Source organism: Stegodyphus dumicola, chromosome 11, assembly GCF_044657685.1.
Source record: "Stegodyphus dumicola isolate Sdum_Otavi_A_Nest chromosome 11, ASM4465768v1".
NCBI lineage: Eukaryota > Metazoa > Arthropoda > Arachnida > Araneae > Eresidae > Stegodyphus > Stegodyphus dumicola.
The window spans coordinates 53,175,155-53,247,243 of NC_140778.1; the positions used below are offsets into that span (position 1 = coordinate 53,175,155).

The 72,089-nt window shown below is 34.1% G+C and overlaps 1 protein-coding gene and 1 long non-coding RNA gene across 3 annotated transcripts in view; both read right to left on the reverse strand.

Moving 5' to 3' along the window:
- LOC146993984 (uncharacterized) overlaps positions 1-7,496 on the reverse strand; it is a 12,894-nt gene extending 5,398 nt beyond the window's left edge. The window contains exon 1 of the long non-coding RNA XR_015043835.1: positions 6,715-7,496. This is a non-coding gene — a long non-coding RNA (uncharacterized LOC146993984). The remainder of the gene's footprint in view (positions 1-6,714) is intronic.
- An 8,644-nt stretch (positions 7,497-16,140) lies between these two features.
- On the reverse strand, positions 16,141-41,901 carry LOC118204115 (uncharacterized). 2 transcript variants are annotated; one of them, XM_085826688.1, is made up of 3 exons: positions 22,720-41,901; positions 21,630-21,766; positions 16,141-18,138 (listed from the first exon to the last, which is right to left on the reverse strand). In XM_085826688.1, exon 1 carries the CDS (start codon positions 40,727-40,729, stop codon positions 39,590-39,592), a length of 1,140 nt encoding a protein of 379 aa, XP_085682814.1. In that variant the 5' UTR covers positions 40,730-41,901; the 3' UTR covers positions 16,141-18,138; positions 21,630-21,766; positions 22,720-39,589. The 2 variants fall into 2 exon arrangements, with proteins under 2 accessions (XP_085682814.1, XP_085682813.1); XM_085826687.1 differs by lacking the exon at positions 21,630-21,766.
- Positions 41,902-72,089: the final 30,188 nt, after the last annotated feature.

The following is a 72,089-nucleotide window of genomic DNA, read 5'->3' on the forward strand; positions in this document are numbered from 1 at the left end:
AATATTTGTTGTGGGCCGCATGCGGCCCGCCGGCCGCGAGTTTGACATCCTTGATCTAAAGGATATCAAAATTTAAAAAAAAGCTTAATACTTATTTGTTTACATTATTAAACATTTCTTTCAACGCGCGCATGGGTAAAGCATATATATTACGCATTGTGGAAATTAGAAAATTGCAACCAGAAAACTATTCGATGTGTATTCGTGATATTTATAATGACGAGGAATTTGATTTAAATCATATCAAAGAAAGAGTACATCGATATGAAATACAGTCAAAAGTCTTTAATCCGGACGTCCATAATCCGGAATGATCTATAATCCGGATCTGAAAGCTACAAACTTTCTGCGCATGAGTAAATGCATAATGCGTTTAAGCATGCGCACAATACATTTACGCATGCGCGTTTAATGCATAACGGACGATATAAGCTAAGCTCAAATTACCTAATTACCTATTTCAGTTAATGTTGCAGATTGCATTGTTCCTTAATCTTCGAATTGGTTCCGGCTTATTATTTTTTGCAGACTGTTAGAGCAATTTTATAAAAGTAAGCTTGAACTTCCGATTATGTCAAACAAAATTTCCGATTCTGGAGCTGCCAAAGGATCTACAAAGCGAAAGCATGTTTCAATTTCCATTAAACAAAAAGTGGAATTGCTGCAAAAAAAATGGATAAAGGCATGAAGAAAGTGACAGAGAGGTGATTTGTTCCTCTAACCATTCGGAAATCTGCTTATCAATTTCATGCTGCTCTGCGGGGGGACGGGGGAACGTCGCGGCGCGCGATGAACTGGAAGTTGATCTCTCAGTACTATCCTCATCTTCAGGGCAGATGTTTTTATTTTATTCGGCTAGTGTTTCATCTCGATGAACTCCGATATGATTTAAATCAATTTTCTCGTCATTATAAGTATCACGAATACAAATCAAATAGCTTTCTGCTTGCAATTTTCTAATTTCGACTATGCGTAATGTATACTTTACGCATGCGCGCGTTGAAAGAAATGTTTAATAAAGTTACAAATAAATATTAAGCTTTTTTTTTTGTAAATTTCGATACCCTTTATATCACAATTGCTCTTTATTTCATAAATTACGATTTCATATTTTTAATTGTATAATTTCTGCATGCCATCTTATCAGATTTAAACTGATGATCTATAATCCGAAAAAGCCGATAATCCGGAATCGCCGAAGTCCCGACGAGTCCGGATTAAAGACTTTTGACTGTGCTACGTTTGGTAAGGAATTATAAGCCTAATAAAATAAAAACATCTGCCCTGAAGATGAGGATAGTGCTGACAGATCAACTTCCAGTTCATTGCGCACAACGACGTCCCCCCCCTGCAGAGCAGCATGAAATTGGTAAACAGATTTCGGAATGGTTAGAGAAACAAGGGATATGCCTTTATCCATTTTTTTGCAAAATTTCCACTTTTGTTTGATGGACATCGAAATATGGTTTCGCTTTGTAGATCCTTTGGCAGCTCCAAAATCGGAAACTCTTTTTGACATAACGGAAAGTTCAAGCTTATTTATAAAATTGCTCTAACAGTCTGCAAAAAATAATAAGCCGGATCCAATTAGAAGATTAAGGAACAACGCAATTTGAAACAGTAACTGAAATAGATAATTAGATAATTTTAGCCTAGCTTATACCGCCCGTTACACATTACACGCGCATGGGTAAACGTATTATACGCATGCGCAGAAAGTTTGTAGCTTTGAGGTCCAGATTATAGATCATTCGGGATTATGGACGTTCGGATTAAAGACTTCGTACTGTAATAGATGAGGACACCACAACTGCTTTCATCATTCTGTAAAGCATGCGGTGGACACTGAATATCCCATAAACCGTTAATTTGTAACTCACTGTTAATTTTATTAGACCATTTATTAGTTATTTTTATGTATTTTGGACTGCATGAATTTATTAAAGAGTCATATAAATAAAAGGTATTTATTTTTCTTTAAATCTGCTATGATCAGAATCCAATGAGAATCAATGCAAGCAGGAATCAATAAATATTTGAAAAAATTCAAAGAAACGGGAGAAACATTTCCAGGTGATAATGCATCAGATAAGATAACTTGGGTAATCGAAGAATCAGCAAAAGTATATTCATCATCACTTTCTAAAATTTTGTATGAAAATGCATTTATGATTACATCAAATAACCAGCCCCTAAGAAAATCTGCCCAAACCGATTTTATTATAAATTCTTCACTTATATTGATATATGAATCTAAAGACTTTAAAGCAATACGATTGATACTATAGCAACGAATTTGTAGAGCACACCAGCGGCCGAGCGGTAAAATCGCTGAACACTGGTAGTTCAGTCCGAGGTTCGAATCCCGCGAACGGGCTGGCTGTATGGGTGTTTTCGTGGTTTTTCCCATGTATAACGTGTATACGAGCCAGATTTCCTTAGAAAGTCCTCCACGAAGGCATCCCTCCCCCTTAGGCAGATAGCCTTCATGTGCTTTGCCATTATTAAGTACACCAACACCAACCAATTTGTAAAATTCTTTCAGAAATATCTTCGCTAGAATTTAATGGAAAAGAAAATGATTTATTTTGATCAACTCTGGTTAAATCACACAGATATTTATCACTGTCATTTAAATCAAATGCTATGGCTTTAAATTTAATTTTCTTTTCGACACATTCATTTATTTCTGGGTCATCTACACTATCATTAAAATCTTGATTCTTGTTCTGCTGACGTTTCTGTAATTTTCTCTTTTTAGAAGTTTTAAACAATTGTGGGTTAAATTTTTGATTTGGTGCAATTGGACATGATGCACTTGAAACTGCTCTTGAATTTTCATTCGAGTTTAAAATTCCTCTACATTCTGAAACTAATGAATTTAATGTTGTATGAACACACTTTAACATGATATTTTGGACTTTTGGTTGTCTTATTAATTGCAGTAATTCTTCTACAAGCTTTTTACATACATTTACTCTCTGTTCAACACTTTGTGGATTGTAATGATTAACATTTATTCATTTCATATTTTCATTGCATTTCTGATTCGATTCAAGATTAATCCCCGAGGGATTAAACATACAATCGTTTTATCGATTAAGGAATAAATGCACAGCAATTTACCTAAGCAATTGCAGTGATACATGTGACTACACAATGAGACACATGATACTTTAGGGCATCTATAAAAGCAAAAATCCTGACACGGACAAATTTCAAAAAGACGCTGCACGGTATATATTTTATTTTTTGTCTGGGAACAAACAGTCCAAGAATTATCAGAGCATTTATCTACATCACTGCCCCTAATTTTCAGTCCTCTCTGATGCCTACTTAAACAAGAAATGGAATTTCTAGGAGATACATAAGTGTATAATTTAAATATTTATCTTTCTCAATTGTCAGAAGTGTAGAAATTAAAATATCTAATCGTCTATTATGTCTCCGCTTAAAATAAACAGTTTTCAACTGATTGTGAAAAGATTCACAGTACATGTTAATATCAGTAAATGCATGTGGAAAATTTCAATAACATAAAGCCCATTCTTCTAATCTATTTTTATAATTTTCAGAAAAATATTCAATAAAATCTCTACTTTTTCCAGGATAGTCATTCAAAAACTTACTCATTTGATCATGAAAAGTGATCTGGTTTCTTTCATGTAATATTTTTGTTAATTCTCCTAGCATTTTTTGTCGTACTTCCTTATCTACCACTTTAGAATTAAGTTGTCCGAACCAACTTTGGCGTACGTGCCACGAACATTAAAGATGCTTAACATTTTGACCAAAAACCTTTGAAAATGCAGGATATGTAACTTTGTCATCCTCTGTCATTACGCAGTTTACATATAAATTTGGTACACGACACTTTAAACTATTAAATAAACAATAAAGAGTGTCAGCATCTAGAAAATTAGTAATAAAATGGTCAACTAGATAGCCATAACCAAATTCATCAGGTACTATAAGATTAAGAAGGTAAAAATCATACTGGTTAGTCTTAAGCGTAGAATCGATACATAAAATCTCTGTACAACCTTTTATCATCATTTCTTTCTGTTCACGTATCTGAAGACCAAGAGCAAACGATATTTTATTCAGTTGGACCGTACAAAGTTGAATTATTCTGAGGCTTATATAATAACACAGGATTGTATGCTTCACATTTTAAAGTTTCAGCGATTGAATTAACAGAAACATTACTTGGACTGCATCATTACTTGGACGCAATGAATTTTTTAAATATCTAGAATAAGCACAAATAGCTTTACGGGAGACAAAGCTTTCCTTTATAGGGAAATTATTTCTATTCTCGCGATTTCCTGATCCATTTTGTAAGATATCTCTTATTTTTTGTGGAGGCACAGACAAACGTAAATTTGCTTTTATCAAACATCGCATGTTTTGTTTCAATGGCTGTTATTTACAATTTTCAAACTTTTGCTCATGATTATGTTTAGGAAAGTAAAAAAAAAAAAAAAAAAGAGATTTTATTCATTTCTTCACAAGCCCATATTCTGACTGGACAGCATACATTTTTTGAAATTGTACCTTTTCCACTTTTCCGACTAGTTTTTTTTTTTTTTTTTTTTTTTCAAAATCAGAATAACCTTGCGTGGTAAACTGACATTAATAATAATAAGTTTTAGAATTTTTCGTTACTTTAGAAAACTTTCTGAATGAAGTAAATGTCGAGGTTCCTTCTAGTTCTAGCCAATCTTGAAAATAACTCATTGTTTCAAATGAATATTCTTTTAAATTATTTAAATTATGTTCATCTGCTAAATGCTTATTAAAATTTAAAACATACGTAAAAGACTTATGGCAATCAGGTATGAAGCATACATACAACTTATTAGCTTTTGCGCAAAATTTCTTATGTTTAAAAAAAGATAATTTGCAAGGATAACAGTTATCACAATTTAGAAATTTCCGAGGGTAAACAGATGAAAAATTTTGTTTTAAATCAGGTAATTGCTTATTTGAACTTTTTTTTTTTTTTTTTTTGGTTATAAATTGAATTTTTCGATTTATACGTATTCAACCATATTTCACATTTACGAAGATAAGCCATTTCTATTTTATCATTAATACATTCTTCGGTTTCTAATGTTTTAGCACTCGATACATTATCAATGTTTATAGCACTATTACTCTGAGGAGAAGTTAATGAAAGTTTAAAATTTTCAGTTTTAAGTTGTTTTTTGCAATTTTTTTTATGATTATTAAAAGAATTTATAGTTTTATAGTTTTTTTTTTTTTTTTTTTTTTTTTTTTTTTTTTTTTTTTTACAAATATCACATTTTCTAGGGTAAAGCGATGGTGCATTACAGTCAATTTCGGATCCCCCTCCAGTCAGAATAGGACAAATAGACTTATTTTCTCTCTCTTGACAATTAATTTCACTGCTTTCTACGTGATCTTTTAGTAAACAAAATTTATTAAAGTGAAAAACTTAGGCCTGAACTACAAGAAGTGCTTTCTCTGGTAATAGAAATGTTCTTTTGCTGCAAAGCATAACTAGAGGCAGAGTAAAAATCATCTTTTGTTGTACACAATTTAGGTTTTGAAATATCAAAATTTATTGAATCATTTTTTAAATTCCCTCTGCCACTAACATAAGCACTGAAAGAAACAGCACTTGTCTGCTATAAATTAAAACTAGCAGCAGTGACTGCATTCTTTAGTGATGATCCCATGTAGGCCATCACACTTTTTAGGCGCAAAACAGCTAAAGCAGCATTCTTCAGACGCAAACCGCCACTAACAGTCAAATCCTTCCTTGGACACAAACCATCACTAAAAACATGAATTGGATTCTTCTGAAAACTAGCAATTGGGACAGTAGTGTTCGTAGAAGAATTAACAGTGGAACTAGCACTGCTCCTCAGAAAACGGCCAGAACCATGGACTGCAACATGCCTGGAGGAGTTAACATCAGCAAGGGTACCATTTCTATGACAGGGGCTGAGAGTGACGTTATTCCTTGAATGCAAACCAGAAGCAGCATTCTTCGGATGACAGCCACTACTACGGATATCAACAAGTCTAGAATGACAGCCAACACCGGGAATGACAACATTCTCAGGACACGGGCCAGGGGTAGCAACGTTCCTTGGATGCAAATCAGAACAAGAGCGAGGGACGGCAGCATTCCTCGGACGTGAACAAAAACCATAGACAGAAACATACTTAAAATGAGAGCTAACACTACGTATGGCAACATTTCTAGGATGACATCTAGGTTTAGTCTCATTCCTTACATGCAAACCAGAACCAGTTCTACGGACAGAAGCGTTCCTTGGGCGAGATCCACCACCATGGCCAGCAACGCAGAGACCGAGAACTAGCATCTTGGTTGGCAACGTTTTTAGGATGTGAGGCAGGGGTGGTATCATTTTGCAGATGCAAACTAGAACCATCTGTGGGGTTAACAGCATTCCTTGAATGAGAGTCACCACCATGGATAAGACATTTAAAACGAGATCCAGCACCAGGAATAGCAACACTCTTCAGCCAAGAGCCAGAAGCAGCTTTAGCAGCATTTCTTAAATCAGAATTAGCCTTCTTAGTAGCATCTACAGCAAAACTATGCTTCAAAACAGTTGAATAGAGAGGATAAGACGGGCTTGCAAAAACAAAAGAATGACTCACAGGTGGAAAATTCAATGCAGTTAATGAAACACAAGGCAATACAAAAGGATTTACCTTTGTAAAAACTGGCTTTGAAGTCAAAACAATCTTGATATTATCCAGGAAAACTGCTGTAAGTTTCTTGTTCCCCAGACGGTTTAGATGTAATCCATCCCTAGCCAATAATCTAGCTGCAAAATGATAAGACGACCTGCAAATAAAAAAAAGCTTCTCGATTTTGGCAGTACTTTTCAAGTTGAGACTTAATTTCTACAATTTTTCTATTAATTACCTGTAAACGGTTCAAAGCTGCTACTCGCTGATTTAAAGCTGTAAAAAAATCTTCTCCACGTCGTAGGATATCTGAAACGATAACATTGATATTCGGGTTCAAACGTTTAATACCCTTAAAAAGGCAATCGTACTTTTTAAGAATAACTTCAACACTGTCATTCGAATTGTTGGCACCAACATTTACCAAAATCAAATGGTATCGATTGTCCAAATAGGATATCTTACGTCTTAACCTTTCTATTGTTGCGCCAGGAAAAGAATGTAAGGCTCAAGTAAAGCGAGAAAAATGGCGCCAAAAATACACACCTCACAGCTGCTAATTAAACAGGCGTCTCAAGACCAGAAGAGGAAAATGCGCAACCTAATGCTGATTGGTTATTACATGTCACGTGGTTTTCTTTCCTTTGGACGTCAGCATTAACACTAGAGCTGAGCTGTGTAAGTTTACCACTTTTGGCGAAAATTTAATATTTAGAATCGCCAAAATAAAAACGCCATATCATAGTTGCTAGTTGCATTGTTTGTGATGAATTACCAAAATATTTGCTTAGTAAGATGGGGAATATTAAAAGGAGCAACAGTTTGCTTAAAAATTTACATTAAGCTTTAGAAGTGGTGTCAGTTTTTTCAAAGTGAGCCAGAGTCAGGCCCAATTGTTAATACAACATTTTTTTTATTTAACATTGTTTATATTATATTGTGCAGTCAAAAGTCGTTAATTCGGACACCCATAATCCGGACCTCAAAGCTACCAACTTTCTGCGCAAGCGTCGCGTTGACGCATGCGCGTAAGATTTTTCTATATTAAAACTGCGAATATGCGTGTGCGCATGCGCAAAATACATTTACGCATGCGCGTTTAATGCATAAAGGACAGTATAAGCTAAGCTAAAATTATCTAATTCAGTTAATGTTTTGGATTGCGTTGTTCCTTAATCTTCGAATTGGATCCGGCTTATTATTTTTTGCAGACTGTTAGAGCAATTTTACAAAAGAAAGCTTGAACTTTCAATTATGTCAAATAGAATTTCCGATATATATTTACTAATATGTAAAGGATCTACAAAGCGAAAGTATGTTTCGAAGTCCATTAAACAAAAGTGGAATTGCTGCAAAAAATGACCTAACCATTCCGAAATCTGTTTTGCTTCCGATAGTGAAGAAAGTGACACAGAGGTTATTGAAAACGAAAAAATTTCGATTGACAAATTAGTCGGTATTCTCGACACAGCAATTATAGGACTTGAACAGAGGAACTTTATAACTGAACAAGATATTATGTTTGTTTATAGAATTAAAGAGAAAGTATTATCACATAAAACGAAACAACTTACATTGAAAAAAAGTTTAATGAAGTAAACAAATAAATATTAAGCTTTTTTTTTTTTTTTTTTTTTTGTAAATTTTGATACCCTTTAGATCATAATTGTTGTTTATTTCATAAATTACGGTTTCATATTTTTAATTTTATAATTTCTGCATGCCATCTTACCAGATTTAAACTGATGATCTATAATCCGGAATCGCCGAAGTCCCGACGAGCCCGGATTAACGACTTTTGACTGTAGTTGATATGTTTGCGATGTGCTGTTTACCACTTTAGGAGATGAATATATTTCAAAGACTAAAATCATATTTTGATGTTCAAAGTAAAGATATGATCACGTTAAAATGGAATATATAACGCATAACGCATTTTCTAACGTATGCAATTATTTGCACGCATTTCTCCGGTCATAACTAAAGAATTATAAAATAAAATTAAGAATTCAAATGTGAACAGGCATACCAAACAGTATATTTGAAGTACTATATTACACAGGAATTATATAGAAATTGATTTGAAATAACTGTTTTTTTGTTTGTATTATAATAAATAAGTAAGTTGCAATGACAGCAATGTTATGATAATGCCATTGTGAATTAAAGTATATTTCTGCTATGCAATACTTTTGCAACTGATGATAAATTAAAATTGCTATATTTTATAACTGCAAACTGGTTCAATAGTTATAAGTGTATCTACTTTCCATTAGCATATCATTTATGTTATTGATAATTTGTCAGTATGTTTTCTCATGTTAAGGAATTACATATTAACATATTGTTTATTTTGAAGATACAACTTTTGTACTTTTTTTTTTTTCCAAATCCATTTCACTTTTAACTTAATAAATAATGTGAGGCATTTCAATATATATTCTTTCACAAGATATTTTGGCCCTGTTCTGTTATCGGAACTAGATTCAGAAATGTATATATCAGGGTTGGCCAAACTTCATGTCAGTAAGCACGTTTGAATTCAAGAATGTTTGAGAGCTGCATCTAAATTTTCTAAAAGCCACAAGTTCATATTTTCATCATTATAGAAGTAGTGGAGGAGGTTTTAAATAGAAAGAAATCCCTGATAACTTTGTAAAAAGAGTCTAAACTAATTAATTACTTCCTTTTGGACACTGAATAGGTTTAGTTTACCATATTTCATATGCATGAGCTGCACAAATTGCCTGCAAGAGCCGTATAAGGCTCGCGAACCGCACTTTGGCCACAACTGATATATATATATATTGTATGTGCATATATATATATGTATGCATACACACACAAATACACATGCACATGCATATACATACAATCAATCCTCATAACAGAAGAGTATCGATATTTCTAGCAGCCGCTTTCTTAATTTTGCATGAAGTTATCCTGGTAATGAAATCTCATTTTCATATTTGTTCAACTACCTTTCTTCTATAATTCAAGGTAATTTCATATGTTGTATAAAAATTAAAAGCAGTGTTCGTAAGATTATTCTTCATGTCCACTTGTGATTTTTTAATATTGTGAATTCATTGTATTCCTGATTACTTGTATTTTCATTCCACAATATAATATGAGCATATAAAAAGTGTGGTTTCATTTTGGCATGAATGCAACTTCAGTACTTTGTTTAAATTTCATAAAACTTTCCTGAGTCAATAGGTGTTTTTCTAAAATTAATACCATAAATACTTAAATGTACACTTATGCATTATTTCATTTAGCCTTTTTATATTATAGACTTTTAAAAATTTAGTAGCTTATTCATATTCAGTTCTTGTTCTTCATTTTTAATCTAACTAACATGCAGTTTGAAGTTTGCTCACATGGTATCAAGCTTGTAACAAATTGGTTAAATGTGGTATTTTATGGTGTATTTTCAGGAAAAGCAGCTACAGGTTTTATGATCTTAAATACTTTTCACAGTTGTATATCTTTAAATTACAATGTTTTTAAAATGTAGGGTTATGAAAACTATTTCAGTGCTTGCATTGTTATGGTATTATTCTATATTAAGAATTAATCAACTTTTTATATAAACCAACAGATTTTTAACATCTGAGATAAGTATGAATAGTGTGCTCTTTAAATATTTTATCGCTTAATATTCAAATTTGGCATCTTCGCTTATTTGTTATCTGATGCAAGTTTTTTACTTGTTTCACCCTCGTTATTCTCCATAATACAAATGAAATAGTTAAAATTATCTTTAAAAAAATTAACAAAAATATACCAATTTTATTCAGCTTTATTTTCTTAAAATAAACACATGCATTTATGCTGGAAATAAAGCAAAGATAGCAAATTTTCACTATTTCATATAGCCCACCAGCGGCTGAGCGGTAAAGACACTGAACACTGAGGTTCGAATCCCGTGAACGGGCTGGCTGCATAGGCGTTTTCATGGTTTTTCCCATGTGTAACGTGTATACAAGCCAGTTTCCCTTAGAAAGTCCTCTACAAAGGCATCCCTCCCTTTAGGCAGATGGCCCCCGTGTGCTTTGCTATAATTAAATAATCCAATCCAATCCACTCTTTCATATAATAATGATGCAGTTCATTCTATTATATTCAAATTTTATTGAAACATATAGCAGTAACTGCCTTTTTTCCCATTACAGATAAACATGCAGTAAACAACTTTCTATAGAATGATACTAATGATACTTTATTCGATACTTATTTAAATGCATTTTACCAGAATAAAGGCAAAAACTTATCTAAACAATACTGTTGCCTATTGTCCACTACTAAATTAACTAAGTCATTCTAATTTTTTATAAAAGTATTCTTGTTTTTAAAGTATCATCAATAAAATGGTTTCATATACAGTACAAAGTCTCTAATCCGGAATGATCTATAAATCCGGACCTCAAAGCTACAAACTTTATGCGCACGCGTAAACATATAATGCATTTACGCATGTGCATTTAATGTATAACGGACGGTATAAGCTAGGCTAAAATTATCTAAGGCATTTCAGTTAATGTTGCAGATTGCACTGTTCCTTAATCTTCTAATTAGACCGGCTTATTATTTTTTGCAGACTGTTAGAGAAAATTTATAAAAAGTAAGCTTGAACTTTCAATTATGTCAAAAAGAGTTTCAAATTCTGGAGCTGAAAAAGGATCTACAAAGCGAAAGCATGTTTCGATGTCCATCAAAACAAAAATTGGATTTGCTGCAAAAAAAATGGATAAAGGCATATCCGTCTCAAAATTATGCGAGGAGAAAGACGTCGGAAAGTCAACTGTATGTAACATAAGCAAAAAGAAAAAGGAACTTTTTGAATATTTTGTGGGTTCCTACACCCCACTTGCAATGACTAACAGAAAAAGGGTTCATTATGCTAAAAGTGACGATCATGACAAAGTGATGAATGTTTAATAAAGTAAAAAAATAAATATTAAACTTTCTTTTTTGTAAATTTTGATACCTTTTAGATCATAATTGCTGTTTATTTCCTAAATTACAATTTCATATTTTTAACTGTATAATTTCTGCATGCCATCTTACCAGATTTAAATTGATCTATAATCCAGCTAAACCACTAATCTGGAATTGCCGAAGTATCGACGAGCACGGATTACAGACTTTGTACCGTAGTATTTTATTTTAGTTCATTATCTATACCAGGGGTGGCCAACAAGTCGATCGCGAGGATAATTTTGGTCGATTGTCGATCACTCATAATGACTAGAGTGGAATTCTGTGTACAATAGACTTTGAAGCGATTGTAGAAGACAAAACCTTTTAGCAAAGTTTAATGCATTTTGTGAATTTACCGAGGTTATAAATTCCTAGAATTCTGACAGCCTGACACTGTAATCTCCGCACATCCAGTAAAATACATTTTGACTTATATTTTACACTTGTCACCGGACGCAAAAGTTAGAGCTCGACTCATCCAAGAAGTTAGCTTGAATATTTGGTACTAGTGTCATACGGTAGCTTCTTTTCTTTTGCATTAACAGTATTATTAATCAATATTATTTACCCTCAGAGACCACTTTGAGTTTCAATTTTTCTTCTGTTTAAAATGTAAGTACATTTTCTTCGTTTTAAATAAAATTGTTTTTCTTATATATTTATTTACTTGATAAGTGAGCATTTTCGGCAACAGATCTCTGAACTTCGATTATTACACTGAGAGAACAATAAGGGACAGTATTACAGATATATTTAGGAATAACAATAATTCTATTTAAATTAAGATTTCGGTATTTAAACTGCAATAAATATAATGTACCTTTAACATAATTCTTGTAAATTTAAATATATCTTTATTAGATTTTAATACTGTGTCCCATCATAGTATGCAGTATTATCATTTCTCTCAATATAACGGAGATAATAGCTGCATTTCACAAGTTTTTAATTTTCTAAAAAAATATTTATTCTTTAAATTTTCATATTTCTTTGCATTCTAGTATACCCATGATGAACACGAGTAATAAACCGAAGAAATCGAAAACTTATCACTTAAATGAAGAGTGGGAATACGATTACCTTTTTACAATGTTGAATGATGAATGCTGTTGTTTAATATGCCTTGCCTTGGTAGCCATTGCTATAAAGGGTAATCTGGAGAGACATTTTTTAGCTTTACATGACAAATTTCAAACAGATTATCCGCCAAATTCTGAACTGAGAAAACATAAAGTTACGAATATTAAAACTCAGTTAACAAATCAACAAAGTGTTTTTAAAAAGCCAAGGTTGAAGTCACACTCAGTAACTACTGCATCAAGTGATGCACATTCATTACTTGATGCTACTGCATCAAGTAAATGATGTGATGAATTGAAAGGATGAGTGTGAATGTGAAAGAGCAGTTATATAATGATATTAATAGATGTTTTTGTTTTTCCTTTCAATGTGATGAATCGACAGATATAAGTGATACAGCACATTTACTTGTTTTCGTTCATATAGTTTTTAAGGATTTTACATGTAAATAGTTGTTGGGTATGATTTCTTTAAAGGAAATGACTAGAGGTGTAGACATATTCAAAGCCTTTAAAAAGTTGTTCAATGCTTTGAAAGTACCACTTTTTAAATTAGTCTCAATAACAATGGATGGTGCAGCTGCAATGATAGTTAACATAAATGGATTTATAGCGTTATGTCAAAAGGAAAATAAATTCTCTGCCTTTTTAAGCTAACAAGAGACTAAACACAAAAATGGTAACGGGCATAGCATTTAAAATTTTTAATTCAATTCGAGGAAGTTCCCTCAAACGGCGTCTCTTCCAATTGCAGCTCGATTAATGCCAACCTGAATTATAACTACATTCTGATATCAGATGGCTAAGCAGAGGTAAATCTTTGCAGTGATTTCGTGCCTGAAATTATACATTTTCTTCACGAACAAGAGAGAAACTGTGAAAATTTAAATGATGAAACTTGGCTTAGTGACTTAGCATTTCTTACTGATTTTACTTCAATATTAAGTCATTTAAATTAGAATTACAAAGTAAAAATAAAAAATAAAACAGTAATTGATATGATCAGCTGCATAGTCGCATATAAAACAAAATTTATTTTGCTAATAGAAGATCTGCAACAAAATAATCTGATTCATTTTCCAAATATGGCGAATAACCTACAAAAACATAGGAATATTAATTATAAGATCGACAAATATGTCGCGAAAATCCAAAAATTAATTGAAGACTTAAAAATAAATATAATAATAAAATTCCAGGTTTTTGAAAAAAAAGAAATTATGGAATTCATATCTTTTCCTTTTAAAAAAGATTTAAGTGCAAAATGCATTAGCCAAAAAATTCCAGACATTTTTCATATGGATCAAAAGACATTAGAAAATTAAATTATAATTTTACAAACTGACTTACAATCTTACAAGCCCGAAAATTTGAAGAAGATTTTTGGAAATATGTTAACTAAGAAAAATACTATCCCAGTATCACGAAATGTAGCGAATATATCTATTCTTGTTTTGGATCTACATTCCTATGCGAATCGGCATTTTTATACTTGAAACTAACGAAGACTAAACAGCGTTCTGTCCTGACCGATTCCCATACTAAAGACTCATTATTATTATCTTTGTCAGGATATACACCTAATTATGATTCCTTGGTTAGGGACATGCAAACTCAGTCTTCCCATTGATGCTAAGCTACAAAGTAAATTCTAAATCTGTCTTTATTTGTAGCTGCTTTGAATTAATAAAAATTGTTAACAATTATCCATGTTTTTTTTATTCCTTTGACATGAGTTTTTGGGAACTTTAAATAATTATTGTTGCTGTTTTTATGTAGGTAGATAAACCTTATATTTCAGTACGAGGTATGGTCAGTGAACTATTGACAGATTAGCAAAAAGTAAGCCGTATTATTCTTTCATAATAAATTCTCCTGGACAAAAGACAAAAGAAAAAAAAAAAAAAAAAAAGTGAAAGTGAGACATTGAAATCAAATTATGAGCCATACTGTTCACTTTTATAACAACTTTTCCATATTAAGGAACAAGTAGTACAACAAATTATACATGGCAGTAGATAAAAAAAATAAGTTGCATTTTTTGTTAAATTTTTATAAGATATTAGAATAAAAATATACAAATTGCACCCACACAGAAAATAATCTTAGTTGTTAAAACTATAGTGTTCTGAGATTATAAGTTTTATAGTAATTAATGTACGCTAATTTTTTCAAATAAATGTATATTTGTGTGCTGAAACAGCTTAAATTAATAATACCATATATATGGTGTTTTTTTAAACAAATGTGTGTGCTGAAATAGCTTTAATGATATTAATTAAGCTATTTAATTTGAATATAAAAAGATTAAGGGCTGTATACAGAAGTCACGTACTATATATTATGCTTATTTATAACTGAACTAAAGAACAAAATAAGGAAAAGATCATTACAAACCTTGCTTTTTATGGAACTCTAGTTTCATACATTTTATCATGTTATTATAATTATGGCGAGTCTTTAATCTTAAATCTTAAAGTGACTTGAAACTCACTTAAAAGTGAGATCTTAAATCTCCTGTGGTGGGAAACAGTTCTAGACATCCTACTTCACTGAATTTAATATTTTTCACTTTACATTATGAATGCATATTCTGTGTTTGCTTAAAACTGATGAGGAATATGGCGTAACTTTAGCGACGGCATCTTTGTGCATATGTTTATGTGCTTTTAAATATCTCATCACATAGAAAGATGCACTGCAAGACTTGCATTATGTTTAAATATCCATCTCAGTAATAAAAGCAAAAAGAAAGAAAGTTAAGTGCAAGCTCTTTGATTTAAACAAACCGCTAACAATTGACGAGATACACAGTTGCAGTTGGAGGAGAACTAGAAATACAGCCAAAAACGTTTCAGGACTGTCATGTGGTATAGTCAATGACAGTAAAGATAAGCATATTACGTTGTCTATCTTGAGATGCCTGTTGCAGCATGGCTCTAGAAATTCTGGATGAATTGGTCACAGGGCTTCGAAAATAGGTTTTCGTGTCATAACAAATGTTGCATTTATCTTGCATAACGCATCCTGCAGAGTATAAATACGAGTCTGAGAACAAGAGAGTTTGCTTGTGAATCAGCTGCCAGACTTTGCCGTTAGCTGAATTACAAGTTAGTGTTTATCCTGAGAGAGTGATTTAGGAAACTTTAGAATTTATTTCGTGAGCTAAAAGTGAATTGCTAAACATCCCTATTCTCCTTGATTTATTTTCAGCCATTTTTGTTCTGTGTGTAATAGTATTGTGCCTATTTTCCTAATAAATTGTTCATACGATCCTGCTTATCTGGATTCATTATTTAAAGAAATATCAACAATTCTATCACCTAACTGGACAATGATTACGTATATGATAAATGCGTAATTCACATTTACAGTAGAATAGTTATTATAAAACATGACTTTATAAATAGATTTAATATATGCATAGATTAAGTATTGGATAAATGCACAGCTTAGATATACAGTAGAACAGTTATAACAATTTTATTAAATTTATAATAAGATATATAATTAAATTAAAATAAGACATCCAGATTAGTTACATAAAAATCAAATAATTTGTTATAAATACACAAATTTTAAAAATACTTAAATAGCATAATTTTCTTAAACATTATTTAGTGACTTTTCTTTTAAACTTTTGGCATTCAATTCACTGCAATACAAATGATCATAGCTGGGATCTGAATTAACAATTAATTGATTTAATAAAATAGGTTTGGTATTATTTTTTTCTGCTGTTGAAGGATTTCTAAACTGTACTTTTTTACACACTTTTTGTTTTTTAACTGAATAAAATCTATTTTGGGGAAGAATTTTTTTATTTGTTGGTTCTTTTGAAATTGAAGCATGTGTTTTATCTAACAAAGGAACTTCTAATAAATGTTCAATTGCATTTAAATGCTTTTTTATTTGTGTAGCAAAATTAATGTCCATATTTTCAATACAGTTTAATTTTTCAGAAACTGAAAATAAAGACTGAATAAGTTCACTAATGCATGTTTTACTCACTGTTAAAGATTCATAATTATTCCTAGTAGGTATTCTGTTTAGTGGGCCTATATAAGGTTCTGTCTTTTTTTCAGACATGATTACAAAATGTATATGTTTACACATATTATTTAGAATAGAATAATCATGGCATGTACATTTATAAGCTTTTAAACAGCATAAACAAAGTCTGCAAGTTATGAGGCATAAATCATTACAAACATGATCTCTGATAATTTTATACGAATTTTCTCCCAGTTCTGATAAAACTTCCCATACATCATCTTTTTTTATACAGTTAGCATTTAAAAGTTCAGCAGCTTTATGACGTTGAAATGTTTTTATTGTCTTCTTCGTTTTTTTTCCTTACTGATATTTTATGTAAGTGTCAAACTTTTGATCACTGACAAGATTAATTAACTCGATGATACATTTGACAACCCGTTTGGTTTCCTTTCCATCTAAATAAATATATTTTAATTTCCGATGAAATGTTTCCACATAGATATTGGTGTTGATTTTAGCCCCTTTTCTGAAACAGTGTGCCCACATTTTGGCTCTTTCAAAATAGTATGTCATAAAATATTTATGGAATTCGTGTCTTCATCTTCACATAGTTACTCAGAAAATGTTTCTAACATTTTCTTGAACATTTCTTCATCTAATTCATACATTAAAGTTTTTAAAATTTTGTACACTGCTTGTCTTTTATGTTTTGGCACAGAATTCAAATGACCTTTCCATGCTCTGTCCACATGCCAAGCACATAATAATTTTTGGCAAGAACCAAATGTATGCTCCCATGCATTATAGAACATGGGAGCATCATCGCTCATAAAAACCTTTGGCTTGATATCACTGATCTTTTTGATGCAGTTAAAAAAGTTTACCAATATTTTTTCTGATACTGTTGATGATATTAAGAAAGACTCTGGTATGCCCTCTTCATACTTATCAACGACAAGCAATGTTACAAGTTCAAATCCATAAGCAGAAATTCCATGTGTAGAAGCAATACAAATTCTATTATTACCAAATTCTATCAACATTTTTTTTTTTTTTCCCTTTTCTTTCTTTCTTTTTTTTTTTTTTTTTTTGAAATTCTGTCATTATTGCTAACATGAAATCATTTTCATTTACATTTGTATATTTTTCTCCTTGACGTTTATACATCAGAACTGGGTTGAATTCCATTTGCGACATCGTATTAACCCAGGACCAAACACTTGTCTCATCATCTGTTAAAATTAATCCTTTAGAATTAATGTTCAGACAAAAATCCCTCTTAATGTTATGCAAATCTTTTCTCATTATTAACTGTTTTGTTTCAATATCATCTCTCGAGAATCTTGCAAAATTCTTTTCTCTTCCACCCCCTGCAATAATTTACCTGAAATAATTTTAAAAGATAATTAGGAGATAAAAATTATATATACTATATGCAAAATAAAGTTTTTCATTTATATGAACTTGAAAAGAAAATTTTATATTATTTTATACCTACTAAATATGAATTTCATGCAAACAATGGTATGATATTAGAATATCAGCTTGCAATGAAATTTTTTGTTTAATGAACACGAATACAATCATTGCCCTAATCAATTCTTTCAACGATATACAAAATAGTAATTATTTTGAAATTTAAAATATAAGCATTTCCTATTAAATAAAAATATTCTAAGAATATAAAAGAAAAGTCTGTTCAAATTTTCAAAAATATTATTATTTGAATGTAAAAAAGATACGTCTTTGTTACAAGATACGTTTTCCTTCCTTCCATCGCCCAACAGCCCAGAGTGGGCCCTGGCCTTCTCAAGAAGCATGTTTCAGGCTAATCTTCTCCCTGCTAAAATTTTACAGTTTCTTTCTGATTTTAAGGCCAGTAGCTCATTTTCTAGGTAGTCTAACCAGCTTAGATTTGGTCTGCTTTTTTTCCGTGTGCCTATTGGTCTGGCATTGAAGACTTTTTTGTTGCACGGTCTTCAAACATTCTGATAACTTGGCCTGCCCATTTTATTCTTTGGTATTTAATGAAATTAATGATGTCAGGTTCATTAAATGAGCAATATAGCTCCAAATTTGATCTTTATACCACACACCATCTTTTTGTATTCCTCCAAAAATACTTCTTAAAACCTTCTTTTAAAAAATGCCAACATGTCCTCATTTGTGTGCATCATAGTCCAAGTTCCTTCCACATGCATATATCAAAATTGGTTTTATAAAGCTCTTATACAGTAAAACCTTTGCATTTTTTTTAAAATTACATTTGATTGCATATGCTTTTATATTCCATTGAAGCATCTACTGGCTGCAGTGATTCTCTTCTGAATTTTTATAGAAATATTATTCGTGTTGTTAAATGCAGAGCCTAAATGTGAAAAACTACCAACAGTTTCATTATTACATTAATTCAACATTCAAAATTAACACAATAATATTTCCTGTACTTTCCTGATAGTAATTTCAAAGGCAAAACATTAAATAGGCTCCTACTTTTATCTGAATTTATGAAACTAGCAGTTACAAATATTGGTACTTTTTCATTATGCATCTGCCACACATTTGGCAGCACTACTGTAATAATAATTGTGCATGTGTGTTTAATTATTCTTGTTTACACATTCATGCAAAGTCCCCAGATGGTGCTGTCACTGGGTCTTGACAAGTGTTTGGCTTCTCTTTCACAGGGGCCAAAAAGCATGGCAGGTGCGTAACAGAAAGTACCCAAATATTTTCCCCATGTTCACAGGTTACGTGGCCAGAGCGGACAGTGGCTAGAGTGGACACGTGAGGGTAGCTGGGTGGGCAGAGTGGACATTCTTACACCTATTGTGCTGTTTCCCTAATCAGTCACATGTCATCTATTGTGTAGTTTTGAGCTTTGCACCTGCTGTACAGATAAGCCGATAATTTTAAGAGAAAATGTTTTTCTTATTTTCTCAGTAGATGTTTGATCCTTATGAAGTGTGTATGTCATTTTATAGCGTCAAAAAAATCTGTGACGGAACCGATAGCCATTTCAACAAAATTATTCTCTACAAAAGAAGAAAAAGAATGTTTAGTTGTAGATGATTACCCACACCGTTTTCACCGAAAATATAAATTAGGAAAGAGTTGGGTATGAGTAAAAGAAAAGACATGCCGCTGTAAAGGAAACGTAAAGTCAAATTTTCAATTTGAAGTACTGAAGAACACTGAACATTCCTGTGTGCCCAACATTGCAGAGATTGACATTAAAAGGAAGTTAGAAACTTGCAGAAAAATAGTCCGAGAAGAAACATCAGTTCCCATTCCCCGATATTTCAAGAACTTTCAGAATTATATCAGAAAGGTTATGATTTCATTACTAAAATACCAACATAATCCAGTACCAAGACTGTTTTATGTAAGGAGAGGAGAAAGGCTTTGGGAGCTACCCAAAATCCCCAAAATGCCAACGACATTCGGTTTGCAAACAATACACTTATGCTTTTTAACAGAGTAACCTTTCTTCGTTTAGACTTTCAAAATGACCAAGATAACAGAATTTTAGTATTTGGAGGAGAAGAATCTCGATACATTTTGGAAAATGGAAAGACTGTTTTCTTAGATGAAACATTTAAAAGTTGTCCGAAACAGTTTGCTTAAATATATACTATACACGTTGACTTAAGAAGTACAGCAACTGAGACCAACATTTATCCAGCGCTTTTTGCATTTCTGCCTTATAAGACACAAGCAACGTACGTTGCAATGTTTCAGGAAGTGAAATGTTGGTGCCCTAAGTAGAGGCCGGACATTATAAAATTTGATTTTGAAGCCGCAGCCATCAATAGCTGTATGTTAGAATTTCCCAGTTTGACTATATCCAGTTGTAACTTTCATTTTAATCAATGTTTGTGGCGTAAGATACAAGAAATGGGTGTAATAAAGGAATATAAAGAGAACGAAGATATAAGACATGTCTGTAGAATGATTTCTGCCTTAGCTTACTTGCCAATAGAACATGTAGATGATACTTGGAGCATTGTATGGGAAAAAGCTTTTAGCATTTACAAACTTACCACATTCATTGATTCTTTTGTCGAGCAGTGGATGGAAAATCCAAATATGCCCATTAAAATATGGAATGTACATGGACAGCATCATAGGACAAATAATTCTATTGAAAGGTGGAATTCCAAATTAAACACAATCACTTTCATAAACCAGCCTATTATTGTGCACTTATTAGTTAAAATACTAAAAGAAGAAACACAAAAAGTGTCTTTTAATTTGAAAGCCAGAGAATTAAGCGACCCTGAAATAACAAGGAAAAAAGCATATGTAAAATTAGATAAAAGAATTAAAAACATCTTAAAAGAATTCGAAACATCAAACAATTTAGAAAAATGTCTAAAATCTTTAAGTTTTGTAACTAGGTTGGACTAAATGGTAAATTATATTTATGCCTTTATAATAAAGGATAGTCAGTATTTATTTACTAGTATCTGTTTTGTATATTTTACTTCTAATATTTATTTTTACTTACTTTAATGCAGCTAATTAATTTTATGGTAACTGCACCTGTTCTAATATTTGACTCTAAAATACAGTTTTCCACAAAATCCCTGAAATTTGTTCATACCCTTCATTATACTGTTACTTACTATTAATTTTTAAATATTTACCTAAAAGTTTTTATTTTTATTACATTTCACTATGTTTAAAATGCATTCGCACTATAATATCATAACAATTTAAATACATATAAATAACTAAATATGATTGGCAAAAATGTATTTATCCTTGTAATTCGATAATCGAATGCAAAAACAGAAAACGTCGGTAAAAGAGATTTGCCACTTAAAATACTGTTTTAAATTATATTTGTGATTTTTAAAAGTATTTATTTACTTATTTATCTGCACCCTTTATCTGTTCTAAGATGGGGAAAAGATGTGCAGCTCTAACCACGATGAGTTTCGAAGTGTTCGCTCTGATCACGAAATCGTATGTCTCCGCTCTGACAACGTCCGCTGTAGCCACACCACCTGTTCACAAATGTGACAATAGATTACTGGCAAAAACTGTAAACTGACTATTAGCTCATTAGTATAATATAGTTACTGAAAAATGTAAATATCATGATAGATGTATCTTATATACTAAAAACTAATGGAATAAAAAATGTATCTTTAAATTTACAAATATGCCTATACAGTAGATTAGTAAGAAATATGATACTTAATTTAACAATAAGAAAAACAATTGTTACAAATCTCAGGTTACTTAAATATAGATAATTAATCACTTTTATATAAATATTTAATATGCTGTTCATAAATACAAGACAAAACAATTTACCATAATTTTAAATCAGGCAAAATATTAATCTTAGTTTCATCTAGATTTTGAATCAAACTTCAGCAGTTTCAAGATCCCTCTTCTTCAAGAGAATTATCCAAATTTATTTTAAAAGCAGTTGACAGAGAAACACAAACATTGCACCATTCAGATAAAACAGTAATGAAATATAACAAATTAAGATATTAGAATTATAAATGTGTTAGTTCCTTCATAACACATTTAGAATTATAATATCTTGGTTTTACATGCTTCATTATTATTTTCCACAGCAGACAGTGTTATGTTCATTTTTACTTTGGTCTACCCACTCCTTCCATTTTGCAAAAGTTTTGTACTCCTGAAGAGATACCTGTGTCTGATTGTCCTCAAAGCTGATAATTTTATTTAAAATCTATGCAAATTAAGTCTCTTGTTAAGCCTAATTTTAAATTTCACACTCGCGTGTTTCTCTCCCAATCTGAATTTTCCATGAATGATTTTCATTATCAACTTCATTAATATTAAAATTCATTCATGTTTGGAATTTTGAACCACCTGTATATTAATGACAGCTGAAAAGGCTCCAACTGCATAAGTAATTATAGTTTTATTTAAGAAAAATCAATACAATCAAAATACGGTCTAACACATAACTTACCTGCTATACTTTGCTTTTTTTTGTTTGGGAATAGGGAGATGACAAAGGGAATTTTCATGCTTGTAATGTTCTTTAAAATATACAGCTTCAAAACGATTGCCAAAATCTTTTAGTATGCAGTAGCTGTGCAAGAGAAACCTGTTTTAGAAGTCCCTTGTGCTTTTAGCTGTCTTTCAGCTTTGCCTTTTGCTTTGTATGTCCCACTTCTATTACAGCAAAACAGTGTCCTGGTCTAATTTTTATGTTTCTGCCCAGATGAATCTATCACAAAATGAGTCTTTGTTTTTCTTTCTTCATCTGATAGCCATGAATAAAAGTCTAATAAATAAATAAATGTATAAATTTGCATAATAAGGGCATCTGATTAGTAAATAAAAATATGCAGATTGCAGCCACACAGAAAAATGATCTTAATTGTTAAAACTATAGTATTCTGAAATTATATGTTTCAAAGTAATTAATTTATGTTAATTTTTTCGAATAAATGCATATTTGTGTGCTGAAACAGCTTAAATTAATAATACCATATATATGGTGTTTCTTCAAATAAATGTATTGCTGAAATAGCTTTAATGAAGAACACCGTATAAGCTATTTAATTTTAATGTAAAGAGATTAAAGGCTATATACAGAAGTCACGCAATATATTTTGCTTATTTATAATTGAACTAGGAAAACAAAATAATAAAAAGTTCATTGCATACCTTGCTTTTTTTGAAACTCCAGGTTTATACATTTGGTCATATTGCTGTAATTATGGCAAGTCTCTAAGTGAGATCTTAAATCTCCTGTGGTAGGAAATAGTTCCCGGCATTCTTCTTCTTCACATTTAATATTACTTTGCCTTATATTATGGATACGTATCCTATGTTTAGCTAAAGAATTTTTTGTACAAAATTGCTTCGTACAATACGTACACGAAAATGGTGCAACTTTATTATTTAAATTCGCGTATTCTTTGTGCATGCGCTTATCATGCGCTTTCAAATATATTTTCGCATAAAAAGATGAACTGCAAGATTTACATTTAAACATATCCATTTTGATAATAAAAAAAGCAAGATCCTTGATTTAAACAAACAGCTAACAATTGGTGAGAATCACAATTGCAGTTGTCGAAAAACCAGAAATAACGCCTAAAACGTTTCGGGAGTGTCACGTGGTATACAGCCAATGACAGTGAAGATAAGCATTTTCCTCTTCTGGTCTTGAGACGCCTGTCTAATTAACACGTGAACTAAATTGACGCCAATTATTGAGCTTGCGGGAAAATTTACGGGAAACAAAATAACGCCAAATGCTCGCCAAGCTTTGTTGCCAACGAGGTTATTGTTCGAGCTTCTCGATTTTGGCATATCCAGTCATGACGTAAAACACACTTCCGGGTTCTGATTTGCGGAATTCTGTAAAACTCGTATTCTAAGAAGTACAAAAAATGTAAACAAGATTTTGTCCCCCCACCCCAAATCAGTCATTTAAACTATTCCAACTGTTCAGGAAAACGATAAACATTGCGAACATAAAAATCTGCCTTTTTTTATATATACTTTAATAAAAGGAAATGCATTCCTTCTTTTTATAAGAAAAGGAACCCATTTTCCTTTCTAAACTTTTGAAAGTCGCCAAGGCTTAAAAAATGATAAACTACGCCAAGGTAGTAACCTGCCTTTAAAAAAAAAAAAAATTCACTACAACACTTAGGCAGTTTGTGTAAATAGAATGCGTTCTTTCGATTGAGTTCAAATGAAGGATCCGACAACTCAATGCGCATGCGTGGTTAATGTTGATGCGAATAACTCAAGCGACTAATCGCAGCGCTGGTGTGCTGTGCAGCAGAAGGTTACATAAAAGTGACATAATATAATTATGTAAGTAGGGTGTAATGGAAATAATCCATAAAAAACACAAAAAAGCAAAAAATAAGTTAACAGAGCATAGTTGTATACAATGAGAATACAAGCAAAAGAGCAAGCGGGGAGTTACATGATCCAGGGGTATTGCCAGAGGACGGTTAATATTTGTGAGATGATTGGGATCATAGTTGGCAATTTTAATAGCAGGATTGTTGATAGATGGCGTCTTTTGATAGATCAATATTCACTATTTTTATCTTTTTCTTCTCCAATTCCACTTCTTCATACAATCTCACCAGTGGGCCAGTTTTCAGGGTCTTCCCACCATCTAGGTCAAAGCATTTGCTTCACAAAACATCCACGAGATAACAAGTCGGCAACATTCACTTTCCCTGGGACAAGTCTCCATGAATGACCTCGCGTCAACTCTCGAATCTCTTTAACCCTCTTTTCGACGAAAACGGACCAATTTCCTTGCTCTGTTATCCACCAAAGGGCAGTGGTGGAATCAGAGGGTAACTTTTAAGTCCGGCAAACTGAGAGCCTTGATAATAGAATTTGCAAGTCTAGAACCTATACAACAGGGTATTAATTCTAAGCGAGGAATCATTAAAGGTTTCAAAGGCGATACTTTAGACTTTCCCTGAATGAGATTTATTTTTACCTCAGAATTAAATACTGATTGAACAAAGACGTACGCTGCATACGCCCCCTTGCAAGCATCCACAAATACATGTAATTGTGACGTGTCATTAATAAACAAGTATCGAGGCAAAGTAACATTTCAAAACATTAAGTTCTCTAAACCAGTTCAAAAATGTATTTACATCATTTGGAGACAATTCCTCATCCCTTGCAATTTTCACATTCCACAATTTTTGCAACAGCAATTTCTGAAGTAATGTAGTTGGCGTTAATAAACCAATAGGATCAAAAATTGTCTACACAATTGCCAAAATTGTCCTCTGTGTGATTTTCGTATCTAAGGACAATGTATCTATATCTGTGCAATACCTCAGTGTATCATTATCCAAATTCCAAAACGGAAGTATCCCCTGAATGACTGTCAACATTTGTACCAGCCACATTGCTTTCAAAACAGTGCAGGTTAATACATCCATTTGTCATGATTAATTTGGTATGTTCAGTAAAAGTAAACTGTTCATCAATACTAAAAACACTAGATATTCAATTATCCACATGAAATGAGGATTTCAATTTTTGAGCAACTTTTACTATACTGACGTGGACAGTTTTCTAATAGATGCGTTCAACAAGTAGGGGCTCGAAGAAACTCCAAACACAACTCTGCAGCAATGCCTATAAAATTAATTGTCCTTCATTGTGAGGGGAAAAAATCTGAGAAAATCTCTATGTTTAGATGCAACAGATAACATTAAGAAAGCCTTTTCAGTATCGGCATTAATACCTATCAGACACATCCTAAAACGATCTATAATATTGGGTATTAATTCAATAAGATTCATTCCTTTACACAAATATTCATTGAAAGAGAGTTTCTCTCTCTCAGAGGCAGAGGCGTCAGAAACAGGACGAGTTTTTGTGGTTTCACTTACTAATTTGATTATAGGCCTATGTGGCAAATGATGACATTCATTATTCAGTTCGTTTTCTGGTACACATTCAATAATATTCAACCTTTCCCATTCCTTGAACACATTTTGATAATCATTGAAAAATTTACTACATTTGAGTTCATAGATCATCTTAATATATCTAAATATTAATATATTTATTGACATTTTTTTAATTAAACTGTTCAAATTATCTCTGATTTGAATTTCACTTTTAAATTGTCACACCAAAAACAGTCTTCTGAAATTTAGTCACACTTTTACTCAATCAAATCTGACAGCGTAGTTCATAGATGCATCATAAAAACTGTGTCAAATATCAGTCACTAAGGATGTATGGATTAGGTTTTTCATGCCATCCGTTTTATTTATTTCATGTTTATGACTGCATAAGAAGACTTACGTGAAACAAATATCGTGTCACAAGCAGTGACACTGAGATGTACAGCACTAATTAGCACTGTAATTATTAAAGAAAGTAGCCTAGCTTTTAAAAAGCTTCTTTGCATGTAATGCAAACTTAATTACTTTATCATTAAAAATAACCTGCACAGCCAGCTCATTTATCAGGATTTGAGCTGAGATTGAACTACCAGTATTCTGCTGTCTTAACCACTCGTAGGACAAATCTAAAGAAAATTCCTGTAATATCTTGTAATCAAACGTTAACTATGTGTTGTATGGCAGGATTACTTTCTCAAATACCAAGGTAGGGAATACTTAAGCTATTCTTTTTTTTAAGTGTTTGGTCATGGTATTATTCATTACATGTACTTTCCGTAATTCATATGGAATTCTAATATTTCTATTATGAGTGCCCTTTTTTTTTTTTTTTTTAATTTTTTTTTTTTAAATTTTTAAGCTTTTTGCTTGTTGATATTCTCAAAACTGTATCTGATAATTAGCATAATAGGTATAAATGCAATAGACGCATATAATAGACCAGGGGTGGCCGAACTTTATGTCAGTGAGAGCCACAACAGCATATTTACATCATTCTAAAATAGGTGAAATAGGTTTCAGACAGCAAGAAAGGTCCGATTCCAAACAATACTTCAGTGACAGTCTTAGTTCAATAAGAGTCATGCCCCTGTAATAAATTAATGAATGCATAACTTTTAATACATCCATTTTACATAAACAGTTTTTCAGTGTTCTTTTTTTCAATTTACTTGCAAACAGCTTAAAGCATTTTATGTTGAAACAACAGCCTGTCTTTTTCATAATATATTTCACAATACCAATATTCTTCAAGAGTACTGAGATTCTCTTCAGTAGGATTGTTAATAAAACTAGAAAATTGTACATTTTATTACTTTTGAAGAGTCATTTGCACTTGGATTCATTACACAAGTAGGGGTTTGCTAATTTTGATGACTTTGGAGATCCATAAAACTATTGCCATTTTAGAGAATCAATAATATTTTTTATTTCAATTTAATCATCTAATTGTGTGTCCCACCTGAAATCTTCTCAAAGGTTATTGTTGGAAAAGGAATTAATAATATACTATCTGGTTAAAGTTTTGAGCCCTAAATATTGTTTTTCTCATAATTTCAGATAACAATAACTAATAATAAAAATTAAAATGTTACTAAATTAATTATTTAAAATGCATATTTTGGCAGTGCATGAAGTCAAAATATTTTAGGGCTTCGAACCTCATAGTCCTGTGCCATCGAAAACTTCCTTTATTATACGAAAATATTTCTATCTATTTATTGTTAAAAGTCCATAAAAAATAATAATAAATAAGTGAAGAATAATTTAAATTGGCAAATGTGAACAACGACAGTGATAATTCAACAAAATGAAAGTAAGAGGAATCGTTGAAACCTACAAACAAGCAATTAGGTTGAATCCGATGGGTTAACAAGCTTGAACTATTATCGCCAAAGTTGGCGATGTTTACATATACCGAGTTCTTTGCAGAAGTGCTCCCATTGATTGAAATCTTATTTAAGTTGTGAAACAAATTTTCATGGATAATCACAGAACTATAATTAAATTTTGAGTTAAGAGAAGAACAACCAAGTTTAATGCAATGCACTCACAAGCTGAAGCATGCATATGCAGGTTTCGTACACATTTCTGCACACGGAAGTTAAGTACTTTTAAGGACTTTTAAGGACCATTAATGACCTATGAGCAAATGGGAACTCAATAAATTCAATAAAAACATTATCTATGCCTGAATTTCACTTTTGTAATACCATCCTAAAAATAAAATAGATACCTAAGTAGTATGCATTACAGTCAAATACCGAAAATCCGCTGACCTGAAAACTGCCAACTCCTGAAATCCACGTTGCTTCTCAGAATATAAACATTCAGTTTATAGGTTCCGGAAACCACAACATTGAGTATGGAATATTGAAGAAAAAATACTTACCGAATAAATGACGTCATAATTACGGAATAATAATGAGTCAAAATGGAAATACCAAATTATTGATATAAAAAAGTTTAAAAAAATAAGATAAAATAAATAAGATAAGTTTTTTCCCCTCTAATCTGCATCCAGGTAAAAAAGCAGACTATTGACTCAACTCTTTGTTCAAGTTCACAATTCACATTGTTATATTTTCTAAGCTTTGTTATTTCATTTCACGAGATTCTTTAGTGCTGCCTTTTTTTTATCCGGATATTTTGTGGATAAATTAGGAATATTTTTAATTTCAGTCCTTTTTAATACAATGACAGATAAGAAACACACTCGTGATTTTACTGCTTGCAACGTTGAAAAACATAAACACATTGCATTGACGGTAACGCAAAAAGTGCAAGTTCTGCAAAAGATGGAAGCAGGTGCTACTCTTCAATTTATAGCAGAATGGTATGGAATTGCTATACGATTGTGTACGATATATACCCAAGCTTTGCGGATTTTTGGAATTCTACTGCATTACTAAACATGAATTAATTAGCATAATCATTAATAAGTTTGAGAATAAAATAAACTTTATGCAATTTATCAAGTAACATTAAATATTTTACACTTACAATACTTGGACTTATTTGAAAGAAGATAAGTGACATTTATGTTTTACTAACAGATAGCTTTATGTTATTTTTTTTAACGTCTCATTTTGTCACATATTTGGTCAGTCTAGAGGTTTAGTAAATAGCAGGTAGATTTTATGTCAAATGGCACAGGTTAAAATGAGAAGTAAGATCATAATCATCATGATTCATAACAAAAGAATGTTGCCACTGCTGCTGCTTGTCTAGAGAGAGACCTGCTGATTAGAACAAACCTGAAAGGCCTGATGGTTGGCAAGTGTTGAAAGTTAGTCGGGCTCTGTTTGAAGCAGTTAATGTCGTAGCTTCGTGTAGAGTTCCAGGGGTTGTAACCCAGTTAATACGCTTTAAGGTTGCAATAAGCCATTAAAGCACCAGAAGTGATACGTTGTTTTGTATTATTTGAAGTCTCGTTAGATGCAAAGAATAAGTTTTACTTGAATTTTACATTTTGGTGTTTTATCTTGTGACCACAGTGTGTATTAATGAAAGGCAATGTAGAGATAATTTTTAAGGGTAAGCAATTAGTTATAAATAATTAAATTAAGTAGTTAGATAACCTTAGACTTTATGTATTTACATGGCCATTATTAAATTTTATTTTTTAACAATATTTGTTAAAAAAAATTCTATTAAAACGAAAATGTAATAAAATTTCACAGTTTAAAATCCATGTAATTTATGACATTGATTCTTAAATGATATTAGGATAATTACACATTAAAAACTAAAAAATTAACATTAAAAACAAACATAAATGTTTGTAGCAACAAAACATTTACGTTTCGTAACAGCAACACTCAACAAAATATTTATCATTCATTTTAATTTGAAGCCTTCCCAGACATTTTGCCTAAATTATACAAATTTCCTTCTGTTCCAGAAATTATCCCTACCAATTTTGTAACAGCCAGAAATATTTTTGAAAAAAAAAAAGGCGGGGGAAAGGTGTAAAATTAATTTTATAGAGAAAACTGATGCATAATCTGAGAATTTTTAATATTCTGAGATAATTACATGGGAAAAATTTTAAAAAAGACATTTTTAATTAATTATGTAGCTAATTTTTCTTTTGCTAAGAGCTGTTTCGTAAATTGTGCTTGATAGCATTATACCTTGTTATTTTTTAATATTCCAAATATTGTTGCCAAAACGAAGCTTTATAATAGGACAGTGAAAAATAAAAATGCTTTATTTTAATGTTATTTTTTAAATATAATTTCAACGTATTGCCATTATTTTAATGACATTTATCAATAATACGATCTTTTAAATAAAATCGTTGGAAAATTCTCAAATCTTGGAATTAAAAATTTTCTATAGAAACTGATCTTAAAATTGCCAAATTTAGAACCGTTTAATAAAACAATTCACATCCCCAAAGCGAAAAGTTATTTAAGAGCTCTTTATTAGAAAAAATTAATTATGAAATATTTATGTTTCACTCTTGCTTAGAAACTCGAGTATCCCATCATTTATATTATAAACAGAAACAAAATATAACCCATTCAAAAGATAACCATATATGTCAGTGAATCGCCAAAAATATTCCTCCAGAATGCTAATTCACACTCAAAATGGCAGTCGTAAAGACAGACAGAAAAGTCAGATGATTAAAATTAAGGACCTTCTGTTGATTTTGGACAAAAGTGAGGACTAATATTCCTCCAGAATGCTAATTCACACTCAAAATGGCAGTCGTAAAGACAGACAGAAAAGTCAGATGATTAAAATTAAGGACCTTCTGTTGATTTTGGACAAAAGTGAGGACTAAGGAGGAAAAATTGTTTCCAAAAACTCTAAGGACTTTTAAGAACCGTATGAACCCTGATATGGTGATAAATAATTAAACATTCTTCAGAACTTCGGAACAAGAAGAATTTGAAATTAGTAACATGAACGTCAGCATATTCCAGAAAAACCAGATGTCAAAGCTGAATACTTAATAATAGACAATATGCAAAGGCATATAAGTGCAAACGTATCGAAAACATTTGCATAGAACCATGAGCAAGAGAAAAGTTAGTTATATATTAACGCAATGAGCTCAGAACAATTTTTTAATTTTTTACTGTCGAAAAGCTAAATTTAGGTATCGGCTGCAAAATATTAAATACAGTCAAAAGTCGTTAATCCAGACTCGTCGGGACTTCGGCGATTCCAGATTATAGATCATCAGTTTAAATCTCGTAAGATGGCATGCAGAAATTCTAAAATTAAAAATATGAAACTGTAATTATGAAATAAAGAACAATTATGATCTAAAAAAGGGTATCAAAATTTACAAAAAAAAAAAAAAAAAGCTAATATTTATTTGTTTATTTTATTAAACATTTCTCTCAATGTAAGTTGTTTAAGTTGCTTCATTTTATGTGATAATACTTTCTCTTTAATTCTATAAAAAGACATAATTTCTTGTTCAGTTACAAAGTTCCACTGTTCAAGTCTCGTTAATTGCTGTGCTGAGAGTACCGACTAACTTGTCAATCGAAATTTTTTCGTTTTCACTAACCTCTCTGTCACATTCCTCATGTCTTTATCCATTTTTTGCAGCAATTCCACTTTTTGTTTGTTGGACATCGAAACATACTTTCGTTTTGTAGATCCTTTGGAAGTTCCAGCATCGGAAATTCTATTTGATCGAATCTATTTGATATATAATCGAAAGTTCAAGTTTACTTTTATAAAATTGCTCTTACAGTCTGCAAAAAATAATAAGTGGGATCCAATTCGAAGATTAAGGAACAATGCAATCATTAACATTAACTGAAATAGATAATTAGATAATTTTAGCTTACACTGTCCGTTATACATTAAACGCGCAGGCGAAAACGTATTCTGCACTTGCGTACACGCATATGCACAGTAGTCAAGGTCTTACGCGCACGCGTAAAACACCTGTGCGCATGTGCCAATGCGGCGCATGCGCAGAAAGTTTTTATCTTTGACGTACGGATTATGGGTGTCCGAATTAACGACTTTTGACTGTATTGGGCTTTTACTTTAAAAAAAATTCCCAAACTAGCAGCATTTATTGCAAGTTGGTAAACATTACCAAGATATGAAAAGAAAACATACTTGAATATACAAATATGAATTATTAAATAAGGGTTAAGCGATGGATTAAAAAAATAAAATACATTCTTCTTCAAAACTTTATTATTATGTTGCACATTTCTCCTCCTCAAGTACACAGCTATCAGTTTTTGCCTTAAAAATATAGAATTGGATAGAGCACTCAGCTATCGAGAAAATGTATTTCCTCATTTTTTTTTTAGAACATTTTCAGCAAAGTCCTGTGTTCTTGCAGAAATTTGCAGTATTGCTCACAAATTCTGCAATGCCATATCTTACAACTAGGTTTAAAGCAAAAAATATCACATTTTGTTTATAAAAGCTATTGGGCATTGGAATACAAAAAAAAAAAAAAAAAAAAAGGTTAATCTTTGGATTATGGTAGCTTGGCGATTTGTTGGCAAAAATTTGGCAACCAACCCTGCTAGTTTTTGTTTGGACGCCATTTTGTTTTCACGAAGTAAAGGCATGTGTTTTTTTTTCCCTCAACATTTCCAACAATCTGCTAGCCGAATTATGCTTATGCTAGAACCTTTATAGAACAAAAGTGCTTAATCATGACAAAGATTAGGTGCGAAATTGGGACAAAGTATAGAATCGTCCACTGCTTGCCGCGTTTTTACAAATTGCACATACATGGTATCATCCATGTAGACGTTGACCTATTTTCACTTAAAAAAACATCCCAGAATTGCACAAAAATGGCATTGCGCACACTCTCTTGACTATATCCATGTACACTGCGAAAGTCCTAACTAGTAACCTTTATCGCTTTACCAAAATGTCGCCAAACTACCTCTTACCATATTCCAAAGATTAGCCCATAAAAAGTATGCACACAAAATGGCAGAAGTGCTTATTGAATGATTATTATAAGCATGTTTCCTGGAAGAATGGTTTTGCACATTGTTTCCAGTTTTTCATATACTGAAAATATGGCAACTTGTATTAATTTGGTTGCATTAACATGTAAGTACCACAAAAAAATTCATTTCCTCAGGAAATTTAAATTTCGTTAAAAGACACTACAAGTTGCATAGTGGCATCAAGAACATAGTCTCCATTAATCTTTTAAACACACGATTCTGAACACATAAGCTTTCAAAAATCTAAATTCTAAGCATTCTTAACATTAAAAAGGGAGTTCCCAAAGCTAATGAAGAGAGAAATACATAAATCATACAGTAGTAAAGCTACCACAAAAAAATATATTTCACATTTTGTACTTTTTACAAAAATGGGAAGCACTTCCGTAAAGGATCCGTTAAATGTAAACATCGCCAAAAATCACGATAAAAGGTCAAAGTTGGTAACCCAGCGAATTGGTTTGTCGGAGGTAGCAAACCGGTTCGCTCTTCGAGAATATTTTTCGTCTGTTCGGGACTCCGTTTTTTTTTGGGGGGGGTGAATATAGCACAGCTTTTTAGAATAGTATGGCTGTGTTTCTCCGTAATTTTTAAACACGCGGCTCCTAAAATATTATGATTAACGTGGGCCACAATATTATACGTTTTAAATAATTAAGTTTTTATTTTAATCACTGTTATTTTTACTTAAAATAATAAGAATTAAATCAGTTTTTATGCTTAAAAATTTGATATATTTTTAATGCATTTTTAAAAATTACTTTTCAGAGGATGCTAGGTGTTTATATACAATAGATTATTAAAACGAAAAAAAATATTAGTCAAAAGTCGTTAATCCGGACTCGTCGGGACTTCGGCGATTCCAGATTATCGATTTTTCCGGATTACAGATCATCAGTTTAAATCTCGTAAGATGGCATGCAGAAATTTTAAAATTAAAAATATAAAACCGTAATTTATGAAATAAAGAACAATTATGATCTAAAGGGTATCAAAAAAGCTTAATATTTATTTGTTTACTTTATTAAACATTTCTTTCAATGTAAGTTGTTTAAGTTGCTTCGTTTTATGTGATAATACTTTCTCTTTAATTTTATACACAGACATAATTTCTTGTTCAGTTACAAAGTTCCGCTGTTCAAGTCCCGTAATTGCTGTGCCGAGAACTACCTTGTCAATCGAAATTTTTTCATTTTCACTAACCTCTCTGTCACCTTCTTCATGTCTTTATCCATTTTTTGCAGCAATTCCACTTTTTGTTTGATGGACATCGAAACATACTTTCGTTTTGTAGATCCTTTGGGAGCTCCAGCATCGGAAATTCTACTTGACATAATCGAAAGTTTAAGTTTACTTTTATAAAATTGTTCTTACAGTCTGCAAAAAATAATAATCCAATTCAAAGATTAAGGAACAACGCAATCATCAACATTAACTGAAAAAGATAATTAGATAATTTTAACTTATACTGTCCGTTATACATTAAACACGCACACGAAAACGTATTCTGCGCTTGTGCACATGCATATGCGCAGTCGTAAAGGTCTTACGCGCACGCGTAAACGCCTTTGCGCATGTGTCAACGCGGCAGTTTTTAGCTTTGAGGTCCGGATTACAGATCACTCCGGATTATGGGTGTCCGAATTAACGACTTTTGACTGTATTGGTTCTCTGAGATGACGAAATACTTGTATGTATTTCCAGGGTCATCAAAGTTAGTAAACCAATGCTTTGAGTAATTAATCAAAGTTTGAAGGAATCTTGAAAGATAACAAGATGTATGATGTTTATTCTAGTTTTATTTACAATGCTACTTTAAAGGATTTTAATATTATTGAAGATACTTGGCATTGTCAAATTTATTATGAAAAAGACAGTTATTTCAAAATAAAATATATTTTAAGCTATCAGCAAGTAAATTCAAAAAACAACTTTGAAAAAGTGTAAAATGAATGTTTTAAATGTATTATTTAGTAATGAATCTGTTAATCTATTAAATGTACAGTAGCACTAATTATTAAACATAATTTTGAGAATATCGACAAGCAAAGCACTTAATGAAAAAGACCCTTTTTACTAAAAATATTAGTATTCTGTATGAATGACAGAGAATATAATGAATACCACGGCCAAATACTTATATATAAAAAAAAAAAAAGTATTTTCTACCTCGAAACTTGCAAAAGTAATCCTGCTATGCAATACATAGTTAATTTCTGATTACATGATATTGCAAGCATTTTCTTCAGATTTTTTCTACAACTGATATTGAATACTGGTAGTTTGATCTGGTTTCATATCATGGTTAAAGGGCTGGCTGCATGGTTGATTTTTCTAGTTTTACTCATATGTAATGCAAATACAAGCCAGTTTTCCTTAGAAAGTTTTTCAAAACAGCATCTTTATTCAGGTCCATAGCCGATATTCTTTGCCATATTCGAATAACCTAAACTTTCCTTCAGATTCTACATTAACAGTATGTATCTGTTGTAAGCAGAACAATGATCTATCCGCCTCTATCAGTGTAGCAGGAGTGTATTTCAACATGTCAGAATCATGGGATTCATAATGGAATCGACCATGTTTTAATCTTGAAAACTTTATAAATTTTCCTGATTTTTTTAAGTCATGGGTTTCACTAACAAGATATTCATACTTTTGTTCAAGTTCACAAGCAGTAAAGCACTACAATTGCTGAATACTGGTAGTTTGACCCAAGTTTGAATCTTCAGTATTCAGTATCTTGAGCCATCACACTGTCATGCCCTCTAAAGTTATTACTGCTTGGCATAATAACAATCTCACTTCACCATGTTAGCTACTTTGTCAAAACTAATATATCAGCTGCAGTCTCTCCAAAGACTCTCACTATAACAGAGATTTAAAAATATCTTTCTTAGAATAAAAATAGGTTTGTCAACGTCTGGCAACAATTCATGAACTTTTCACGCAAAGCATTTACGACTCATTTCAGATAGAACATTTTGAGAAGCGTTTCATCTGCCTTTTTCATACGTATGGCTGCATCATTCAGAAGAAAATGATGTTGTCATGTTTAATTTCATCAAGGGTTTTCCCTCATCTGTTATAAGCAGAAATAATTTCAACAATATCCTGGAACTGGAATTATCACATGGTACATATTAACTTGTCAACAGCATTGGTTATTTCATAAATAGAAATGAGAATATTGCTTTTTCCATTCTCACTTTGGATATTCTAAATTGCACTAATGTATATAGCATTGAATTAGGTCCATTTTAAGATAAATTTGCAGAACATCATTTCATATAAGTTTCCAAACATCTTTTCAGAGGTTTCGGAGGTTTCTTACAAGATTCCGATAATGAAGATGTAATATTTTGTTATTTAACAAAAAAATATATATTTATTATTGAAGTGGCAACTCCATATTTGTATGATGTAACCATTGCTCAGCAACGTAAGAAATTGTTTAAAATGAGAATTCTGAAGTCTTACCAGCTAGTAGTTGTATGAAAATTTTGCCACTAAAGAATTTTATTCAAATTATCTATTTCCCTAAACTAAAAATAAAATTTATGTTTTATTAAGAAGATCATCTGTTATTTTGTCAATTACTGCAAAATACTTTACAATATATTTAGTGATTATCAGTCTGAATCAGAAATAGAGTGCGACTCTACAGAAGACATTCCTTGTGATTAAACTGATTATTTTGTAGGAAAAGATAAAACAACAAAATGGAAGAAAGAACACTTTCAAATTCAAAGATTCCCATAATACCATTAAAAAATTGCCTCGCAATATACATATATCTAAAGATGTGGCTTCACCCATCGATGCATGGAAGCTAATATTGATGACACAATTATTGAAATGATTGCGAGATGCTCTAATATTTATGTAAAAAAATATTTGGGGAAATTTTAAAAGAGACGCAAAACCTATGGAGAAAGAAGAGTTTCTTGCTTTTTTAGGAATCATACATAGGTGGATTGCACAAATCCTCCCTCGTAAATGCTAGAGAATTATGGGCGACTAATGGAACAAGATTGGATATTTTTCATAAAACAAGTGAACTATATATTTTCTTTTCATTCTTTGTGCCTTACGATTCGATAAAGTCGGAACACGGGATGACAGAAGAAAGAGTGATAAATTAGCTCCAATAAGAGATTTGTTTGAAAATTTTGTCGAGAATTGTCAGAAATTATATCATGTAGAGGAATACGACTTTGGACGAAAAGCTAGAAGCTTTTCGAGGACGATGCTCCTTTTGACAGTATATGCCTAAGAAACCTGCAAGATATGGTATAAAAATATTTACTGTAGTTGATTTTAGATCCTTCTATACTTTGAACATGGGAACAATTTGCAAGGATAGGATTATCCCACCTGAATTTGTGTCGAATAAGAATAGAGAACAGCATTCAACTCTCTTGGGGTTTCAAAAGGATATAATGCTACTTTCTAATATGGTTGAAAAGAACAAATGTGTTAACCTTTTGTCAACTATGCACAATGATGACCATATTGATGAAAGCACAGGAGATTTGAAGAAGTAATTACATTTTATAACATGACAAAAGGAGCAGTTGATATAGTCGACAAGATGGGCACACACTGTGACCAGAATATCAAACTGATAGGCATAATTTTTTCGCTATTAAATATTGCCGGCATAAAATCAAGGATCTTGCTTTCATCTGCTAAAACTCCACCAGAGAAGTTCAGGAATAGGAGGCACATCTGATTTGGACTTTGCACGTTTAAATCCTCATTTGAAATCATAACAGAAACAATAGGAATATAATGGAAGATTCTCTTGAAGATACGCAAACAAAGAAAAGAAAATTATGTTACCGGAGATGTTATATGTGCTCAAGAAAAAAAGACAGAAAATCAAAAACTGTACGTGTGAAGTGTAAAACAAAATATGTCAAGAACACTGTGAAATAGAAGCTTCATGTATAAACTACAAAATATCTAATTTTTCTTGAGCCTAATTGATTTGAAAATTAATTATATAACTCATTATTCATGTAATAATTTTGCATAATTTGGATTATAATTGCATTCAAAAATATAAAAACACAAATTTCTCATAGAAATCTATGATTCCTAGTCATCTGAAGAAAATGTAAATACTTTTATATGTTATTAATTTTAAATTAACATTATTTTTAAGCTATTTTATACAATATTAATTTTAAAATTAACATTATTTTTAAGTTATTTTATATAATAAATGTTGCAATTAATACAGAATGCATTATTTTACTGAATTGTAATATGTTTCATTTGTATGTCATTTAATTGCGACGCGCGTTCTCGTGTTAAATAATACATCCTGCGTCCTTCCGGGTTAACTATACACCGCTAAATGTCATTATCAACCTATTCATTTTACTTCTATAGGCTAAATCTCTTATAAATTGACTTGTACACAGCTAAAACCATGGCTTCGATACGATAAATATCTTGCAACTTAACTATACCAAAGAATGTCTCTAACAATACATATTCTTTGACTATACACCGCTAAAATCATGGCCGATTAGCCGTTGGTGAGCTTGGCGAATAAATACGCATCGGCGCCAATGGATCCTTTGCGGAAGAAAACCTCAAAAATGTAATGCAAATTGGATTATTGTGCAAAATGTGACTGAAATTTCCATTCAAATGAAAATATTCAACGTTTCAAGCTTTCAAACAATTCACATGACATTACATGCATGAGATTGATGTAATATCCATAAAATTTCCCGATTCAGAACAGCATAATTAGTCTCTAACTTTCTGCTGTTTGAATATACTGTTTTAAACCTTTTATTACTAATTAAATACTAAGGACCAGAAACTGTTGCTTTAAATCAGCAATACTTTAAAATTACTTGGGACTTATCTCACAAACATGAGGTTTTTCTCATGTGGAAACAAATAAATGATTTATTAAAAACTGAAATGAAATGATAAGGCAAACATACCTCATACAAAGACATTCCTTTATAGCATAGACAAGTGATTACTGCACAGGTAAGTAAAGGTTCTTAATAATCAAACTTTTCCACAAAACACACTAACCTTCTTTAACCTGTAGACATGCGTCTTTCAAATTCGTATCATGGAAGTGATTTGTTATGTATGTAACTATTGGACTTTCTCTCTGGTGTTACTAAGTATATACTTTCCTAATTTAGATTTTTGAGTAAATGACTTATTACGTACCTCACAAAGATGAAATTTCTGTTGAGAGTGAAAAACTATATGTTTGTCGAACTGAGCTTTTCCAGCAAATGACTTTTTACGCACTTTACACACACAAGGTTTCTTTCCCCTGTGTATAGGCACATGGCCTTTTAAAAGACTATTTTACAGTAAATGACTTATTACATATCTCACACACATGAGGTTTCTCTCCTGTGTGAATATGGATGTTTAAACAACTTTTTGGAAAAAATGATTTGTTACATATACATCACACACATAAGGGAGGTTCCTCTCCTGTATGAATAAGTATATGGGCTTTTAACTGAGTTTTTTGAGAAAATGACTTATTACATACATCACACACATGAGGTTTTCTCGTGTGTGAATAAGCAATATGGTTCTTTAAAGTCCATTTTCTAACAAAAGATTTGTTACATACATCACAAACATGAGGTTCCTTTCCTGTATGAATAAGTATATGGGCTTTTAACTGAGTTTTTTGAGAAAATGACTTATTACATACATCACACACATGAGGTTTTCTCGTGTGTGAATAAGCAATATGGTTCTTTAAATTCCATTTTTTAACAAAAGATTTGTTACATACATCACAAACATAAGGTTTCACTCCTGTGTGAATATGCATATGGCTTTTTAAATCACATTTTTGTGCAAATAACTTATGACATATCTCACAAACATGAGATTTTTCTCCTGTGTGAAAACGCCTATGTAGATTGAAATAACTTTTTACAGTAAATGATTTGTTACACAACTCACAAGTATAAGGTTTCTCTCCTGTGTGAATACGCATATGGTCTTTCAAATTATTTGTTTGAGTAAATGACTTATTGCATAGCTCACACATATAAGGTTTCTCTCCTGTGTGAATAAGTATATGTCTGTTTAAATGAGCTTTCCGAGTAAATGACTTGTTACATATGTCACACACATGATTTTTCTCTCCTATGTGAATAAGCAGATGGCATTTTAAATTAGTTTTTTCAGTAAATGACTTGTTACATATCTCACAGATAGGAGGTTTCTCCTCTGTGTGAATACGTATATGTCTGTTTAACTGTTGTTTCCGAGTAAATGATGCACTACATATGTCACAAGCATGAGGTTTCTCTCCTGTGTGAATAAGCATATGGTAGTTTAAACTAATCTTTTGAACAAATGATTTGTTACATATCGTACACATATGAGATTTGCCTTCTGAGTGATTAAGCATATGTCTATCAAAAGTCAATTTTGCAGCAAATGACTTATTGCATAACTTACATGCATAACGTTTCTCTCCTGTGTGAACACGTATATGACTGTTTAAGGAAGTTTTCTGAATGAATGACATGTTACATACTTCACATATGTAAAGTTTCTTTCCTGCTGGAGTAAACATATTCATGCTTAAAGTGTTTTTTTTTTTTTTTCATATAAAGTCTACTACACTTGGGCCTTTTTCTCCTATATGTATAAGCAGATGTTTGTCTAAAGAATCATATTTCCTAAATGACTTGCTACATACATCACACACCAGGTTTCTTTTCTGTGTGAATAAGTATACGGTTGTTTAAGGAACTCTTTAGTGTAAATGACTTGTTACACACAACATACACAAGGATTCTCTTGTGTGAATAAAAACATGGATATTAAAACTACAGCTTTCAGCAAATGATTCATTATATACCTCATATTATGATTACATCACATTTTGCATTAAAAAGCAAATGTTGCTTTTATTCAGGACCTGACTAAACAACGTTTAGCTGAAGTTTTTCTGTTGTGTAATTTGTGCACTTTTAAGAAGTTTCTTTCTCAACATGACATTTTCCAAGATACGTTGAACTATTAATATATTGGAAAAAACTGAGAAGGTCCAAGTGGAATTATAATCAAGAATTTATCACTTACTGATGGCTTTCGAAGATGCTGCAATTTCAGGATCAAACCTGGAATGTCGAATTTAAGCAAAATAGCTGGTGCACACAGTCTGATATAAAACACTAATACATGTTGCACAGAAGACACATTTAGTGCGATATACATTTGGCATGATTTTTAGGAAGACATTTCATGAAAACTATGTTTGTTATATTTTGCATTAACATTACTTCTCATCCTAGAATTCATGAAGCTCAGTTTGTTCATCGATTGCTTCAAATTACACATAAAAGAGATTAAACAATTTTAAAACTAGCAGGAACAATATTACCAGGAAATATTCACAGCGTACAATAGAAGTAATAGGAGCCGTTATAATATTTTCCGCGCCGTAGAATGATCTACCACTTATTTCTTCGCTAAGTTATTTGCCATCAGCTTTGGGTCTCAGGACCATTTCAAGCGGCGGGTTGTTTACGAATTTATCCAAAAGACTTTTTATAAACCTCAGATACAAAATACAGCATTATCTTCTTCTTGTAGTAAGAACTGAATGTAACAGAGTAAAAATTGCTTTATGTTCTCAAACAGCGTTAAAAATGAAACTGCAACTTGATGAAAAAAAAGTCAATGACAAATTGTATTCTTCGTTGGATGCTCTCTTCCATGGAGAGACAGAGACAGGGGAGCGACTAAATTTCAACTCGGCAGGAAAATTTGATTGGTCAACGGTACACGTCATATGTGACGCCAAAAGCGGGTGTTTTAGATTTACCCCACAGGATTACCTGCTATTTTCGGTTGCTTGTTTTCTGAGCTCTGCAGTGATATTTTTTTGCGAGCTAAAAGTGTTTTTTGATAAAATATTTTAATTGGTAATTTAGGTATTGTTTGCTTGTCATTAAACACGTGATTACAAATTATTGTAAAGTATTTATTTTTGAGACAAACTTTTTGTAATCTATTTATTTTTCATATATTGCCTTTTGAGATAATAGCCAGGGCTATACGGATATCTTGGTAAAGCAAGAGAAGAACCCATCTTTGGTCATGACCAAACATGGCGCATGATGAGTTTTGATTATAAACCACATGAGAGGCGGAGTTTAAATACGTCAAAATGACGTCCCCAGAGCCAACCAATCAAAATTTCCTGCCAAGTTGAAATTTAGTCTCACCCGAGAGACAGACAAAGTAGACATATGTCTTTTTTTGCACCCGCTAACTCTTTCTGCACGGATGGGCGAAAAATCAAGCATAGCTGCGAAGGAAAGGTATATAGAAATTGTGGCAATTTCGTATTTGAGGAGAGTAAAAAGGAACTTCGTACATCTTGTACGAGTTCAAAAGACCAGGGAAAAAAGATGGGACAAAATAAAATTTTAAATAAATGGCTCAAAAATAATAAAGGGGGGGGGAAACAGGGCCTATAGAAAGAAAAGGAAAAGAAGTAGAAAATATCCTAAAATACGATTGTGTCCATGAGTGTATTTAAAAGGAGAAGAATCTGTCTTCATTTACAATAAATACTGTCTCACAGGTGTGTGTGTGTAGTGAGTGTGTTTGGTAATGGTGATAGATGTATTACTGGGAAAAAAAATAAAATATTGACGGTGTTAAAATGCTTCGTATCAAGGTATTTAGCATGGAATATAAAGTAATAGGTATGCTTGCATCCTGAGATATCAACAAAAGTCATCAAACAAAAGTATATATTAATTTAACTAAGGTAACTTATGCTATTTTCGTTCCCAACATTTTCATACGTTTTTCAAAAAACAGCAGCAGACAGACAACATAGAACCATATACAATACAAGACCACAACCGCATCTAAAAAAAAAGAGAATCCAGAAGATCCGAGAGGGAAATAGCTCGATGCCCCGAATCTCCAAATTTTCCCTCTCACGAGATTCCTCAAAACAAGATAAGGGGGGCTTTGTAAGTGGTGACAGACGTGAACTGATAACGTTGGCGTCTATTTGGAATTGATTCACAAAGGAAGCAATGAGCAATTTCAGGTACTTTTTAATGCTAAAAACTGATGAAAAATTAAAATTTATTGATTTAAAGGCACTTATTTATAGAAATTTGATTTAGTTTAGATGAAAGAAAAGTACTTATCTTAAAATTCCAGGCTTTCGTAGTATATCCTCACATTGTCCGCAGTTTTACTCTCGTCAACATTGGAGCGGAAATTCTTTGGAAGGATATAGGTTTTGTAGAAAAAACACTATTTCAAAGTAATTTAATTGATAATCAACAAGGGAAGAGGAATTTTTTCACTTTTTTACGGAGCGCTGCGAACGTGCAGCCGCTTGCCTCGGTCATCGCAGCGCCTCGCTCCCTTTCATGGAGGTAAGAAAGTAACGGAGTGGCTAATCGCACCGACGATGCGAATAGCTAATGGGCTATTCACACTACCTACGTTCGCGCATGCGCACAAGCAGCCCAGGTAACAAGGCAGGCGGTAGTGAGAACGAAGGTTGTTAACCCTAACTCAACACTAGAAAGGGTTGTTTATAGTTCACCAGCAAGAGAATAATTTGCAAGTAATAATTATCAGTTACAAAGACGAAGTCAATCTATATACATGCTAATGTTCAGGAAATGATTAGATAAAATAGGGATTTAATGATGGTTCTAATTGCAAGCGAGGACGAGTAATAGTTTCAAAAAACTTTAGTGTAATGACAAAAAGGCTACAGAAATTAATTAAATTCTTTTATTTAACAGAGGAATTTTTATGCAAACTTAGACCCTAGTCTTACAGCATTGGACTGTCAGAATTTATTATTCAACAAGAAAACTTAATTATAATATTCTTATATATTCATCACTTTTTCAGTATCCACTCATGTTTATAGGTTAAAATGCCATATTCAATATTAAAGTTATTTATGAAATAAAAACCTAATAAAATCTGATAAATCATTTGCGTGTGCAAATTTTTAAATCTAAATCTCTTACATTAAATTATTTCTGTCTTTTAAATTGCATCCCATTATTTATTTCAATTCAATTGATTAATGCGTTTGTACTAATATTTCAAAGTTCTTTCAAGCACTTTTTGTGTCCTGAAAATGACAAGTATTTCTATTAAAAAAAATAAGCAGGCATACAGAATAATTCATTTAATAGTTCATATAATCTCTTTTAACTGATTTCATGTCTAAATTTTCTACACAGAAATCCGCTGTCTAATTTTTAGTATCTTTTATCGGACGAAATTTTTCAAATGAATTAAAGGCTTGATTGAGCAAAACACATCTTTAAAGCTAAATATATTCTAAGAAATACAAAAAATGTCAACACGATTTTGCCCCCATTCAAATCAGTCATTTAAACTATTCAAACCGTTCAAGAAAAGGATAAACATTGCGAACATAAAAATCTGCCCTTTTTTATACAGTAGACGTTCATTTTTACGAACCTCTTTTTTACGAACACTCTCGATTTGACGAACTAGCGAATGGTCCCGAGTACACTCCCATAGATGTAACGTAATTTTGCGCTCTTATTTACGAACTACAAATCAGGAAAATCTCTTTTTTGCGAACTCAGTTTTCATACTTCTGCGTGTTTCATTGGGACGAAGTGTGAAGGTCAAATAAAATCTCCAACTATTTTGAGGCAGCAAATGCGAAACATTCGAAGAAGTACAGTAAGGAAGGAGGGGGCGGAGAAGTGGGGGGAATTAGGACAAATTTATGGTGTTGTTTGTTGTGGGAGGCTCTCAGAAGAGCATCGGCCTGATGTTGTTGGGTGGGGTGAGACCATTCGTGTTAAAGGGGTTTGGGTTGCTTCTAAAAGAGAGTTGTTGCTTTTTGTAATGTCATAGTCATTTGATCTGGACAACTCAATCAGTGAAATCTCGTTAGTCGAGAGGGAGATTGGGCCAGTTTTTGTTAAGTAAGATTCTTAGAGCTATGTCGCAAATGAAAAAACGAATTTGTTTAGCGGTTGAAATAAAGAAGAAGATTTTAAAAGAAGCTGACGAAAAAATATTAAGCAAGACACAAATTGCTCAGAAATATGGAATTCCTAAAAATAGTTTATCGACGGTTTTAAAGGCAAGAGAGAAGATCTTTGGAGCTAAAAACGGAAACGATGAATGTGGACCCTCCTCTCGAAAATATTTTCGAGAATCAAAACACCCAATTTGGAAAGGGCTTTGCTTGTTTGGTTTCGAAAGATGAGAAGCTTAAACATTCCAATTGATGGAAATGCACTTAAAGAACAAGCACACTTTTTTGCTTCCAAATTAAACATCAAAGATTTTAAAGCATCGGATGGTTGGTTACAGAAATTTAAATTTCGGAATGGTTTGAGTTTCCGGAAAGTGTGTGGTGAAAGTGCAGCAGTAGACACGTCATCAGCAAATGAATGGAGAGAAGAAAAGTTGAAATTGCTTCTTTCCGAATACGCTGCAGATGACGTTTTTAATGCGGACGAAACGGCTTTGTTTTTTAAGATTTTGCCAGAAAGAACATTAGCTTACAAAGGAGATAAATGTGTTGGAGGTAATAAAGCTAAAGAGAGACTTACAGTTTTGATTGCAGCCAACATGACTGGGTCACAAAAATTGCACCTGCTCTTTACTGGAAAATATCTGAAACCAAGGTGTTTCAAAAATGTTCAGAAGATTCCTGCTGCATATTATGCTAATAATAAGGCCTGGATGACTGGCAACATCTACGAAAAATGGTTGAGAGATTTAGATAACCGTTTTTCAGCAGAGAAGCGCAAAGTTCTAATCGTGGACAATTGTACTGCACACATGGAAGTCACTGGGTTTCAGGCAATCCGTGTGGAATATCTCCCACCAAATGCAACTGCAGTTTTACAGCCAATGGATCAGGGGATAATCAATAGTGTCAAGCGAAAATATAAGACAGTGCTCTTGCAAAGAGTAATTCTTGGCTAGGAGAGGGAACCTTATCAGATTGATATTCTTAGTGCAATGCATTTATCAATCAGTGCATGGAATGATGATTTAGATGAAACAATTTCTAAAGGCTTTCGACATGCAGGTTTTATTAAAGAAACAGACGTAACTGAAGAAATCCATGACAATAGATCTCACGACGAAGATGAGGTTCTCATGCATGAACTTCGCCGTAGAAATCCACAGTTGCCAGAACTTTCATTCGAGGATTTTTTAAATGTGGATTCTAATGTCATCTGCACGGAGGAAATATCGGATCACGATATTATTAGCAGCATAATCAACGAGAATGAGAGACTTTCAGATCCAGAAGAAGGAGAAGAAGAAGAAAATGAAGTAACACCAAGACCGACTTTAAAACAAGCTGCTGAATACTTGTCAGAACTTAGACGATTTTTTCAGCTCAGTGATAATTGTGAAATGCTAACAAATATAGAGAAGATGGAGTCTTGCATTGTACAATCTGTTGTTTTAAAACAGACAGAGATAAGTGATTATTTTGTTGCTCAATGACTTAATAAAGGTACGTTTTACAAATATTTTATATTTCTTGTTTGTTTAATAGAATAGATATCATTTATTAAGTAGTAATACTATTAAAAATAATTCTTAATACATAAATAAAAGCATGGAATAGTATCACTAACCTGTCTCGAAAACATTAAAATGTGAAATACTAACAATTTCCGATGCCTTTTTAAATTACGAACTCTCGATTTAACGAACTGTTTTCGTAGTCCCTACGAGTTCGTAAAAACGAGCGTCTACTGTATATACTTTAATAAAAGGAAATATGTTCCTTCTTTTTATAAGAAAAGGGACCCATTTTCCTTTCTAAGCTTTTGAAAGTCGCCAACGCTTAAAAAATGATAAACTACTCCAAGGTAGAAACCCGCCTTTGACAACTCAATGCGCATGCGTGGTTAATGTTGGTACGAATAGCTTAAGCGGCTAATCGCACCAATGGTGCGAATAGCACGGCCAAGAAAGTAAGGAGTGGCCAACCCGCATTCGAAGCTTCGGTCACCAGATGGGGTGTTCTTTGTTTACATTCAGAAGCTCGCTTGACAATGTTCTGATAGTATTTCGACACACGACCTTTCCATACAAATCGAAAAAGGGACACTTTCACATGAAAGAAACATTTATAGTGTGATAGATCATAGCAATTTCTATAGTTTAGGGACATTTACGCAAAAATCACATCTTGGTTATTTTTCGATAACTAACAACAGCGATTTTCATTATGAATTTGTTTTATAAAATTCTAAGCTGTTGAACTACAAAAATATAAATTTTAACAAAAATGTTATGCTTAAAGAATGAAAAATATCTTACGGTACCTTTAAAATTATATACGTCTTTCGATACCCTTGATAGACTATTCGCTACTTTTATTTTATGTTCCAAACGTCAAAATGTTTTAAATAAAATAGATTTTTTTCACATCCATATATTACTGTAACATGTACCTTTTAAAATTTTTTAGAGGAGAGGACTTACTGTTGCTCATTTTAAACTCATCATTTTAATCTTACATAACTGAAAAATAATCCCTTTGGGCTTACACGTTTTACTTATTTGGGTTAATTAAAAATAAAATATAGTGAATGCACAGAAATTAAAGATTTGCACATGCCGGAAATGAAAAATATGAAATATGTATGGGTATATATACATGTGCTTGCAAAAAGCATGTATCTGCCTTTAACAAAATACATAAATGTTCATTAAATTATTTATAAATGTATTTGAAATGAAGAATTTATTCATTTATAAACAACTGTGAAGAAATCTAATTATAAAATGTATCTAATTTCTAATGATTATAAATGTTATCTAAATATATAATAACCTTAATATTGAACTGTAAACATAAATTGAAATCCTATTGACGTTATAAAACTATTTAAGCAAGAATTTTTCGTACTGGAAAGCAATGACGTTATAAAACTATTTAAGCAAGAATTTTTCGTACTGGAAAGCAATCTGTTAAAAGGCATTGTAAAGCAAACGCTATGAGATGCGCACTTGAGAAAGTAATAAAAAGTTTTGGAATATGTATTGTTGAAATTAATGGTAAAAAAATCTGATAAGTATAATTAAAAGAATTATTTCCCTTACATTTTATAATAACTCAGTTACAAGTTTTAAACAATACTTTAAAAAAATCCTTGTTTTATTCCCTTTCAGAAATGTTCAAAGAAAGTTAAGTACTATTTAAAGTATTTCGCTAATTTCTAATAATTTTCTAATTTAAAATGAACCGAAAAGAGCATTAATTATAAATTGACTTATATTTTTCGATTTAAAAGATGCCTTAGAAGCCAAAAAATCATGTCATATTTAAGAAAGTATTTTAGGAAAAGCTCTATAAATAGAAAAGAAATAATGCATAATTTTAATATTAATAATACAATAAACTTTGATCTTAATTTTTGTACCTTAACCGAATAAAATCGAATTACCTTAATTTTTTTTTCTAATGTAATTAACGAAAACTTTTGAAAATATTTCATTCAAATTAAACCATTCTGAGAAAAGTGTTCTGCGAAAAGTATAGCATTTCATTCCATTCAAAATGAAATGTTGTTTAAAAATATGTTGTTTTCGTATACTTAGGACTCTGAAGTGTTGTAGAAAAAGAAAATATATACATTTATATGTATATTTACGACGTAATTACAAAATATTTATATCCGATCGCGTCAAAACTCATTGAACTTAGTGGTAAATAACTCAATGTTTTGGTCACCACGTAGGGATCGCCGGTGCTTCAGATACGGGACAAACCCAGGGATAAATAAAAGGGCTAGCTCATTTCTTTGTTCGACTCCTCGCCGACGCGAGCCTAATGGGGGACGTAACAGGCAATAATATGACGTCACTGTGATGCCACCTGTCCTGATTTCCCGCGTTTAAAACAGTAGTTTCATTGAGCTGCGAGAAGATTTTCTAGAGGTTACATATCCCAAATTAATTTTAATAATATATATATCTGTTTTCTAATTATGTATATATTTAAAATAATTTATATATATGTAATTTTAGTCAGTTTTTATTTTAAATTCTATATTGTAAAGTACAGTTTACGTAATATGGCTTTTTGCGCTGCAGTAACGTGCCGTAGCACTTACAGATGTATGAAAGGATGAGATATTTTATTTCATGGGACCAAAGGATCCAAATGAGAGTTTGCTTTTGACGAAAGAATGGATACACAAATGTCAAAGACAAGATTCTATTAACGTGAAGAGCGGAGAAATCTGCAGCGAACATTTTCTATGCAGTGTTTATGAAGATGATATGAAAAATCGCTTGTTTGGATAGCCACAAAAGGAAACTGTTGAAATGGAATGCTGTACCGAAAGTAAATTATGATGACAATAATAAATCGAAATTGATGATGACATTAATAAATCAAATTTTAATGATTTTGAAGTAAAACTCACAAATGAAATTGTAGATCACCCTGAATGTTTAAGGATAAACAAGAATGCATTGATAATTTGAAGAACAAAATAATATCCTTAGAAAATTGTATTAAATTGTATTAAAATATTGAAAAATAGAGAAAAGAAAAATTTTAGAATGTTTGTTCAGCGACAAAGAAGGTGGACGACATCTAGACAGAAATTGGTATCAGAAATTAAAATCTCAAATAGCGAAATTTTTTTTTGGGGGGGGAGCACAAATCCGAAAATTTCGAAAAATGTCTAAAGCCTATTTTTATAAAGACGCAGATTAATGCATTGTAGGGTTTATATTTATTTTAACTAACATTTATTTTAAGTTTAAACTATCTTTCCTGTCAAGCCTTATTTTCCCCTGGAATTGCCAATGCCAGAATATGTAAATTTGAGTAGAACGCGCAAGGATTCAAATTATCAGCGGAAGTATTATGATTTAAATAGGAAGGAAACAAGTTCGGTGTGTGATATTCTTACTTCACGAGCGCGGAGGTAGTTAGCGAGAAATTGAAGAACCCCGCGTTTCGGCTATGTGCTTGACGGGAAGTAGTGTTAATCGTTCAAGTGAGCTTCAAGTCTGCTGATTTAGCAGCGGTATTGTAAAACGCGGTGAGTTAGTTATTTTAGAGAGCCTCGTAGTTAGAGTCTTGTCTTTAGTTTCTTTTCAGGTTATTATTTTTATTTGACCGCCGCGTTGGCGCCGTCTGTAAGCGTCAAGAGCACGCAATTGTAATTTATTACGTTGAATAAAAAGGGACTTAAACCCTTCACAAGACTCGGTGTTTTATCCAGTTTCCACAGTCACCTCTTTGTTGCGTGCAAGTTGGAGGCGCGCAACGTTACATTGGCGCCCGAACACTTAGCGAACTGAAATGGCCGAAAATTGGATGGAAGCCACTGGACAACACCAAGAAATGACAAGCCAGTTAGAAGGATTTGGATACCTGGTCCAGACCTTGAGAGCGTCAATCAAGCCAAACGTCCATTTCGACGGAAAACATTCGGTGGCGGTATTTCTAGAAGGTCTAGAAAACCACTTTCAGCTCTACCCGGTTCCTGAAAGACAAAAAGTTGCCATCGCCACATCAGCACTAAGAGGACAGGCTGCGCTATGGTGGAAAATATAGGCAAATTTTTATTAGGGGAATTTGGAAGCCAGACATATACATTTGAAAATTTCAAAAAATCGTTAATAAAGGCCTTCCCCATAGTGAAAGATCGCGCACGGCTGGAAGCCGAACTATATAGTTTCTATCAACGGGATATAGCAGAATTGACGGACTTTATTCTACGAAAAATCAAGCTAACGGATATGCTGTATGGAAAGAAACCCGATGCGGAGATTATTGAAATAATATTACCAAGATTGTTACCCGCTGTTCAAGACTACTTTGAAATTAGAAACCAAAGCACATTGCAGGAACTCTTCGAATTGGCGGTGAAGTTTCAAAATCGCAGAATAGCGGAAAAAGCGAGAGGGGAAACATATTCTCAAAGTACCCGAAGGAAATCTTCAAAGGAGGAAACCAGAAATGGAAATCGCTCTTATGGGGGAAAAAGCTATCAAGCTAACGCATTGAAACTCGAAGGTCAAGGCCCAAAAAGAAAATTTGAAAATAAACATCCGCGTACCCAGAAGACACAGATTGAAAGGAAAGCTTTAAACGAATAGAGGGGCCTGTGAAAGGGAGGGTCCAGACCCCGGAAGTTTAAAAAAACCCTCAAATAGACATTTAAATACGGTCATCGTAAAAAACTCACAGCTACCAATTATACAAGTCCTGGTTGGCGATGTACCAGTAGAAGCCCTCATCGATACAGGAGCAGAAGGAAATTTTATGAGTGAAAATTTCTTCAAAAAGAATTTTTATAGGGTACGATTATTTAAAACCAAAAATACGGAAATTATAGCGGCGCAAGGAAAAACATGTCACTGCATCGGGAAATTATCATTAAATTTACAGGTAAAAGAGGAAAGTCTCAAAGTATTAATTTTTGTGGTGAAAGATCTGCAATATTCTCTTATTTTAGGTATGGAGTTTTTAAGGGCCGCGAGGGCCAATTAAATTTTCAAGATAGTTCCGTGGTGTTGGAGATGGACCAGAGGGTGGTGGAACCTGTGGAGACACCGCAATTGGACCTTAGCCATCTGAATGACCATGAAAGGAAAGCAATACAGCAAGTGGTGAGTAATTTTTCTCATTTGTTTTCAGAAAAACCAGGAAACTGCCAAATAGTGACGCACAAGATTCAATTAAATGCCGAAAAACCTTGTAGGACTAAACCATATCGTTATGATAAACAAAAAGACCTAATCATCGAAGAACATATTCAGGAGATGTTAAAGAATAAAATAATAACGCCCATAAATAGTGAGTACGCGAGTCCAGTCGTACTATGTAGGAAAAAGAACGAGTTTCCTCCTTCGGATAAAAGGGCTTGGAGATTTGCTATTGATTACAGAAAACTAAATAGTATTACCAAATTTCCAGTTTACCCTTTGCCGGTTATAGACGAGATCATTAGACAGATCAAATCGACAAGATATATGTCTACTTTGGACTTAACGTCTGGCTACTATCAAATAGCTATGAGACCCGAAGATATACATAAAACCGCGTTTATAACAAAATCGGGCACTTATGCATTTTTACGCATGCCTTTTGGGTTGTGTGGGGCCCCATCAACATTCCAGAGAGCTATGGACATTGTTCTAAAGCCTGTCCTAGGAAAATCAACTTTAATTTATCTAGATGATATAATTATAACGAGTAGTACGTTGGAACAACACATTAATGATCTAGAACAAGTTTTTAAATTATTAAAAGAGGCCGGTCTTACAATTAACGCCTCAAAATGCAAGTTCGCAACTAAAGAACTTAAATATCTCGGTTATAAAATTTCGCAAAAGGGTATAGAAACGCAAGATTCAAAAATAAAAGCTATTAAGAATTTCCCACCGCCCAACACCGCCAAGAAACTTTCTTCGTTCCTTGGGTTATGTTCTTACTATCGATCTTTCATAAAAGATTTCGCTAATATTGTTGAACCACTCTTAGTAATAAAAAGAAAAAAGGGTAAATTTACGTGGACAGCGGAATCTAACACAGCTTTTGAAAGATTAAAAGAAGCGCTTATTAATGCCCCTGTTTTAAAATTCCCGGAGGGGAACGAAAACCTGGAAATTGCAGCAGATGCGTCAGACTATGCGGTGGGGCGATTCTTATGCAAAATAACCATCTGCTGGCATTTTTTAGTAAAACGTTGAATCAGACACAAAGGAATTATACAGCTACAGAAAGAGAAACATTAGCCGTATTAATGGCTGTACACAAATTTCGAGTTTATTTCGGCAAATCGCCAGTAACAGTCTTTTCGGATCATGCGTCTGTTGGTAGACTTTACTCGGGGAAAAACCTAACGCCCAGGTTAATAAGATGGGCTTTAAAACTCCAAGAATATAATATCACAATAAAATATAAACCGAGTAAGGAAAACAATGCAGCTGACGCACTTTCTCGTATAAAACTGGACGATGAAGGAAATGAACTTAAATGCGCTGTGTTGACTTCAAAAATTTTAGATTCTAGAGATACGGTTATTACTGAACTGAAAGCTGATCCTGAATTTGGAAATATCTATGCTTATTTGAAAGACTCCGAAAGCTTCGAGCACACAGATATCGATGCGATAAGAAATAGAGCAAAAAACTATGAGGTAATAGATAATTTATTATTTTATACGAAAACAACAAACGAAAATCTTGAGTATAAACCAGTCATCCCAGCCTCGCTTCGATTAAGCATTTTGAAGGAGTTGCACGAAGCAAAAACAGCGGGCCATCTAGGGGTCAGAAAGACTTTAAAAAGGGTACGCGAGGCGGTATATTTCCCGCAATTATACAAAATAGTAACAGCGTATGTCAGGTCCTGCAATCAATGTCAGTTAATAAATGATATTAATTACAGCCCGGCCGGGTACTTAAATAGCATTCGCGCTACATTTCCGAATGAAATTTTAGGCATAGATCTTCTTGGTCCCTTCCCCCAGAGCGAGTTAAATAAAAATCGTTTTCTTTTAGTAATAGTAGATCATTTTTCAAAATGGACAGAAATTGTTCCACTTAAACGCGCGTCAGCCAAAACAGTCGCAGATGCATTCTTACACAGATAAATTTTAAAATACGGTGCACCGATAAAAGTCATTAGCGATAACGGAAAACAATTCATTAGTCAAATATTTGAAAACATATGCAATGGACTTGGCATACGCCATATCAAAATGGTTCCGTATAGACCACAGGCTAACATAGCAGAAAGAGTTAATAAAAACATAGTAAAAATAATTCGCAGTTACGTGAGCACACATCACAAGCGCTGGGGTGGCTACATAAATGAATTAGCTTATGCTTTAAGAACGGCACATCATGATACTACGGGAAAAACTCCAGCAGAATTATTCTTAGGCCGAAAATTAATTACACCTTTAGATAAATTATTCTTTGTGCAACAAAGAGAGCAGGAGTTTAAACAAAAAGATGTGCAAAAGTTGATTGATCAGGCGCTTAAAAGCTCGGATACGGCAAGAAATAGGCAGAAACTATATTACGATAGAAAACGCCGTGAAGCAGATTTTAAAGTTGGGGATAAAGTATTGAAGCGGAAATTTTCTTTATCAAGTGCCCCAGACAATTTTACGGCAAAGCTAGCTCCAAAGTTTGAAGGCCCCTATGTAATTCAGGAAATCAAAGGAGTAGTCTTATATCTTAAGAACGAGAGAGGGGAAATCTGTAAAGCAAGTCCCGACCAGGTGAAAAAATACTATAATCCAAATGATTTTGAAATCCTTAAAAGTTTCTTTCAGGACTCAAGTCTAAACGAAGTAGAAGGTCCAGAGACTACAACAACTATTCCACCACCCAAGAAACAGAGAACTGAAGAGAGACCTAGCCCTTCTACAACCCGGACGTCGGTATCAAAAAGAAAAAATAATTTTCAAACTCCGACGTTTAAGAAAAACAAAAATACAGCTGCACCGGGTAAAGAAACCGTGGTAAAGAGAAAAACACCACCTACAAAGGATTGCAGGAAAAATTATACATCAAGGAGAACGCGCACACGGCCACAGAGTCAGGTGCCAGCAAGGCCGCCGTTCCGGAAACTGAAACGGCAACAGGAGGCACAAAAATACGAGGAACAGAAGAAATTCAAGAAGGACTCCAGACCGGAGGACGTCAAGACCAGCCGTCTCAGGGAAAAACGGAAATGCCAACAACCAGACGATTACTCCGCCAAGAGGCCAGCATGTAGAGGACGCAAAAGAAAAAGGAATGTGGACGATACTCGGAGGGCAATAAGGAGAAGATTGACATCCATGAAACCTCTAACTTGGGATCAATTTTGCCAAAAACGAATGACGGAGTTTCAAGCAGCGAAAACTCAAAGATAAGTTAAAACCTTCTATAAAATTTTTTTTCTCTTTTGTTCCGAAATGTATGCATAAGTACGAAGTTCTATGTTTTGACGAAAGTCAATATGTCTCGGTTGAGACTTAGTTTTGTTTTACTTTATTTAGCTAAGGCAAAAGTATTATATTCTTTAAGTATAAAACCTAAGAACAAGCATTTTCTGTTGATCGAAAGACTAATTTTATTATGTTAAAGCCAAAAATTTGGCCGAAGATAAAAATAACTTCGTATTCTTGTATTAATAAGAATTTTAGTTTCAGTGCCGCCAGTTTGGCGAAGAATGAGTAAAGTAAAAATTTATTTTCTCTTATTCATTTTATGGTAAATTGTAAAAATCATATGTATTAAAATTTTGTAAATGTACGTAAATACTTGAATGTTATGTAAAAGTAGAATTTAGTCTAGAAGCATAAAATTGTAGATGCTAAAAGTGAATGCTTAAAAGCAATGAAGTCAAAATTTAAGTATTAAATTCTAGGTAAAGTCATGCTTTAGAGCGAAAGCCTGCATGTTTAAAGATGAATGAGGGGGAAGTTAAAATGAATGCGTTTTGTATGGTTCTCCACCTACATTTGAATTTTTAAGAATATTAAAGTAGCTCATTGAGTTGTAGAATGTCGAGTAAGGTGTGTCTATTTGGTCGTTGAATTCTAACAAATCATGGTGGTTAGGGGAAGTGTTGTAAGACTAAAACACGAATATTCCCGTTTGACACCACACACGGTGGAGAGCCAGGGTAAAGTTAAATTAATGCTTGAAAAATTGAATGAATGTGAAGTAAGCAATAACTAAGAAAAACGAATCGTTTAAAAACAAAAATTTATTGTGTCAAGAAAGTGTAAATTATAATGTATGTAGAAAGATACTGATACTTATTCCTTCCAGATGCTGGAAGGAAAGACCAAGATTGATTGATGAAGTCCAGGAAAAGTTGCTGTAAGAAGAGAGAGTTAAAACGAGCAACAGAATTTTAGTATACAAATTGTTACATAAGATTTTTTTTTGTGTAAACGAGGTTCTCGCCAGTTAGTTCAGAATTAGAGAAACTTACAACAGGTCGTTTGTAGGACCTGCTTCCAAGTTTTCCAAATTCTGGCAGCGGCAAATGTAGGGTTTATATTTATTTTAACTAACATTTATTTTAAGTTTAAACTATCTTTCCTGTCAAGCCTTACTTTCCCCTGGAATTGCCAATGCCAGAATATGTAAATTTGAGTAGAACGCGCAAGGATTCAAATTATCAGCGGAAGTATTATGATTTAAATAGGAAGGAAACAAGTTCGGTGTGTGATATTCTTACCTCACGAGCGCGGAGGTAGTTAGCGAGAAATTGAAGAACCCCGCGTTTCGGCTATGTGCTTGGCGGGAAGTAGTGTTAATCGTTCAAGTGAGCTTCAAGTCTGCTGATTTAGCAGCGGTATTGTAAAACGCGGTGAGTTAGTTATTTTAGAGAGCCTCGTAGTTAGAGTCTTGTCTTTAGTTTCTTTTCAGGTTATTATTTTTATTTGACCGCCGAGTTGGCGCCGTCTGTAAGCGTCAAGAGCACGCAATTGTAATTTATTACGTTGAATAAAAAGGGACTTAAACCCTTCACAAGACTCGGTGTTTTATCCAGTTTCCACAGTCACCTCTTGGTTGCGTGCAAGTTGGAGGCGCGCAACGTTACAGCATTACTGAAAAAGAAGAAAAAAATAAGGTGGACTAGTGAAAATATTTCACGTTGCATCGTTATAAGAGCTCTGTCATCTTAAAGCTTTGGTTTTTGGAAAGAAAAAAAATTAAGAAAAAAATTGGAATATCTTTACCTAGTATTAACAAATTAAAGAAATGGTGTTTATTTTGTTTTTTAGTGTTTTCTAAATTTTAGTGTAGTCCAAGAATTCAAAGTAATGTTCCTACTCTAAAGAAGGAAAGAGGCGAATATTTGTATTCTGTAGAAAAAATATGCGTTCTCAGTTTCGACGAAATGCATATAGATTGAAAACTCTGCTATGACTCTAAACTGGACTAAGTTGGTTCTTTTCAAAATGTACAGCTTGTTTTAATCAGAGCTCTCATTTCGCGCTCTGCCTCAAATTACTAAGAAAAGGCGTTTTAGATAGAGGATTTGTTTTAGAAGATGTAACTGTTTTAAATTTTGATATTATTAAAGAGGTTTTAAATAGAGATTGAGAAGAAATCAAATTGTGTCACAAACTAAAACCAAATTATTTAATGGTCAAGGGAAACGAGAGACAAAAAGTCGTTCCAGAGAAAACATTATTTTCAAAAAGTACCGCAAAAGGTATACTCTACCCCACAGGAAATCAGAAAGTGAGTGAGTGAGTGAGTGATTATGGCGGAAAAACCAGAGATGATTATGACGCGCCAAACACAAGATGGGATGATGACATTAAAATTCAATAAATAACAACAAGTAGATAAATTTACCAAATCCAAAGGATGAAGTCATATAAACACAAGTTAAAAGCACACATTAAAATTCAAAACACAGTCTTCAAAACAAATTACATTAGGTAATAAAAGCCAGTCTCTTTTAAATAATAAATTAAATTACAATTGACCTCTCTTCCGATTAAACGGTCGAGAGGCAAGTCACAGCTATTAAACTATTTCTGGCGAAGACTATTAAAACATGGACAATCAATTAAAATATGACGAACAGATAAACAAACATTACAATTAAAACAAACAGGCTCATTTTCAGCTTTGAGAAGATAGTTATGTGTGACTCTAGTGTGACCAATTCTGAGGGGAGTCAAAAGAACGTCCTCCTTACGATTTCCAGCAAAATCCCAATGCACAATTCTAGGCTTGACGTTTTTCAACTTGTGATGCTGAACATCCCAAATTTGCTGCCATTTTTTTCGGACCTTTCCCTTGATGACACAGCAGATGTCTCTAAAAAGGATAAGGTGACTGGGCGGTTCAATAGCAGATTTGGCTGCAATGTCTGCAAGCTCATTTCCCTTTATTCCAGCATGTCCAGGAACCCAACAGTAGAGGACTTCATATCCTCGAATCGTTAAATTTATATGAATTTTTAGAACATCCACAACCACAGGATTCTGAGTGTTGGGAAAAGCTTCCAAGGATTTAAGAGCACTATACGAGTCTGTATAAACTATGAACTTTCTATGGCAGAGCTTTGATATGTACAAAAGACCATAATATATTGCAGTTAGTTCAGATGTTATGACTGAGCAAGCATGGTGCAGGCATCTGCCCTCAATGTAATCTTCAAATACAAAAGCCATCCCGACATGATCATTTGACTTTGATCCATCTGTGGATATCGGATAATAACTGCTATATTTGTACCTGTGCTCAGCAAAGAGTTGTCTGTAAACGATCTCGTTAGTGCTTGCCTTCACGTGATGTTTGAAAACATCAAGAAGCTGAATACGTGAATTTTCCCAAGGTGGGATTTCAAAGATCTGTACTGCTTGGGGGCGCATATCAGAGCGGGAATGTTCCTCAATGATAGGGCGAAGTCTTAAAGGAAAGGTAGGAACACAGGATGGACGTGTTTCAAATAATGTATTACATTCATTATCAAGTAAGCATAGCTTATTGGGATGTTCAGGTTGGGATAGAATATTAAAATATTGCAAAAGGGACATTTGCTCACGCCTCAGATAAAGTGATGGTTCGTTAGAGTCAACATATAGGCTCTGGACAGAAGAAGTCCTGAAAGCTCCTGAACAAATCCGCAGAGCTTGATGGTGAACAGGATCGAGTTTTAACAAAACTGATGACCGAGCGGATCCATAAACAACTGAGCCATAGTCCAGTCTAGAGCGAACAAGGGCTCTGTAAATGCGAAACATAGTGGAACGTTCTGCACCCCAGGAGGTGTTCACCAACACTTTTAAAATATTTAGTGTTTTTAGACACTTCTTTCTCAGGTTTAAAACATGAGAAAGGAAAGTCAATTTTCGGTCGAACGTCACTCCTAAAAATTTTACTTCGGGCGTAACTGGAATAATTGTACCATTCAGATATAACTCAGGCTCAGGATGGAGACCTCGCTTCCTACAAAAGTGAACACACACAGTTTTCTGTTTGGAAAAAGTAAATCCCTGTTTGTTTGACCATTCTTGGATCTTATTCAGAGCCATCTGCAATTGCCTCTGTATGTATCTCATGTCTGCCCCTCGACAGCTAATCTGCAGATCATCAACATATAGAGATCCCAAGATGGTGGGAGGAAGTTCTTTGAGTACAGAGTTTATTTTTAAACTAAACAGGGTTACACTGAGCACACAGCCTTGAGGCACACCCTCTTCCTGTTCAAAAACATCCGAAAAAACAGAGCCAATTCTTACTTGAAAAGTTCTAGTGTTCAAGAAGTTTTGAATGAAAATTGGTAGGTTGCCGCGCAAGCCACTCTCGTGAAGATCCGTATCTCCATGCCTTGTCATAAGCTTTTTCAATGTCGAAGAATATCGAGACAAGGTGGCTTCTTCTTACAAATGCTTTTCGAATAGATGTCTCTAAGAGGAGCATGTTATCTACAGTCGTTCTTCCCTTTCGAAAACCGTTCTGATAAGGCGATATAATATCATTCTTTTCCAAGAAATAGACTAGGTGGCTGTTTACCATCTTTTCAAACAGTTTGCATACTCAACTCGTAAGGGCAATCGGCCGATAGTTCGATGGATTCCTTGGATCTCTCCCTTGCTTAGCAATAGGAATTACAACAGCTGTCCTCCACGCACTGGGAAAAATACGCTCCTTCCACACTCTATTGTAAAGAGCGAGGAGGGCAGTCAGTGACTTATAGGACAGATGTTTTAGCATTTCGTAATTCACGCCATGAAGACCCGGAGAAGACCTATGTGTCTGCAATAAAGCTCTCTTTAATTCCAGCATAGTAAATGCTCTACTGGAAGGCTCAGATTTGGACGAGTTGAATGCAATGGGATTTATTTCAGAGTGCTGCTTGATAGAGAGAAATGCAGGTGAATAGTTTCTGCTGGGAGAAACGGCAGCAAATGTCTCACCGACAGTATTCGCAATTTCTTCTATGGAGCTAATCACTCGGCCATCTTTTTCCAAAAAGGAAAGTGAGTGGTCTTTATAGATTCCGCATGCTTTTCGAACTCTTTCCCAAACCCGCTTACTAGGCGTAGAGGATGTAATTGATGACACATAGGAAATCTAAGAATTCCTTTGGCTCTGCCTCCTTACTTTTCGTGCGTTTGCTTTGGCTCGTTTAAATGCAATGAGGTTTCGCAGAGTAGGATATCTACGAAAAATACCCCATGCTTTTTTCTGTTTTTTCAGTGCTTCATGACAATCGCGATTCCACCACGGTTTCGAATATTTCAGTATTTTTCTTGATGTTCTAGGAATGGAAAGCATAGCTGCCTCAATAATAGTATTTGTAACAGCTTCAACAGCATCATCGATATGCGCATCTTCTACCATTTCATCTGTGAGCTCTGCAATGGAAGAGAAGAGTTCCCAGTCTGCCCTATCGAGTATGAATCGAGGGGATCTCGACATGGGGTTTGCTCCTCTTCGTGCAAGAGATATAAAAATGGGATAGTGATCGCTGTTGTAAAGATCATTTCCCACACTAAAAGTGCAAAATGGCAGCAGAGATGGCAAGGTCGAGAGCGTGGAATGTCCTTGAAGGCTCATGGAAGTAAGTATTCTGCCCATTCTTCAGGAGACAAAGGCTATGATCTTCGATCATCTGCTCAATTTGTCTTCCACGGCAATTTATATCTTTACTACCCCAGAGCGGACTATGGCCGTTAAAATCTCCTATTATTATGAAAGGCTGAGGCAGCTGCTCTAAAAGATCATTTAAATCTTTCTGATCAATGTGCTCATTTGGAGGTAAATACAAAGAAACAAATGAAACAACAATATCAAAATTTATTTGAGTAGCGACAACTTGGAGGGATGTCGTCAAAGAAAGAACATTTGAGGGATAATCCAGTGAGGAGAGGAGACCTACACCTCCACTGGCGCGTTCACCTGCAAAGTTATCCTTCCTGACGAAAGAAAACCTCCGAAGTTTTGCCTGTTGTTCTGGTTTTAGATTTGTTTCCTGTATTGCGAAGCATACAGGATGATACACATTAATTATAGATTTGATGTCTAGCAAATTTCGGTGGAAACCGCGATAGTTCCATGACACGAGGGTGGCCATTATGAATGGCTTTTGTTTTTCCTGTGCTGTTCTTTTGTTTTTCGTGGAAGTAGATGCCTGGGAACTTCTAGACCCTCTTCTACTTCCATAAAGTCTGAATCCGCAGATTCAGAAATCATCTCATCAAAAGAGCTATTGCTGTGACTTCTATTTTTATTGGATATTTTATGTATACTAGTTTTCGGCTTACTTTTAATAACTGTTTCTTTCTTTTGTACTATATGGGTTGCATTTTCTTTTTTCTTGTGGGATAAAGACGGTTGGGTTTTATTTGGTAGGGTCTGTGTGCCTATTGATATTTGGGTGGCAACTGTACGAGATGATTTAACAGCACTGGCATATGATGTATTTGGTCGAAGCTGTGTACTCTGGACTAATCTTCTGGCTTCGGCATATGAGATGTTCCTCGTAACCTTTGCAGTCTGCACTTCTTTTTCCAATTTCCATTTTGGGCCGAGGCGTGAAAATGCTGGGTGCTCATCCTTGCAGTTTATACAAAGAGGCGCAGCGGTACAATTTTCAGAATCGTGGCCAATCTGTGAGCATCGGGCGCATGTGAGGTTGCCACGACAAGACGTCTTAGAATGGCCGAAACGCTGGCATTGGAAACATCGCATAGGGTTTGGAATACAAGGTCTTACAGGAATATTTAGATATCCGGCCTTAATATTCTTAGGCAGATCAGGCGTGTTGAAGGTAAGGATCACGTGTTTCGTGTCTATCAACTTACCTTCTTTACGCATCTTGATCCGCCTTACACCGCAAACATTTTGTTCGGAGAGCTCAGAAGCGATCTCTTCTTCAGAAACATACAGAAGGTCGAATTCTGAGATTACACCCCGACAATAGTTGAGTGACTTATGTGGTGTTACAGTGACATTCGCTTGCCCAAGTTTAGTTATCTGAAGTAAAGAAGCAGACTGGGTGGCTGAGGTTGTATCAATAAGCAAGTCTCCGGATCGGAGACGCTTTATATTTCTCGGCTCACCAATACAGGACTGGATGTATTTGTTTATTACGAAAGGAGACATCTTATGCATTTCGCCAGAAGGACTAGAGATGACTAGGAAACGGGGACTATTGTTATGATTTTTTTCATTTGTATCTGTACGTAATTTTTTTGCAGTAGACTTTTCAGAACTAGGTTGAGTGAGTGGTTTAGCAGGTACGTTTCAGAAATAGGTTGGATGACTGGTTTAGCAGTAGATGTTTCAGAACTAGGTTGAGTGACTGGTTTAGGAGTAGAAGTTTCAGAACTAGGTTGAGTGACAGGAGTGATTTGAGTGACTTGAGTGACAGGAGTGACTGGAGTTACCTCGAAATCTTTTATTAAGTAGATATGAGAAGCCATAGTGAAAGAATAAAGATTCGGGTCCGACGGCCCCGCCCACCACGGAGCCCAACAAGGGAACACAGATTCCTGTGTTAGGGCTAGCCGGACCTATACGCAAACTGAAGCCCCACAGTCGGCTTTCCCGAAAGCAGGTACTCCCGAGAGCTTGACCCCAAGCCACTGACACAAGGACTAGTGACCAGCCGATTGACACCCGTGAGGACGACTAAGGTGCCTCCCGTTTAGCTTAAGCAGAGGCCAAAGTAGTGTGTTGGGAACAGTACCTCGCCCCTCAACTACCAGGACCCTCCTTTCCAGCGACACGGGTCTCCACGCACGGCAAACACGTGGGCAGTTTTCTCGCCACATGAAGACTAGAGACAAGGCCTGTTCCAGTCTCTCGTGACGAGCCCCAAACTCCGCAGAGAGAAACCACGAGGGAGAAGAGAAGGGAAAAAGTTCCAGCAAAGAGGAGAGGAGATGGAAAAGAGGATAGATCACTGGGGCTCCAGGATTGTGACACCCGTCTCACCAAGAAGATGATCCCCTGAAGGGCTAGGGTATCTCGGGATTGCCACACCCGTACTCACAAAAGTGAGCCCCCTGAGGGTGGAAATCAGAAAGCATCTGACTTCTATGAGTTAATCGATAATATCTTTGGTATTATGAATAGTACCAAAATAGTACCAACAAGAATAACAAGTATTTAACAAACTAATTTTGTTAAGTACTTGTTAAGGTGTATGGTGTATTTAATTATGGCAAAGCACACGAGGGCTATCTGCCTATAGGGAGGGATGCCTTTCGTGGAGGACTTTCTGAGGGAAACTGGCTCGTATACACGTTACACATGGGGAAAACCACGAAAACGCCCATGCACCAGCCCGTTCGTGGGATTCGAACCTCAGACCGAACTACCAGTGTTCAGCGTCTTTACCGCTCGGCCGCTGGTGGGCTAAGTACTTGTTAAAGTTATTCTTATTGTATCCTTTGTAACTAATTATTGATTAGATTTTGTGCTAGATTAGCATTCTAGATAAAATATAATAGTATAAAACATCAAAGTAATTGGCATAAAAAGACCTGCTTCCTTTACTCACACTTTTGAAAAATTAAATAACTGTTTCAGGTACTCTAAATAAAGCTATTTTGTCAAAATTAAGGTAACAATCTTATATACATTTATTTAATTGTAATATAGATATAAGTATAAATTACAAAATTATTTAAAAATATCTATTATATTGAATCGGAAGAGAATTATAACAATGTAAAATTTACAATTAGGCAAAAAATCAAACGTAGATGCAGAAAAATCAAACGCAGAAATGTTAGCAGAAATGTTGCCATATATGTTTAAACCTATGTCAATGTAAAGTTGTTTTTTGAGTAAATTTAAATAGCTGCTATTATATTTATCTTAGAAGCAGTATAAAAATTCTCTCAGTTAGCATGCAAATAAAGAAATGATTAGAAATAAACGTGCATTAAATAAAAAAACCTGCAAAAAAAAAAAAAAAAAAAAAAAAAAAAAAACACGGAACTTTTAATGGTTTAGTCTAAAATGCATAAAGCAGTAACATTGCCTCTTCCAAATTATAGCTATCTTTCACACACAGCTCATTTTAAACGCTGGTTCAAAAACGCTAATTTCTAAGCTGTGAATTATATTGGCGCGCTCAGTGTCATCATGGTTACGTCAACACTTCTCACTTTCTGCTTCAGGGGGAAAAGCTCTATGAGCTAGCCCTTCTCTTCTAAGTCCTGGGACAAACCTTACTTTTTTTGTTGGCCTATATAATGCCTGTCTTAAGTTTACTCTTTTTCCAGATTGTTGGAAAATTGGTCGAATTGTTTTGATCCCTAAGCCTAATGGAAAGCAAAGACCCATTACACTTTTGAATATTTTGGGTAAGGTGCTAGACAAATTGGTAACTAATAGAATTTTACACTTTATGGCTAATAAATCCACTTAGCGAGTTTCAATATGGATTTACCTTTGGAAGGGTCTTCCTTGTTGCATGGTTTAATTGATTTAAAAATACCTAGAAACTTGCTTTATTTATTTAAAAGTTATTTTAGTAATAGGAAATTTTTTTTTAATTGTTTTAAGGATAAGAGTAAAGACTTAGTAATGAATATTTATAAAGGATGCCCTAGGGTTCCTGCAGTGCTCTCCTGCTCTGGAACATTATTGTGGATAATTTGCTAAAGCAGAAGTTTCCTCAAAATGTGGAATTAATTGCATATGCTGATGATATTATGATTCTTATGAAACACGATTCTCTTGAAAAAATGGAAAAATTATTTGATGAAACTGCTCTAATACTAACAGATTGGCAAAAGAAAGAAAAATAGCAATTTAATATTGAAAAAAACATGTGCTTTGTTTTTTCCACAGGAGGTAAAAAGACTGTACAGTCGGTCACAAAAGTATTCGAACACCGGTACCTATCAGAAAATGACAAGATGGCGTTTTTTTTCTCTTTCTCTCTGTGTGTCGTGTTATTCCATCCTAGGTTTTCTTCTCCCCTCCCCCCATCTTGGAAAAAATTGGTTACGATCTTTTTTTGAATGGGGAGATGCCATTTTGAGAAAAAGCTGACGACCCTATCTTGGAGAATGAACATGACCGCTCTACACACCCTTTTACTCTCTCTCTCTCTCTCTTTTTGAATTGGGAAGCCATTTTGGGAAAAAGCAGACGACCCTATCTTGGAGAATGGAAATGAACGCCTCTCCCTCTCTCTTTGAAATGGGAAGCCATTTTGGGACCCTCTAATCTTGGGGAGGGAGAAAACTGAAGTCTGCATTTCGCTGTCTCTGAATGCGGAAAGCCCTTTTGGGAAAAGCGGACCCTCTTCTTCTGATCTTGGAGAACTAGAAATGAATGCTCTACACGATCTCTCTTTGAATTCAGAAGGTATTTTGGGACCTTCTAATGTTGGAAAACTGAAATGAACGCTCTACACCTTCTCTCTCTCTCTCTTTCTCTGAAATGGGTAGCCATTTGAAAACTCCCTAACTTTGGAAAAAAACAGAAATGAACGCTCTACACCATCTCTCTTTGAAAATGGGGGGGTGTCATTTTGAGACCTCCCTCCCCTAAACTTGGAAAAAAACTGAAATGAATGCTCTACACTTTCTCTCTTTGGACATGGGTAGCCCTTTGGGGACCCTCTCCTCTTGGTAGGAAAAAAAAAGAACTGAAGTGAAGGCTCTACACAATCTCTCTTGGAATGGGATCCATATTTCGGGAAACGTGGATCACCTCATGCTGGAAAACTGAAGTGAACCACCAAGATTGGACTCTATATAATATTTTTTTTTAAAAAATGACATCATGACCCTCCTCCAATTTGTTATTAAAAATTGTTTTTGTTTTGGTTTTTATCCCATTTCCGATGGGATTTCAGAAATGCAATTCCATAACAGTTCAATTTCATTCGAGGTTAAATGATCTAAACAGTCTTTGACCCACCCATCCGTATGATTATTTTCTTCTCCTTCCTGTTGCACCAAATTTTGTAAGTCCATATAATCATTCCATACGGGAAGGGCTGGATCCTCACAAGGCTGTCTTGAAACACTTGGAGTCTCTTTGGGATGAGTGGAGGGATCTAGGATGTCTGGACCCGGCTGCGATTCTACCTCCATGATTTCTGGACCCGTTGGAACTTGTTTACCCGGCTGAAATTCTACCTCCATGATTTCTGGACCCGTTGGAACTTGTGAACCCGGCTGTTATTCTGCCTCCATGATTTCTGGACCTGTTGGAACTTGTGGACCCGGCTGACATTCTACCTCTACGATGTCGGGACTTTTTGAAGCTTGTGGACCCGTCTGACATTCTACCTCTACGATGTCGGTACAGGTTAGAGAAGAAGAAGAAGAGGATACTGGAAGAGGTTCTGTCTGTGAGGAGTCCGAAAGAGGTTGCCTGTTTGAACAAGTCGGGGAAGAAGAAGAAGAAGAAGAAGAAGCTTCTGGATTCTGAAGCGGATCTTGCACGCCAGGTAGGTTCCGGTAAGTCGACCGTTTTTTAAGAGGTAATTTTTTTTCTTCCTCCTCATCTTCAATCGTGATGACTTCAATTTCATTCCGTTGCCGGGTCGATTTTGTTTCGGGCCATGACGGTTTGGTCCAGCTCCTCTTATCATCTAAGGAAGGGATGGGTAAAGGTGGCGGAGGGTTTTCTTCTTCTTTTTCTTGAAACATCATCGGCGATTGGAAAGAAATCTCCTCTTTCAATTGTTTCCAAAGCGAGTACGAGCACCGATCGACGAGAAAGAGACTCTTCTGGGTTGTGACGATGAGATATTGCGTTTTCGGGGGAACGACATAGTTTTGAAAAGGTCTTAGAATATATTTCTTATATTTCATCCTGTCGCTGACTTTAAAACTTCTTTCCTTCAGATTGGGGGACGATGATTCGTAATAGGCGAGAGGAGCAGCTGTGGTTTGAACAATATGAACTTCGTCCTCAGCCGTCGTTCTCACTCCAAACGTAAAATATCGTTTCGTGAGAAAAATATTCTTCCACCGAAAACTCGTGCGTGGATCCGTATATCGCCGGTCTGTTTGAATGGGCCGTCTCAAAGCTCGATCCATCCGATTCCAAGAGAAGGGAAATTCCTCTTTCGTTTGTTGCGATTCGAATAAATTTCTGTATATATTCTGAACGAGCAGGTTGGAGCATTCGACATCTTGGTTGAAAGAAACGATCGCTTGATGAGGTGGTAAATGCGGAATAAATGTCGCACAATGACACGCCAAAAAAATTTTCAAGTTGGAGATTTGCTTTAGCGTCTTCAAATCCTCCCCGTTCGAAATCCGTTGAGTTGGAAAAACGTCTAATAGCGACTTGGCTCCCAATGGAAAAGAAATGATCTCGCCCAGTACTCTCGTCTTTTTATATATCTATATAGACACACACAGACACACATAGAGGCTCTATGACGTCCGTTTTATTTGTTTTTTTTGTTTCTCTCTCTCTTCTTTCCAAGAAATCTTATCTCCATGACCTCTTTTTCTTTTCTTAAAAAGATGAATGTGTGTGGGAATGAGGAAGTGAAAGTTATAATTTAATAAACAAAAAATTATCCAACCATGACCTTCTTTTTTTTTTCAAAGTCACCCTTTCCAATCCAAGGACGTCCAGAGATAGAGGAAGCAGGGAGAGAGGAGGAGGAGGGAAGGGAAGGTCACACTCTCTTTCTCTCTATAAATAAAAGGGGAGAGCCCCAAACTAGTATTTTTGTCCAAGTGGATCATGAGGAGGCATCCCCAGCTCACTACGTGTATTCCTTTCAAATATAAATATGTTGATCTTTCCTTTTATATCATCCAAGGAGTCGTTTACCTGAAAGCCTCCGATTTTTCAAAATGTGCGGGTTATTATACCGTGGGGAGTTATCAAAAGATGCGGGACGAATTTTTGTCCGACGAAAACGTGTTGATGGCTCGTGACATTCCACCTTTGGATGCACAAAATTTGTTAATGAAACGAGCCAAATATTTTTACACGTCCCACTTTCTAACCGTCTCGCAAATGAATAGGATTATGGATCGTCTTGAGAAGACAAAAGGGATTCTCGTTCATTTTAGTGAATGGTTGCATAAATGTTTGCACGAACCTCTCTCGATCGAGAAGACTGGGAAGAATACCTATTATATTCTTCTCGAGGACTCTCCTGCTTCGTCTCATCATAGAGAGGCTACGACTTTTGAAAAAATCCTCGAGCAAGAAAAAATAGAATGGTGGAACAACTACCCCATCCCCCTCCCCGAGCATCAAGAGGAGCCTGTTCAGAAGAAAAAGAAAAAACCTTTCCAAAAGCCTATCCTCATCCTCCTCGATAATGATGGGGATGAGGAGAAGCCTGTTCAGATTCCTCTCAGTTTGTCAAAACCCGTCTAGGATGAAAAACCTCTCCCTTCCTCAAAACCCCTAGAGGAAGAGAGACCCCTCGAGAAGGAGAAATCTCTCCCATTGTCAAACCTCCTCGAAGATGAAAAACCTCTCCCTTTCTCAAGACCCCTCGAGAAGGAGGGACGTCTTCCTTTATCAAACCCCCTCGAAGATGAAAAACCTCTCCATTTATCAAGACCCCTCGAAAATGAGGGACCTCTCGATTTGTCAAAACCCCTCGAGGATAAGGGAACCAAAACTTCTCTCTCTTTCGAAGAGGAGGGACCTCTCAATTTGTCAAGACCCCTCAAGAATAAGGGAACCGAAAATCCTCTCACTTTCTCAAGACTTCTCGAGGAGAAGGAGGAGTTGGAGGAGAGACCACTCCATGTCTCAAGACAGGACCCCCCTCTATCTCTTGAGGATCCGAGGGAAACGATTCCTATTGAAAAACCATCTATCGACGATCCCCAGAAAAGGTCTTCGGAGGAGATTAGACTTCCATGTAGAAAACGAATCTGCCACAATCATCATCATAATAATAATAATAATATACCCCCTTCTCAACAACAGAATCCTACAACATTTGCAGATAAATGCATTCAAACCAATCCCTTTATAGTAACCCTTTTGATTGGAGAACCCGTGCATTAGCCTCGAAAAATAAAATGAGATTCTAGACTGTTTCTATGACCAGAATGTTAAGCCAATAGATAGGTCTAGCTCAGAATTTTTCTTTTTAAAAGATAATAAATAAATAATCCAAAGGCTATTCGTAAATATAAATGGTAAAGTCTTGAGTCGGCTGGAAAAAAATTTTCAGAGCTGAGAAAGATTCTACAACTCAAAAAAAAAAAAAAAAAAAAAAAAAAAAAAAAAAAAAAAAAAACTTTTGGTTAATTTTTATCATGTCTTAGACATGATAAAAATTAACGACCCTCTTCCCTTTTCGTCTGGGAATGTTGTCTCACTCTTTTGAAAAACAAATCGTGATTCATTCATGGAATGATTGCCATTAGAGAAAGGATGAGTCATGGTCTATTTTTAGAAAGGGTGAGACATCCTTCCCAGACAAAAAGGGAGGGTCATTAATTTTTATCATGTCTAAGACATGATAAAAATTAACCAAAAGTTTTTTTTTTTTTTTTTTTCCCCATTAGAGAATTTTATTTCAGCTCTGAGAAATTTTTTTTTCTCCCAGCCGATTCGAGACTTTACCATTTGTTTTTAAGAATGATTTCTCTCTGATCTATTATTTCAAAATTCCAAGTTTCACTTCAGAACCATCTATGCTGTTGAAGAAGTAACGTGATATATGTATTTTTTTTTAATGAGTTCTGTCAAGATTGAATTGTGCAGGATCGACCTTGCGAAATTCTTCTCTGGGTGTTTAAATAATAATGATACCGAACTGCTTTTTGTAGAGCGCAATGGAAAAAACCTTTTGTATGGTTAGGACAATTCATGTGTTCAATCCCATTGTATTTGAGAATCTCTTGCGTCAATCCCGAAATGCAATAAATGGATCTTTGCAACCATTTCTCTAAAAATCGCCGTTTCATTTCTCCTCGCACCCAAATCATGGAAAAAGGTTCCGTCAACATCGTTAACACCCATGGAAAATAACTGTACGGAATTTCTCCTTCGTACCACGACAAGCCGTGATAATAATCACTCGCCCACACAGCGGTTCGTTTTTCTTTCTCGGTGAGCATTTGCCATGGAAACGGGGGTTTGAAAACAAATACCCCTCGAGAAGTACCGTCCAATGTGACGTAAGCCAATTCTTTCACAATAAAGGCTCCTTGAGAATCGTAGAAACCTTCAAAGTCGAGCACGAGTTCCATGTTTTTTATTTCTTTTTCTTTCCAAGGTGACCTTTATTATTATGATGATGGATGTGTATTGAGATACGCACGATATTATTCAAAAAACAAATATATGTATACGAATGTGACCTTTCCCAGAATTCATACGACCTGTCACGTGCAACCTTCTCTCTCTATATATATAAAAGAGGAGACGGCGAGAGAACGCTATCCATTTTTTCCTTCAGGACACACAGCGAGAGAGAGAGAGAATTTTGTTTTCTTTTTTTCCTCAATTGAAGAAGATGGACATTTTGAGTACCAAACCTCTCAAAGACTCCTACATTGTTCTGGACATGGAATACTTTCACTGTTATGATCCAAAGACGGGAGATATATGTTTCATCTTGAAAGAACTGGGCTACATCACTTGCGATTTAACCCTATGCGGATCCATGATTTTTCTCCCTCCTGTCCATTACGATGACTTATCGTCCCGCAATCAAGCTGTGGTCAACCAGACTACAAATAACCGACACGGCCTGCAATGGACCGAGGGTCGTCTTTCCTACGAGCATCTTCTTACAATCCTGAAAATACTGACCGAAAATTTGGAGGTGATTTACGTCAATGGATACGATAAAGCCAAATTTTTCAGCAAGCTCTGCCAGCGATCCGTTTATGAGTTTTACATCCCAGGGGAAACCGAGTGGCGGAACAAGTCGAAATGCACGCGACACCAATATTTCCAAAAGATGTTTCATTGTGCCGAGAACAAGGTGAGAAATTTTCGATACCATTTGATGGAGGGTAGTTACGTTTTCCGGAAATTACATTGTTACCCCTCCGAGAGCAAAGCTGTCGAAGACGAAGAGGAGGCGGAAGAATCTCCCCAGGAGAACTCGTGCGACGATGAGGAGGAGGAGGATGAACTTTCTAATAATAATAATAAATGTCTAAGTTGGGATGCTTTAGAGACCCAAGAATATTGGTCTCAACCCTTATCTCACCTAGACCTGAAAGAGGATCCTCAAGTGTACTCTTTGTGGTCCTCTTCTAAAATTTGGTCTTGGAGAGAACCCTTGAATGTTCATGAATGAAATGGCATGTAAATCCCTAGAGAAAAAAAAAATAGAAAAAAAAAGTTCCTTTTTTTTGTAATATGTTGATTTCTTTCCAATCCCATTTCTTTTCTATAACTCAACCCCAATCGACGAGAAGAAGAAGAATTTTCCAAGTTACACAAGACGTAGAAAGATTTCACAAGGATTTATAAATCACACTCTCCCACATGATATATGTATAGAGAGAAAAAGACCCTCTGTTCTCTAGCCAATACGTCAAGACTTCCCTAAACTAAGAGAGACCATGAGTACCGAGGAAACCTTAGCAGAGCAAGTTGGAGACTTTCAAAGAGATTAGAAGAGTTAAGACGGGATAGATTTACAGTTCCGCCGACTAAAGAGGAAACTATCATCGATTTCAACAAACCGCTGTACTTTCATCCCCTACCCCAAAGAATGAGACGAATGGACTCGCCGTTGAACAGTTCCAATGAGAAACAAAATGTTACTTATTTGAATAGCCAATTTCAACACATGAATATTTCATAAGTATTTTTTTCCCTAAAGCGTAGGGAGATCGGATCAGTAGTTTTTCCCTTTTCATCGTCGAAAAAGATTGGGAGGAAAAATCTTTCTCAGCTCTCTCAGAAAAATTTTTCTGCGTTTAAAAAAAAAAAAAAAAAAACTTTTTGTTAATTTTTTTCATGTCTTAGACATG

What these genes read in the sequence shown, in the direction of transcription:
- LOC118204115 (XM_085826687.1), bottom strand. Translation starts at nt 40,729, where the DNA reads ATGAATATGTTTACTCCAGCAGGAAAGAAACTTTACATATGTGAAGTA.